The 72,089-nt window shown below is 51.7% G+C and overlaps 1 protein-coding gene across 1 annotated transcript; it reads right to left on the reverse strand.

The window, feature by feature from the left end:
* Positions 1 to 311: 311 nt before the first annotated feature.
* On the reverse strand, positions 312 to 49,110 carry LOC147911597 (S-geranylgeranyl-glutathione receptor P2RY8-like). Its single transcript, XM_087427920.1, has 2 exons — positions 48,884 to 49,110; positions 312 to 1,951 (listed from the first exon to the last, which is right to left on the reverse strand). The coding sequence occupies exon 2, from the start codon at positions 1,912 to 1,914 to the stop codon at positions 835 to 837; it is 1,080 nt and encodes a 359-aa protein (XP_087284046.1). The 5' UTR covers positions 1,915 to 1,951; positions 48,884 to 49,110; the 3' UTR covers positions 312 to 834.
* Positions 49,111 to 72,089: the final 22,979 nt, after the last annotated feature.

A 72,089-nucleotide genomic window follows, 5' to 3' on the forward strand; every position in this document is an offset into this window, starting at 1 on the left:
CAGACAGATATGCCCCCACCCACGTGACGACGGGGGTCTCGGCTGCTGACACTTCTGGGGGGCTTGTGTGTCCAGTGGTCTTGCTGGGTGCCTGGTCCCCACAGGATCCCTTGGGTGAGGCCAGGAGCACGCTCTTGGAGGCCAGACCCCAGATGCTTCTGTGGCCCGGGGCTCTTGGCTGGGGCAGGAGCCAGAGGACCAGCCAGAGGGAACCTCCTGCACCCCAAAGCATCTCGGGGAACCCATCGTGGCTGCTGACACTCATTGTCCTCACACAACTGGGCTTCCACGGGTTCTCGTCCACTGGGGGGGGCCTGACCCACGCCTCCCGGGCATCTGTCTCTTCTGGGGGTCTCCACTTGTGAAATTTAAGTCAAGCATGTGTCCCGAAGGGCCAGAGCGACCGGCCATTCTGGAAGCCCCTGTCGTTTGCTCTTGTGGGGACCTGGTGACATGGGGGGGACCCCTGAGCTCCCGGAGCACGGGGGCCGAAGGGGCCTGTCCACCATCGTCTGGCCACATCCGAGCACTGGGAGTGACCGATGATGAGATGAACACCAGGTCCGGGGGCACCCGGCTGGGCAGCAGAGGGTGTGCGTGCACCTCAGACCCGGGAGGCGCGGAGAAAGAGTCACGTGGGCGGCTCCCGATGGGCTGTCGGGGGCCGTGGGGGACACAGTGGGGCCGCCTGGCCGTCCGCCCTCTGCCACCGTCTGCAGAATCCCACGGGGCCTGCCTGTCCTCCCATCTGCTCTCACCCTCTGTGGGCGGCCGTGTCCGGACGCCAGGACGGAAGGGAGGGGTCTGGCCGCCCCGTCCCGGGGGTCACCCGGCTCAGAGCAGGCTCTCCTGTCTCTTGAGGCAGGGCTGGCCGGCCCCCTCGAGCCCGTCTGCGTGGCCGCTGGCCATGGAGCGGGCCGACAGCGTCCGGGCCGAGAAGAGGCTCTCCCGGCGGGCGTCCAGGCTGTCGGCCGGCAGCCGGCCGTAGCCCAGGTAGTCCCGGAGGCGGAGCTGGAACTCGCGGGATGCGAAGTAGTAGACGAAGGGGTCCAGACAGTTGTTGAGGCAGCTCAGGCACAGTGTGAGCTTGTAGACGTGGTAGTAACTCTGGCCGAAGAAGAGCCTGCTCACCATGTGGACCAGCAGCACGAAGTTGTTGGGCGCAAAGCAGGTGACGAACGCCAGGAGGACCACGGCCGCCAGGCAGACCGCCCGCCGCCGCTGGCCCCGGCCGTGGGGGTCGGGCGTGCGCAGAAGCTTGAGGATGGTGGCCGTGTAGCAGGCCACGGTGACCACGAAGGGGATGAGGAAGAGGACGATGAAGAGCGTGAAGAGGAAGACGGCCCACAGGGCCACGCTGGGCAGCATGGTCGACTTGAGCACGTCAAAGCAGGTGACGATGCCCAGGGCCTCCACCTCGTACGTGAGGTCCGTGCGAGCCAGCGGGGACAGGGCCGCCAGCAGCAGCAGCCACATGGCCACGCAGGCGGCCACGGCGTAGCGTCGCCGCCGCCAGCGCGCGGACGCCAGTGGGTAGACAACGCCCAGGAAGCGGTCCATGCTGATGCAGGTCATGGTGAGGATGGAGGAGTACATGTTGGCGTAGAAGGCCACGGTGACCACATTGCAGAGCAGCTCACCGAACACCCAGTGGTGGCCGTTGCAGTGGTAATAGATCTGGAAGGGCAGCACGCTCGCCAGCATCAGGTCCGTCACGCTCAGGTTGATCATGAAGATGATGGAGGGCGACTGGGGCCCGATGTGTCGGCACAGCACCCAGAGCGAGAACAGGTTCCCCGGGATGCTGACCAGCGCCACGAGCGAGTAGACCACGGGCAGGACCACGGCGATGGTGGGGTCCTGCAGCATCAGCAGCGTGGCGTTGTCCGGCCGCGTCATGTTCATGTCCATCATGGCGGGGAGACCGGGGCCGGGGGGCTCAGGGGCGGATCTGGAAGGCAAGGGGCACAGGGGTGAGAGGGGCAGGGAGGGGTCCTCGTCTGTGGCCGCCGTGGGCTCCCCACTTGGTTCTCCCCCCTCCTCCTCTCGCCCTCTTGTTCTCCCACTGGATTGCAGGCCTCACACACGCTAACTCCTGAAACGCTGCATCGCACGGAAAACAGATAAGGACCATCCATTACTCAACTGCCCAGAGACATAGGTGGGCTCAGAGACAGACTGCCCGGGGCCTCCGGGTCAGTGCGCAGCTGGCCCTTCCTTGGCAACCTCTTTCCTTCCCGTTGTTTGGAAGCACAGGGAGCGTGCCGTCAGCCCCGCCGCGGTGGCTTCAACATTGGGGCCGTGAGGAAGCGGGGAGTGCAACAGAGTGACAAGTTTACAAAGTTACCAAGTGACGAATCCTGCACGCAACAGTGTTTCCAGCAGCAAAATGTTCCCCTGGGACTGCTCTGAGCCCGGTTTCCTCATCTGGGCAAGGTGAAGTTGGCGACCCCCCCCCAGAGACGTCCTGGGTGGCGCTGACTGCCCTCCTCGACCACATGGGGGCACTGCACCGCCAACAATGCAGGCCCGGCAGGTCTGTTACTCATCTGTCACCGTGTGCCTGGCCTCCCTCCCTCTGCTACCATAACAACTCATCACCACGGCCCCCCACCTCCACTCACTTCTACATCTGGGACCCCAACCCCAGAGCACCTATTGGAGGCTGCTCGTTAGGGTTGAGGACGTTGGAGCCCCTGAGACAGCACCCACGGGTCCTCCGTCCCACCTCCCTCCCCTAAAGGCAGGCTTTTCAGTGGTGGATTTGGATCCCCACAAAATTTCCTGTCACCTTGAGCATCACCCCACAGCACAAGCAGGACAGGAAGACAGGAAACAGGAGCTCGGAGGTGGGCGGGCGGCGTGTTTTCAACCTCCGGACAGGGTAGAGCCATTGCCCCGGCCCTGAGGGGGCTCCTGGGAGCTCCACCCAGACCATGGGGAAAGTTCTCTGCCCCCTCCCCAGTGGACACACAGGTGCCTCCCCTGGGGTGCTCCAGGGCATTTAAGTCTTGGACATTGCACTTCTGGGACCCTGAGGGCCCTACTCGAAGACCCCTCCACTGGCCACACCTGGCAGAGGCCCCAAAAAGAGGCAAGGAAGAGCACGTCCTCGGGTGGGGGGCTGGCTCCACAGGGAGTGGTGGACGATGTGTCCACACAGCTTGGCCATGGCCCCCAGGTACCCAGCTGAACACATGTGTGGGGGTGGCTGTGAAGGTGTTGTAGGTGTGAGTCAAGTGTGCGAGAAGCCGCCTTGAGGTAAAAGATGACGCTACATACCATAGTGGGCCTCGTCTAATCAGGTGAAGGCCTTTACAGCAAACACAAGTTTCCAGGAAAAGAAGGAATTCTGCCTCAAGACTGCAGAGTCAGCTGCCATCTGAGGTCCCAGCCTGCCATCCAGACTCACCAGCCCCACAACTGTGCGAGCCAATTCTTTGAAATAAATTTCTTTGTATATATATCTTTTATATTTATATACGTACATATGCCTATATACATACATCTATGTTTGTGTACATATATAGACATATATATCCTATTGCACATCTATCCTATTGTATATATTTGCGTGTATGTATGTGTGTGTATATATATATACACACACGCATATACACACATCCTATTGTGTATGCATTCTAGTGCACATATATACTCACACGTATTCTATTGCATATTTGTGTATGGGAATATGAAACACACGTATGTATCTTATCTCGTATGTACCCTATTGCATCTATCTATCTATCTAGATATCTACCTACTTATCAATCATCTATCTATCATCTACCTATCTATCTATCTACCTGGCTATCCATCTATCATCTATCTATTTGTCAGTCTATCTATCATCTATGTGTCTTTCTATCTATCTATTTAACTACCTATCTATCTATCTATCTATCTATCTATCTATCTATCTATCTATCATCTATCCATCTGCCGGTCTATTTATCATCTATCATCTATCTATCATCTACCATGTATCTCCATCCTTGTGTTTCGTTTCTCTGGAGAACCATGACTGATACAGTGATGATGTCCTGCCGACAGCCCCACGGGGCGAGGGGGACAATGACTAGCTGTCCATCACTTTTGTGCTGTCTCCCATGTTATGAGATGGGGACAGCTACGCGTGCCCCTCGAGGGCTCCCCCAGGTCTGTGACCCTGACCTCCCTCCCCAGGTCTGTGCGGATGCCGGCTGCCCCCTGCCAGCATGGAGGGCCCGTTCCAGGGGAACGGGGCCTCCTCTGATGGTGTCTTTGTCTCAAGGACCCCACACTCCTCATAGAGCCTTCCCAGGAGCTGACAGCCTCCGTGACGCCCTCCCTGTCCCCTCTCCTTCCCTCACACCGAGGTCGGATGGTCTCCAGCCTTCCCCGAGTGTCTCATGCAGGCATTTTCTGAAATAAAATGCCTTCATGGTTAATCCTGTTTGGGCATCTTGGAGCCACAGAGAGGGAGACAGAAGACCGGAGAGGACTTCTCGGTAGACGGCAATCTTAACCCCTGAGAAAGGCCACCATCCGGGAGCAGATGCTTTCTGAACGGGTCCTGGTCCCTTCCCCACCTTAGCCGCATCCGTATGTGCAGGAGTCACCCACACATCCAGGCAGAAGAGGAGCCCGGGCTGGGGGGGGGTGTCGGGGGTCCAGCCCCAGGCTCTGCTGACCCGCTCCCCCGGGGCCGCAGGCATATGTCCCTGTGACGGGCAGGCTCGGAGCTCCCCGCCGGTCCAGGCGATAAGGAACAGGGACTTTGAGCCCGAGACCCCCACGAACCTGGGCTGGAACCCAGTGGGAGAGCCGGGAAAGCCAGCCGCCCTTTCCAGCCGTGCTCCACGTGGCCGTTTCACAGCCCGACAAGGCAGATCAGTGGGAGGTGCTGCCGTGCCCAGGGACGTCCCCCCACTGTTATCCTGAGGGCTCCATGGAACAATCCAGAAAACAGGAACCCACTGGAGGCAGTGGGCGCTGAGCCATTTCCTCCTGCTCCTGAAACACATGCCTCGCACCGTGAAGTTCTGCTTCTCCTGCTGATCTTGGAGCCTTGGCTCTTCCTTCCCCCGGAGAAGTCTGGAAATCTGGTACCCGGCTCCTGGGCGCCCGCCCTACAGACCCACTCTGGAGGGAAGAGACCTCTGGCTGTCTGCGTGATGCCCTCTGCCTTCTGGGCACCTTGGGTTCAGGTTTCACTTTCTTTGTAGTTTGTTACATAAATGCGACAAAAGGCAGCTCACTAGGCATTGCTTTTGGCTTTCTTTTTCCAATTATTTTATTGAGGTCATATTGGTTTATAACATTGTGTAATTGCAGGTGTACATTATTATGCATCAGCTTCTGTGTAGACTCCATCATGATCACCACCAGCATTCTAATTTTTATCCCTCGCCATACATATATGTCCCCCCTTACCCCTTATGCCCAGTCTCCCACCCCTCTCCCCTCTGGTAACCACTAATCTGTTCTCCTTATCCATGTGTTAGTTTATCTTTCACCTATGAGTGAAATCATGTGGTGTTTCTTTCTCTGTCTGGCTTATTTCACTTAACATCATACCCTCAAGGTCCATCCACATTGTTGCAAATGGCACAATTTTGTCTTTTTTATGGCTGAGTAGTGTTCCATTGTATATATACCACATTTCTTTATCATCATCTGTTGATGGGCACTTGGGTAGCTTCCACTTCTTGGCTGTTGTGATTAATGCTTCAGTGAACATAGGGTAAATAGGTCTCTTTGAATTGTGGATTTCAAGTTCTTTGGATAAATACCCAGTAGTGGGATAGCTGGATTGTGTAGTATTTCTATTTCTAATTTTTTCAGAAATCTCCATACTGTTTTCCATAGTGGCTGCACCAGTTTGCACTCCCACCAGCAGTGTATGAGGGTTCCCTTTTCTCCACATCCTCTCCAACACATATTGTTTCCTGTCTTGTTAATTATAGCCATTCTGACGTGTATGAGGTGATATCTCATTGTAGTTTTGATTTGCATTTTTACTTCCCTAATGATTAGTGATGTTGAACATCTTTTCATGTGCCTGTTGGCCATCTGTATATCTTCCTTGGAAAAATGTCTTTAAGAGTCTGGGGTTTCCTTCCGTGCTTCTCCTCATCTTTCCTGTATCTACCCTGAGGAAATCTGATTTCTGTTTCTTGGAATGCTGGAAAAAAAGAGCCTTCACATTTAAAGTAGGAAAAAAGTGTGTTGTGTGTCTTTTCTCGATTTGAAAGGTGGCGGCCACATTGGGCAGCCTAACCTGGAGTCAACTGGGTGGGACATTTAGTGGAGGATCTCAGACACATCTTTAGGATCCTTTAATGGAACATTAATGTGACATTGAGTTGAGAATCCGTCCAGCACTCCATGGTCATATACGGGGCCGCCTACAAGTCAGGAAGAGGGTCCTCACCAGAACCCAACCCACCCACCCCCTTGATCTTGGACTTCTGGCTTCCAGCACTGTGAGAAATAAATGTTTTTTGAGCTGCCCCGTCTGTGGGATTCTGTCATAGCAGCCCGAGCTGACCAAGACAGCCATTGCACTGATGGCCTCAGGCCGTCACTGCAGGTACTGCTCGTGCTGTGATGCCATGGGAGATACTGTGATCATATGAGTGACAGTGACCCACCTATATTCCGTGCACGGCAGCTCACAGAGCCCCTATTCCACTCCTCGGTCCCTGTTGCCATGCCGGGAGGTGGTGAGGCAGGTGTCGTGTTCATGTTTGACAGAAGAGGAGACCGAGGTTCCAAGAGGCCAGAGGGGAGACCTGGGGTTTGAAAGGATCCAGCCTGCTTATTGGTCCATCCATGTGATGTCTTGGCATTCTCACGGACAGTGAGCCTCACTACCATTGTACTGATGGCCTCAGGCCGTCTCTGCAGGCTCCACCCCCACTGTGAAACCATACGAGCTGTTGAGGCCTGTATTCTGCACGGCCCGTCCCAGAGCCCGTAAACTGGTTCTCAGGCGGCTCTGAGAAGTTCTCCTGCTTCTTCACTCCATTCGCACCGGGCGGGGCAGGTTCCTTCCGGCTGCCTTCACCCCGAGAAGCAACTTCCCGGCATTCGGGACTGAGAAACCAGAGGTGCGAGCTTCTGCGCGCAGCACGGAAACTACAAGCCAGCGGGGTCGGAGGGCCTGTGGAAGGAAGCTCTGGTACTCAGCTTGGGGCCGCCAAGGCCTGTTTTTCTCACCTCACTTCTTGCTCGAGATCCGGTGGGGGATCATCGCTCTGCTGTTTTGCAGGTGGCCGGAGCTGTCGTTTACCCGCTCGACGACGGGATGTGCAAGATGCTGGGGCTCCTGAAATCAGGGTGTGGGGCCTGGGGCCCACTGGGCATCAGGTGGCCACGTCACGGACCAGGCCTCACATCCAGCTGGTGGTCCAGCTCAGACGGAAGTCCCAAGGACGCTCCCTGCTCCCAAGGCCATCCCTGCTGCCACCTGTCCTGCTGCAAGGGCAGCTGGCCTGGGCGTTGGCCGTATCATCACCAGGGCGTTGTTCCCGGAATACCTCTTAGCAGGAAACACAGGGTCCAGGTGCCCGAGAGGCTGGCACACAGCCTTCAAAGCATATCTTGATTTTGACTTACATCTCAGCCTGTCCTGCCCTAGTGTTTCTTCCTCCGGAGAAGGCTTACCATCTGTTGCATGCATCTGCAGAGAGAGCTTCCTCAAACCAATTTAAAAATGGCCCCGGGTTTCAGTTTGACTGTGAAACTTTCTGCTCCACTGGCAAGTGCCCAGGTGCACGTCTTACAGTTACCTGGGGGCTGGCCTCGATCCCCCAGGGCCATCTCAGTCCATCCTGGGGCTCAGGAACCAAAGGGACATATGCTTCCCCGGGGTCCCCGTTGGTGCCGCAGAGCGATGCATCAGAGACAGAGATGCTGATGCTGTACAGGGGGCAGAGCGAGCCAGGAGGCTGCTGCATACCTTAGGGATGTGTCCTTCTCTGGGGTGGGAGAAGATCAGGGATGGACAGAGCTGGAGGTGGGACATGATTCCCCTGAAATGGGCGATGCCGTGGGCTGCAGAGGGCAGGGCAGGATTTTGGGAGAAATTCTTTGCATTTCTGCCCGGGAGCTACGAAGGACCTGGGATCCGCCGTTGTGACCGCCAGGTGGGCACTTCTAAAGAATTTGAATGCCACGCGCTGTTGCAAGTCCGCGGGAGGCGCCGAGCAGGTGGAGAAGCAGTGAGTGGTTGCAAAACCCATGTGCCCGTCGGATGGCCCACCGCCATCTGTCTGCAGCCTCAAAGTCGCCCCCTCCCCGCTGGCCCCAGGGTTTCACCTCGAGATCTGGCAGGCCCCTCCGCCCGTGTGCAGCCTTGTGGTGTCTGGCCCCCCGCCCCCAGAGCACGGCCGCCGGCTGCCAGCCGCCACGGGTGATTAATAAAGAAATCACCTCTAACAGACGGCGGCGCCCCTGAAAGACGGGCACTTGTGGTTTGGAGCTGGAGGAGGCCCTGGGCGGCAGGATGGAAATTTTATGAAATGAGCACAAACGGTTGCTCCGGGGGGATGGCCAGGCGCTGGTGGCAGAGGTGGCTTTTGCAAAAGGGATGGGCACCCAGCTGCCCAATCTAAGGGGACCAATGGCCGTCAGGGGCCGAGGGTGGGAGGGTCGGACTTACTGTGCCCTGCAGGAGGACGCACGCGGCTCCAATGGCCGTCAGGGGCCGAGGGTGGGAGGGTCGGACTTACTGTGCCCTGCAGGAGGACGCACGCGGCTCAGAGAGCGGTCCAGCCGTTTCTGTCCTGTCGACAGCACGTGTGCACCCTCCCACATCTCTCTTTTTTTCTTAGCCTTGTTGAGATGTCATTTACATACCATAAAGTTCACCCATCTAAAGTGTACAATTCAGTGGTTTTTAATAAATTCACACATGTGCAGCCATCCCCGTAATGCGATCCCCGGAAGTTTTTATCACCCCTAAAAGAAACCCTGCACACCTTAGCTGTCACCCCCTCTGCTTCCCCCTCCCCAGCGCATACTGATCAGCATTTCAAAATTGAGTTAAAATTCGCATATCGTAAAATTAACCATTTTAAAGTATACGATTCAGGGGCATCCAGCACATTCACAATGTTGTGCAACCATCGCTTCTATTTATTCGTAGAAAATTTTCATCACCCCAAAAGGAGACCCTGTTCCCATTAAGAGTCACTGCCCATCCCCCTCCCCCAGCCCCCGACGACCACTAATCTGCTTTATGTCTGTGGGTTCACCTGTTCTGGACATTTCATGTAAATGGAATCACACGCTATGTGACCTTTTGTGTCTGGTTCTCTCACTGGGCATTGTGTCTTCGAGGTTCATCCAGGTTGTAGCCGTGTCAGGGCTTCACTCCTGTCCATGGCTGAGTAATATTCCACTGTGTTGATGGACCACACTCTGTTTATCCACTCATCCATCAGTGGACACTTGGGCTGTTTGCACATGTGGGCTGTTGTGAATAGTGCTTCTTATCTGTTACACTCAGCCCCGGGACCCCCCATCTGAAGACTCTCGAGGCTGACTATGGTGGTCCTCTGGTCTCAGTTGATGTGGGTCTTATGTTGCGTTCTTTAAACAGCAATCCATGTTTCCTGGGTGCTGGGGGCCGTCCCAGGGTCTCACAGTGGGGAAAAGAGAGCCCCATCCCCAGGAAGGCATGAGACAGCCCCGTGCAGAGTGGGCTGGTCTTCCTTCTGGGTTCCTTGGCTTTTGTACCCAGTTTGGGGTGCATTGTTATGGCAGCCCTGGGATACTCAGACCACCCCAAAGGTAGCGAGTGCCCCTGCTTAGGAGACCCGGGGATGTAGGAGGATCCAATTGGACGGTGCCTTATATCACGTAGGACAACATTCAGTCAATCAACACACACGGGCTGAGCTCCTGGCTGCTCTGCCGAGCCCAGCATGGACCCAGCTCTGTTTCGCTCACACCTGGGACAGCTCACATCCTGCAGGCTTTGTTCAATAGACTCCTGATGATGCACTGAGCTGAACTGAGGTGACCTGTGGTGTGCTCTGTAAATATTAGCAAGATCAGTAGCTGGATGAGTGTCCTGGGGCAGTCTTAACAAACGACCACAAACTTCATGGCTTAAACCCCAGGAATTCCTCCTCCCCGCAGTCCTGGAGACCACACGTCTGAGATGAAGGGGTCTCAGGGCCACGGTCCCTCTACAGGCTCCAGGGGAGGGTCCTTCCTGCCTCTTCCATCTTCTGGGGCTCCAGGCGTCCCTGGGCTGGTGGCTGCCTCCCTCCCATCTCTGCCTCCGTCTCCACGTGGCTTTTCCTCTGTGTCTGTGTCTCCTCTTCCGTCTCTGATGAGGACATTGTCAGTGGATTTAGCGCCACCCTCCTCCAGGATGACCTCACCTCAGATCCTTCACTTAATCACATCTGCAAAGACCCTATTGCCAAACAAATTACAGTCACAGGTTCTGGGGGCCAGGATGTGGGTGTGTCTTTTGGGGGCCATCCTTCAGCCCACTGCATGTGTCAACGAGGAGAATATTCCTAAGAGCTGCTTAGAGCATTTTCTAGACCCCCACCTTCAACCGACAGACAGGAGAATTGTGTTGAGCATTAGCGTCCATCAGGGTTGACTTTGCTTGGGCCCCACATTCATCCCACCAGCCTGTGAGTGATCCCCGCAACCCGAGACCCTCCCTCCAGCCAGCTGCTGATAACCCTCAAGGCCTCCTCCGGATGAGGCTTCCAGCTTCAGCCTCATCCCCACTGGCACTGAGGGATGCTCTTGGAGTGAAGCCTCCCCTGGATGCCCAGCCTGCAGAGTTTGGAATCTGACCAGAAGTCCTGGCCATGGGGAAGCTGTGTGCCCCCACCACCAGCCTCGTCTGGGAGACCCCCTTCTTGCCCCCAGCCCAAGGTCATGGCTGATGCTGTGGTGCAGCCCGGGAGAGGAAGTTGCATGGGGTTTTCTGGTCGACCATGAAGAACTCAGAAAAGACACAGGAAACCATGTGGTTGTCATGGGCTGAAAGGTGTCCCCCCAATTCACACGTTGAAGTTCTAAGTCCCCATACCTCAGAATGCGACCTCAGTGAGAAACAGGGTCTTTGCAGGTGTAATGCGTTATGAAGATGGAGTCCTACAGAGTAGAGTGGGACCTGAATCCCATAAGTCTGGCATCCTGATCAAACGGGGACATTTGTACACAGACCCACACACACACTGGGAGAAGGCTGTGTGGAGATAGAGGCAGAGATTGGCGGGATGTGTCTACAAGAGAAGGATTGTGGCAGCCGCCAGAATCTGGGAGAGGCATGGACCAGATTTTCCTCCAGAGCCACGAGAGGAACCCAGCCCTGCCCACACCTTGAGCTCAGACTTCTGGTCTCCAGAACATGAGAGGACACACTTGTGTTGGTGGTCATTTGTTACGACAGCCCCTGGAAACTAATGCACGAAGAAAGAGAGGAAGAGTCTAGCCAATGGACTCCATAAAGTCAATGAAATGATGGACATTGTGATCACGCACCATACAAGATCATGCACCATACATGCACCATACATGCACCGTAACAAATTTCTCTCAAAAAAGAGATAAAGCAGGAAAGGATGAGGTGGTGGGGTAACCGAATAACATGAAGAGGGAGCCACCAGGCTCAGGAACTCCATGGGAGAGAAGGAGTGAAATACTTAAAGATGTAAAATTTGCATTATGAGCAACAAGGACAACAAAGTATATCCATGGGACCCCTTTTCTGTTCGACATACTCAGGGGGTCATGTATAAATTGTGACCAGTTTTGCAGAAGCCCAGGATGAAGGGCCACAGGAGACTGTCCCCTCGCCGGCCGCCACGAATCCATACGCAGAGACTGAAGAAGGCTTTGCTCAGGTCTCCTCCCGACAGTGGGCGGGGTGTGTCGGCTCCCCAGAACGCCGTGTCCCAGGATCCCCAGTGCTCGGGGACACCTCTCTTGTCCCGGACTCAGTACCCCTGCCAGCCCTGGTAGGGAGAGGGCATGGGCGTACGCCTGGTGGCAGATCCACACTGGTCTCGAGGGGACCTCAGCTTTGGGCCAATGAATATTAGTGGGATGGATGGGACGTTAATGATGTGGTCCCACGGTCACCATGGATACTCCCAGACTTGTTTGAGCAACATCGTCGGTTCTTGATTCAGAAGCAGGACAGGTCAGCTAGATGTATGAGAGGCATTGGAGGGGTGACTGATGGTAAACCTAGCCGGGGCTTTGTCACCTGGGAAACTTGGCCATCACTCCAGGGACACTTTGTGATGTCTGGGGGCATTTTTGGGTGTCAGAACTAGAGTAGAGGATGCTACTGGCCTCTGGTGGGTGGAGACCAGGGACTCTTCTCAACAGCCTACAGTGCACACGACGGCCCCCCACAGAGAATGGTCCAGCCCCGAATGTCAGTAGCACCAAGGTTGAGAAATCCTGACCTAGCGTGAGAGACTCTGTCTGTCTGTCTCTCTCATCTATCTGTCTGTCTATTTATCTATCTATCTATCTATCTACTTATCTATCTGTCAACCTATCATTTATCTATCTCTATATCATCTATTCATCCATCCATCCAAGCAACCATCCATCCATCCATTTATCTATCTGCATCATCTATTTCTCTCATCTATCTATCTATCTATCTATCTATCTATCTATCTATCTATCTTGGTGGTTAACAACTGGGGATGACTCTCTCCCCCACACCACGCGGTCTTCATCATGTCTTGAAGTTTTAGCATTGGTAGCGTTGGTAGGGTTTGTAGCATCTGTTCCCAACTTTGTCCTTCTCTTTTGACATTGTGCAGGCTCGTGTGGGTCCTGCCCCCTCTCCCCCATACATACTGCAGACGGTTATATCCACCCACTGGTCATCTTTCACTTTTGTTACTGGTGTTTACATTACCTTAGCATTTTATATCTTTACGTCCCAAAATCTTTCCCATTACGTCTTCTGTATTGTATCCCTTGCCTAGGAGCACCTTTTCCACCCCGTAGCTATAACATCTTCCCCTCCCTCTTTTTGAAGTGCCTTTACGGTTTTTATTTTCCAATTCTCATCCTCATGCTGTTGCCCGGGCTGTATTGTCACTGTCCCTCGTGTGCCATCACACGCAGGGATTGTCACCATGCCTGCTCTTAGCAGAAGCTCAGTGTCTGCTGAGCGCCCATGTGATGGGATCCAAGAGAACACAACATAAGATCACAAACTCTCAGAAGCCAGTGGTACCCAAGAGATCCCTGAGCTCACTCATCCATTGGAGCCTGACTGTCATCCCCACTGGAGCTGTAGCCCCATACTATGATGCTATGGCAGGTGTGGGGCACAGGGGATGCCCCCAATCCCAACAGCTCCTTACTAGGTGTGGACGTTGACCAACTGATTCTGGAGTTTACAGGGAAAGGGAAAGATCTAGAAGAGCAAACACAGTATTGAAGGAGAAGAGCAACATCAGGGGCTGACAATACTGACTTCTAGGCTTCCTGAAAGCTACGGTCGTCAAGACAGTGTGGCACTGGTGAAAGAAAAGACAGATCAATGGAACAGAACAGAGAGCCCAGAGGTAGACCCCCCAAAAATATAGTCCACTAGTCTTTGACAAAGAAGCAAAGGCAATTCAATGGGGCAAAGATGGTTTCTTCAACAAATGGGGCTGGAACAACTGGACATCCACATACAAAAAAATGAATCTAGACACAGACTCTGCACCCTTCACAAAAGTTAACTCAAAACAGACCACAGACCTAAACATGAAATGCAAACCTATAAAACACCTCGAGGATAACAGGAGAAAATCTAGATGACCGTGGGTGTGGGAGGCATTTTTAGACACACAGCAAAGGCGAGATCCATGGAAGAAAGAATGGATAAACTCGACTTCGTTAAAAGTAAAAACTTCTGCTCTGCAAAAGACCATGTCAAGAGATTGGGAAGACAAGCCATAGGCAGGAGAGAATATTTGGAAAAGACACATCCGAAAAATACCGGTATCTGAAATATATAAAGAACTCTTAAAACTCAACAATAGGAAAACGAGCAACTTAATTTTAAAAAGGGCGAGAGACCTGAATAGACACCTCAGCAGGGAAAGAAGCAGATGAAAAGATGGTCCACGTCATATGTCATCAGGAAAATGCAAATTAAGGCTAATGAGATCCCACCAGACTCGCGTGTATCAGAATGACTAAGACGTAAAAACACCGCCAACACGAGGACGCGGAACGGGAGCTCTCGTTCAATGCCGGGCGTTAAAGGAGGGTCTTGGCATCCTTGGTGGCCTTCTGGTCCCTTTGAGGCTGCAGGCACATTTTCTGTGATGGCTCACGCCCTCCAGGTGGCCTATCTTTGCAGACCCGAGGCTCCCAGTACTGCTGCACGGCCCCTGGGTGACGTTCGGTTCTACCCACTTCAAAGCGAGGACAGAGCCACAGCGACCTGGGCAGCAGCTGGGCGATGGGGGACGAACACCTGTCCTTCTGTGTTCTGCAGAACCCTCAGATCTCAGGGCAAGAAATCTCCCCGCTAAGCACAAAGGCATCGGCAGCCCTCTTATCTCTCTCCCTTCTTTTATTCTCGTCTTAATTGCACAACCTAAGCGTGCAGTATATGACGGGCAATTTGCATGCAGTTGTGTGTCTCTATATGCATGTAGGTTGTGTAGAGTTTCATCTCCGCCTCCTGCAAACAGCAGCCGCGTACAATGCTCTCTGCCTTCTGTATCTTTCTCTCCAGGAAGGCACCCCGTGACAGGCTTCCCAACCCGCCAGAGACCAGATTCTGCAAAAAAGGAAGGAGACCCCTGCTTTCTCTTTGCGTTACATTTTTTTTTCCTTCCATTGTCAAGCTGCACCCCCACACACACGTCCCTCTCGGCGGCTGAATCGCAGCTGCAAAACCGGCCTCCGTCTGCGAGGCAGGAAGCCAGTTTACGTGGACGCATTTATTAACGTGAAGCGGCCGTTCCGTGAAAAAAACAAAAAAACAAAACTCGAGGTGGCCTGGGGGTTGGGGGCCTGCCGGGAAATAGCAGTTTGCAAGTGGCACATGGTGTGGGAATTGGGCACTTAGTTCTGCCGGGGCTGGACCACAAGGTCGACGGTGCTCGTAAGCTGGAGAGATTTGCTTAGCAGATCGGTGGAGAGAGGTAGAGACAGGGGAAGGTGTACATGCTTGATTAACTGACAGCTGTTCTCTATCTAAAGATGGTCACTTAAATGTCTTCTCCAGGTGAACATATATTGACTTGCCATGGAATGGTTTAACCATAACTGGGTTGATTCTACCCACCCAATTTCTAAGAATGTGTCAAGCAAAGCCACCAAGGAGACAACCAGCCCAAGGAACCTTTGAGAAGGAGCCAATGCATGTCAACCCTGCCGCTCTTGCCGTGAAACCAAAGATGGGCTTCCTCCTGGTCCTCTAGACTTAAACTCCGGTGACCAGAGCCCTTAGGTGGGATTCACCACTGGTATGCACACTTTCCAGGTAGTGTTTAAACCTCTCTCTTGTTAAAGTGAGAAGCTCGCCAACATGCCCACGAAGACAGACATAGGTGCAACTCTTTGTGACACTAGGAAGTACTCAGGCACCCACGAAAGGGTATTTTGAAAGAACACACCATAAGAAGCCCTCTTGGGCACCACGCAGCATCAGACGTGAAACTTGCAGACGCAGCTCCCACCTGGTTCCACCCACCGCCCCCAGGCTCAGGTGGAGAAGGTCAGAGGTGGGGGGTTTTCTGGGCTGGGCTGACAACACGAGCAAACCCAGGAGGGTCCCCGGTGAATCTGAGACAGCTGGGAACCACAGTCTCCAAGGAGGAGCGGAGCCCCCATAGAGAAGGCAAGACGACCACAGGGCACAAGAACAGTTTAGGACTTGCATTTATATTTCTGTTTTTCATCTGAAATGTAAGTGAGACATTGCCTTTGCTAATATTTAGTAGAAGCATTGACTTTCCAGTACGTGTCTGGTTGATACCTGAAATGAACACACGTGTTTTGGGATGTGTGCTCAAATGTGTAACCTGACGGGCGGGGCGGGTTTGGAGGTGAGTCATCCCGAAAGGTGGAGAGTTTGAAGAAGACGTGAAGGAGGTGCTGTCCTTTGGGAGGGAATCCTCACGTCCCACGGGAACTGAGATGCGGGGCTGGAGGAAGACAATGGCCGATTCCAGATCTGGGTCGGGGGCCGCCCACAGTCCTGGGGTCTCTTACTGGGCCAGAGAGTAAGGACGGAGGGGGCATGTCACCAGGACACTGGAGGCAGCTTGAAGGGGCTCCCCAGGTGAAATCTGGGAGTATGACCTCCAAACTCACCAATAAACAGTCAGGAATTATAAAGCAGTGGAAAAAAGATGGATTCATGAATGCATACCAACAAACAATGAGAAATCCATCAGTGCGAGCAAAGGAAGGGCTCTGGCTTAGAGCACACTGCCAGCTGGTAACTGAGGAATCATTGGTGCCCTCTGATAGAATGGGAATTTGCCAATATGTGCATCAGTCTCCCAGGGCTGGGGAAACCAATTACCCCAAACTGGGGGCTTAAACCACAGGAATCCGTCCTCCCCCGGTCCTGGAGACCAGACGTCTGAGATGAAGGGGTCGCAGGGCCGCGCTCCCTCCAGAGGCTCCAGGGGAGGGTCCTTCCTGCCTCTTCCAGCTTCTGGGGTTCCAGGCGTCCCTGGGCTGGTGGCCACCTCCCTCCATCTCTGCCTCCGTCTCCACGTGGCTTCTCCTCTGTGTCTCTCCTCTTCTGTCTCTGATGAGGACACTGTCATTGGATTTAGGGCCACCCTCATCCAGAATGAGCTCCTCTCTGTCCTTCACTTAATCTCATCTGCAAAGACCCTCTTTCCAAATAGAATCCCATTGCAGGAAGCAGGGGTAGAACTTGTTCATATCTTTTTAAGGAACTCTGTTCAATGCACTACAACGTGCAACTATGGTAATGATTGAATTGGACAGACTTGTCTACGAGTGCTGGATCCCAGGGGAGATTCTGACGCAGAGCAGGACATATGTATGGTCTTCAAGTGTCTCCCCGCAGGTGTCTTGTGAGTAGCAAAAGACACAGTTGTAACTGCTAAGTGGAGAAATCACAAACACCTTCATCGGATGATCAAAATTAGCATCATAGGTGATGGGTGGCCCAATTCCAGGTGCCCCCAGGTGCGATGACTCGAGAAATACCCAGCATCCTCACCTGGGCACAGAGCTCGTTGAGAATGCATACCCGGATGTGATCATGGGCAAGAATTAGACACACCCCAAGGAAGAAAGATGACACTAAGAAAATGGTAATATCATACAAGACAAAGAAAGGCTGGTCCCAGGCTGGACCCCGTGGTGGACGGGGAGGGAGCTCTCCACATGGGACATTATTGGATACACCCACAGAAGTGGAGTATGGACAGCTCATTAGATGAAAGTATTGTGTGGATGTTGATGTATCAGGTGGACAACTGTGCTGTGGTTTTCCAAGAGGATTCCCTGTGGTTAGGGAGGACATGAGAGGGCTCTCAGAGTCAAAAGACCATGCCACATGCAACTCCTCATGGTTCAGAGAAAGATATGCTGTTGTAAAAAATTATATATATATACAGATATCCATATGTGTGTATAGATGATAGATAGATGATAAAGACAAATAGATAGATGATTGATAGAGAGGATAAGATTAGGTAGATGAGTAAATAGGTAGATGATAGATACAGTTGGATGGATGGATGGATGGAAAGATGGATAGATAGATACAAATACTGATAGAAAATAAAGATATAGATAGATGATAGATAATAGATTAGATAGATAGATGATAGAAAGATGATAGATGGATATAGAATAAATAGATAGAAAGATGGATGGATAGCTGGATGGGTGGATAGATAAATAATAAATAAATTGATACATGGATGATTGATAGATATATTGAAAGAAAATAAAGATAGACGCAGGTAGGTAGATAGCTATGGATGATGGATAGATGATAGATCAAGGATAGGATAAAATAGGTAAATAGATGATAGATATAGTTGGATAGATACACAGACAGATGATAGATAGATGATAGCTAGATAGATGACAGTCAATAGATGACAGAGGATAGATGACAGATAGATGAGGGAGAAACATAGATGATTGATAGATAGACACATAGACACATAGATAGATAGATAGACACACGGATAGATAGTGGATGGATAGATAGATAGATCACAGATAGATCGATAGACAGACAAATGGAAAGACCTCACTTGTTAACTGAACCACATCTGCCTGAAATCCCCCATCAGCAGTTAAAAATTATATGAAATTAGATGTTTGCTTTACTGTTTCATCAAAAGAGCAGTGACATTAAATGAATGGAGGAAAACCTGAGGGCGGTGACTCGGGGGTGGGGGGAAAGGAAAATCCCCTAAGTGGACCCACTGACACTAATTTTCCATGTGAAAGAGATCGCCTGCCCCACAGTGCGTCCACGGGGGCAGGATGGCCTGGTGGTGAGGAGCCCAGAGGGGATGGAGGAGGTTAGCAAGACCCGGGTTGGAGTCCAGCCCCGTCAATGTGAGCTAGGTGATCTCGCACAGGATCCTCCCTCTGTGAGCCCAGTTTGCACCTTGAAGACAGGGTCATATGAGTGTCCTGTGGATACTCGAACACATGATCACAAGCTGGAGGCTTAAAACAGTGGAAACTTATTCTCTCCCAGTTCTGGAGGCCAGAAGTCCAACATGAAGGTGTCAGCAGGGCTGGTTCCTTCTGAAGGAAGGTTCAATTAAACATTGAGGACTTTTTAAAGTCCTCACAATGAAAAATTGTGCATTGAAATGAGGCATCAAGGGGGAAGTATTTGATGCAAATGTGCTTAACCTTTTCACCCACCTGTATAGACTATCCATCCGTCCATCTATCCATCCATGTATCCATCTCTATCTATTTATGTATCTATGTATCTATCTATCCATCCATCCATCTAGCCATCTTTATCTAACCTTATCCTCCATCTAGACTTTTCAGCCTCTGCCTCTGTCTCCACGTGGGTTCTCCTCTGTGTCTGTGTTGCCTCTTCTGCCTCTGATGAGGACACTGTCATTGGATTTAGGGCCACCCTCCTCTAGGATGACCTCATCTCAGATCCTTCACTTAATCACATCTGCAAAGACCCTATTTCCAAATAAGTTCCCATTCTGAGGTGGACATGAATTTGGGGGCATTTTGGGGGAATACTTCCAACCCAAGACAGTGATGGTGAGAACCCAAAAGACCATTCTAAGACCTAAATGGGCTCATCCATGCACATCGATTTGTGTGGTCCCTTAGAGGAGAAAGTACTTAATATGCTGATTATGATGGTCACGTTTCAGTAAAAGTCTGGGGTCTGGGACTGAGAGCCAGGTGGGACCTACACGAGGCCCAACTATTCCAGGAATGAAGGGGTGGCCCAGATGATGTGGGCCACCTGGGGGCACTCTCTGAGCAAGGACTAGAGTCAGCCCTGTCCCCTTCGACCCCTCACTGTTTACTAATTGCCTCATGGAAACAGTCTGGCAGTCCCTCAGTTCCTTAAACATAGACTTATCATATGACCCAGGAATTCTGCTCCTAGTTATCAGTCCAAGAGAAATGAAAACATATGTCCACACAGAAACATGAACACACATGTTCATAGCAGCACCATTCACAACAACCAAAAGGTGGAAACAACCCAAGCGTCCATCGACGGATGAATGGACAAACAGAATGTGGTCCATCCGTATGCTGGAATATTATTTAGCCATGAAAAGTAGTGACCCACTGACACAGCTGCAAGGTGGATGAACCTCAAAAACATGATGCTCGGTGAGAGAACCAGACACAAAAGGCCACACGGTGCGTGATTCCAATTATATGAAATGTCCAAAATGGGTAAATCCATAGAGACAGAGAGTCGGTTAGTGGTTGCCAGGGCCTGGGGAAGGGGAAGGGGGAATGACTGCTTATGGGTCCAGAGTCTCCTTTTGGGGAGATGAAAATGGGCTGAAAGTAGACAGAGGTGATGGTTGCACAACCTTGTGAATGTGCTAAATGCCACTGAATTTTAAAGAGTTGATTGTAAGTTGTGTGAATTCCATCTCAATACAAAAAAAAACGCCCTGTGAATTGCAGGGAACAGCCTGAAGACGCTTCTGTGTGACTTTGCTGCGTCTCAGGAGGCCCTTTCACCCATGTCCTCCTGGCCCCCTGCTCACCCCACGTTCTGAATCTTACATCTCTTATTCTGGCCTCCTGACCCCCCGGGTCACTCCCGGGGTGTCTGGAGCCGGCCGCCCACGTCTTCTGTGGTCACCGCGGGCGATTTAATCTCAGGCAGGACCTGAGGGAAGAGGAAGGGGGTGGACCCTGCCAGCCTCTCTGCTTACATAATGCTTTCGTCCAGGAAGCCACTCTTAACCAGCTCAAGGTTCCCAGGGGGCTTCTATTGTGCTCATTTCCTTCTATTCCAAGGCCACCGACGTCTTTCTTCCTGGCTCCGAGTCCTGGGGATGACGTGGGGGGCTCTGGCCAAGGGTTCCTCGAGCCCTCAGTCTGCGTCTCCCATTTGGAGCATGCATCCTGTTCAATGTTTGCAAACGTTTTCTCCTGGAACCTTCCTTCAGACGCACCTTACAAATGGGGAAACCGAAGCACAGAGGGCTTAAGGAACTTGCGTGGTGAGCGACAGGTACATTCAGGACCCAGGTCCAGAGTTTTCTGACCAGTGATGGAAATGGCAGAGCCCGTGTGCAATAAGCTGTGAGCCAAACACGCTCGTCTCTCTGAGCCCCGCTCCCTGCCCGGCGTCAGGCTGCGTGTCTCATCGTCTTTTCTCCCAGAGGGGATTTCTGGGGCCACACTGTGAGCTGAGGGTTCCCCAAGGAAGAGAAGGGGCCCTGCCTGAGACCCTGGTCTGCGCCCACCTCTTATCACTCATGGTTTTCTCTACGTGGGAAACTGTCCTCATGGAGACAATTCACCTTCATCAGCCAGCTGATTCGCACCTGCTCTTCGGAGGGTGTGTGCAGCGGGTATAGGGACAAATGAAAACACAGGGACAGAAGAGGCAGAGGGTCTCAGCATGGTCCCCATGTCCAGGGCTGGACAGCTGAGCCCCCCGAGAGCCCCTCACCCTGCCTGTGTCCTGACCTGTGGAAGCACAATGGCCTGGCCACGCTCGGAGCCACGTTCCACTCCCAACAACCCTGGCAGGAGCAAAGACCCCAATCTGTGCAAAGAGCCAGTGCATCCAAGTCTGGGACAGATTTTCCCTGACTGGGTCTCAGGCACAGAGGATGCGTTGGTCACCTCCTCTTGACCTTCCTGCCCCGGGACAGGCTGTATGCCCACACCAGTGGGACCAGCTCCCTGATGCTTCCCGCCATGTCCCTGCTGTTTTCTCCCCCGAACGCAGCCTCTCACCCCTCTACACCGGCACAGACCTGGGGGACACCTGCCCACCCTCCTCCCCTTCCCCCAAGGCAGCCCCCACCCCAGACCTCTCCCACACCTGTGGGCGTCCACACTGCATTGCACCACAATTGCTGGTCAGGCCTAGGTAATGACCCTCCCCTCCAGGCCAGGCACGGGTCACACACAACTCTGAATCTGCTGTCCCGAGTTTAGAGCTGGACACAGGGGGTTCTTGATAAATGCAGAGCAGAGCAGGGGTGACACACAGGATATTCTCCATAAAAGCAGAGTGGAGAGTAAGTGGATGAATGAATTTCACATAGGACAGTCTCCGTACACGCAGAGTGAATGAATGAATGAATGAATGGAAGACCACAGGGTGCTCTCCCTAAATGTGCAGTAAGTGAATGAATGAATGAATGACACAAGGATGCTCTCCATAAATGCGGAGAGGGTGAATGCACGATGCGTGGATGAGTGAACAGAAGGAAGGGAGTAGTGTGGATTTTGGTCCAGCTGCCCTCCAGTGACCTTGGCATGGTGGACTAGCTCCCCCCTGCTGTCCCCCTGCTGCTGTGGAACTGGGTGTCCAGCTCCCCTCGATATCCCCCGGCTGCAGGGGAAGCTGGTGTCCAGCTCCCCCCTCATGTCCCCCCCTGCAGGGGAACCTGGTGTCCAGCTCCCCCCTGCCGTCCCCCCACTGCAATAGAACCTGGTGTCCAGCTCCCCTCTGATGTCTCCCCACTGCAGTAGAACCTGGTGTCCAGCTCCCCCCTGCCATCGCCCCGCTGCAGCGGAACCTGGTGTCCGGCTCCCCCCTGATGTCCCCCTGCTGACCAGCTCCCCCCTGCCGTCCCCCCACTACAATAGAACCTGGTGTCCAGCTCCCCCCTGCCATCGCCCTGCTGCAGGGGAACCTGGTGTCCAGCTGCCCCTTGCCATCGCCCCACTACAATAGAACCTGGTGTCCAGCTCCCCCCTCATGTCCCCCCCTGCAGGGGAACCTGGTGTCCAGCTGCCCCTTGCCGTCCCCCCACTACAATAGAACCTGGTGTCCAGCTCCCCCCTCATGTCCCCCCCTGCAGGGGAACCTGGTGTCCAGCTCCCGCCTGCTGTCCCCCCACTGCAATAGAACCTGGTGTCCGGCTCCCCCCTGCCGTCCCCCCGCTGCAGGGGAACCTGGTGTCTGGCTCCCCGCTGATGTCCCCCTGCTGACCAGCTCCCGCCTGCCCTCCCCCTGCTGCAGGGGAACCTGGTGTCCAGCTCCCTCCAGGACTCTGTCCCTCTCTGGACATGGATCTTGGTCACGTTCCTTAACTCAGTGCCTCGGTTTCCTTATCAGTAAAACAGAAACAACGGTAACAGCGGATGTGCAAGGACCAGCATTTTCTCCTGCAACCTCAGCCCTCGCCAGGACTCCGCTCAAGTCCTGGATTCCGTGCAGCCTCTGTCTGCTCTCCACGGGTCCCACAAACACTTGGTAGGACTTTGGTATCCCCGGTTAAAATAACACACCCCCAATGTAAGCCAAGCACATTCCCCCCCAGTTAAACAGCATCTTTAAAATGCAGACACGCGTCCCCTCCCCTGGATCTGCCCTGACTCCCGGGGGGTCTCTGGGGGTCGCTATCCCGCCTGTGCCCCTGGGGTCCTGGGACTTACGGTGGCTGCTGAGAGGGCCGCGGTGGTCCTGGGTGAGCTGGCCTCGTGGGGCTTGTGCGAGCGGGGCGGTGGGGACCCTCACCCTGGTGCAGGGGAGAGGCCTCTTCGGAGAAAGCTCATAAGGGAACAGGGGCCTCGAGACAGCTCCTTGCTCTCCTGGGGACCCCACTGTCTGTTCCCCCACCGGACCTGTGACTGGCACTGTCCCTAACCCTCCAGGGACCCCACGGGCTGCTTGTAACGGTAACCTGTCATGTGCAGATTTAATTAAATGCATGAAGATTATGAAACACGGAGCCGGAGGACAGAGCCACAGTAGAAGGAAAGGTTCCTCTTTTTCATGGTGGGCCCCCGGGGCTGGAGACGGTCACTGGAGGGGATTTTACATACTTTTTTAAAAACATGCTTTGGGAAGCATAAGTTCCACCTTAATATATTCAGGAATCACTTCATGAGGGTTAGTTTGTGAGTAACTGTAGCGTATTTAAGCATGGTGTCCTTTGAATATATTTAATATTATTTTATATTTCTAATTTATTTTAAAAATCTATGTTAATATTAGCTATTTAAAACCTTATTAGACGGTGATAAGGGTCCTCTTTCGTCTCGAATAAACAGCTGGGTGATTAGATATTTTCTGAGGTTGCCCCCTGTTCTGGGCTGAATTGTGTTCCCCCCAAAATTCACATGTTGGTGCCCTGACCCCCAGGACCTCAGAATGTGGCTGTTTGTGGAGATGGGTCTTTAAAGAGGTGAAGAAGGTAAATTGAGGTCACTAGGGTGGGTCCTGATCCAACAGGACTGGTGTCCTTATGAGAAGAGATGAGGACACAGACACGCACAGAGGGACGAGCACGTGAGGACACGGGGAGAAGACGGCGTCTACACGCCAAGGAGAGAGGCCTCAGGAGGAACCAGCCCTGTGACACCTGGGTCTCAGATTCCAGCCTGCAGGACTGTGAGAAATAAATGTCTGTTGTTTAAGATCCCAGTCTGTGGTATTTGTTATTTCAGCCCCGAGCTGACTAAGCCGCCCCCTTACCACAGGGAAACTTGGGGACCAGTAGGCGACAGACTGAGATTTTTAAAGAGAAGTGTGCTTGTTGGAAACAATTCCAGATGTTGCAGAAATACGTGACAGATAAAAGGAAACTTCCTTGCAACGCAACTCATCCCCACTAAAGAACCCCAAAGACCCTTCTGTGGGCAATTTGCCTCGTGTTCTGCTTTGCACCTTGGTTTTAAGATGTAATGATACAGGGTTGGGAAATGCTAATTAGAAGAGACGCCTGGCCCCGGTTTTGGGGAGCCAGCTAAGAGGGTCTACGCAGCTGCAGCCCCCCGGGCGCCATCGATCATCATGATGGGGCCCGTACCACTCCCTGCCCATCGGAGAGTTGTCCTCTCTCTGATCCATCTGGGACACAGCCCTTTACGAGGTTCCCACTCCCACCTCCCCACGAGGACTGGGCTGGGAAACAGCGGCGTTCACCCCTATATATTCTGCCTGAGGCTTCGTGGATGAACCTAGAACATGTGTTTTGTGGACCACCAGGACTTGGAGTAATCTTGAGCATTTTAGGGACCAAGTCATTGGAAAGTCAGGCCCCGAGCAGAGAGAGCGATCTTTAAAATAACAGAGTGCTCATTATAGTCTCCTATTTTAAAAGCGTGACATTCCCATCGCAAAACCCGGGGGTATCCAGCCGGGAGAGGAGCCGGGGTGTTTGTCCCCTGTGGCCGCTGGAACACAGGAGCACTGACCCAGAGGATCGAGGCAGCGTGCATTGGTCATCTTGCAGCTCCGAGGTCAGAAGTGCCACATGGGTCTCCCTGGGCTCAGATGCACATGTGGGCAGGGCGGTTCCTTCCGGGGGCTCTGGGGGAGAATCCGTTTCTTTGCATTTTTCCAGCTTACATTTCTTGTCTCACCGCCCATTCCTCCTTCTGCAAAGCCAGCTGCATAGCATCACGTCTCCTCTTCGAGTCTCTCTAGTCTGCCTCCTGCTTACACATTGAAGGACCCTTATATTGCTTAGGGCGCACCCAGATAACCTGGGGTCATCCGCCCATCTCAAGGTCAGCCAATGAGCCGCCTTAATCCCGTCTGCACCCTGAGGTCCCCCTTTGCCAACTCACAAAACGTATTCGCAGGTTCTGGGGGTCAGGATGTGGACGTCTTTGGTGGGGGAGTGTTATTCTGCCTGCCACTGGCAGGGGCCATGCTGAGTTAATTCCTAGGTTCCTGAAGCTAACGGGACCCCTGGCTATAGTCTTGGCCCAGTGACTGAGGGGAGAGAGGGGTGGGTGGATGGAGGATGGAGGGAGGGAAGGAGGATGGAAGTGTGATGGCAGTATGGGTGGGGGGTCACCATGCCTGGGGAAGGGGCGGGCTCAGGAATGTCCCCCGAGGCCGGCAGCCCACACTTCCCGGGTCTTCCTGGGCTTTTGAGAGGCCCCGCTGAGGACAATGATGAGGAAGCGTCCAGTGGACCCAGGACAGCAGGAGGAGGCAGCCCAGGGGGCCGGAATGGGGCATGGGGTGGGGGTCTCGTGGGTGGAGAGGGACAGGACACTGGGAGGCAACAGGGCTGAGGGAATTTGGGGGCCCTGGAGGATGCTGAGGCCTCTCTTGCTTTCCCCAAAGTCTGTAGGGCCAGAGACGGGGTTTATGGTCCTGCACAAGGAACCCAGGGGGTGGGCAGGACGCACAGCTTACCCGGGGCTTACTCAGTCTGTTGACAATTTCTACATCGACTCATCCACCATCGGGCATTTAGGTTGTTTCCACATCTTGGCTATTGTGACTAATGCTGCTGTGAACATGGGGGTGCAGATATATCTTTAAGGTCGTGATTTCAAGTGTTTTGGGAATATACCCAGAACTGGGATCGCAGGATCATATGGTAGTTCGACGTTTAATCGTTCGAGGAAAGGATGAACAAAATGTGATCCATCCGTACAATGGAATATTACTCAGCCATGAAAAGGAAGGGAATTCTGACAGACGCTACAATGTGGGTGAGCCTTGAGGACGTGATGCTCAGTGACATAAGCCAGTCACAAAAGGACAAATCCTGTGTGATCCCACTTCTACAAGGTCCCTAAAGGAGTCAGATCCATAGAGACAGAAAGTAGATGGTGTGGGCCAGGGGCTGGGGGAAGGGATGGGGAGTTGGTGTTTAATGGGGACAAGTTTTAGTTTAGGAAGATGACAGGGTTCTGGAGATCTGACGCACCATGCAACATCTATAGATAACAATACCGTATTGTGCACTAAAAGATTTGTTCGGAAGGTCGACCTTATATCAAGCGTTCTTACCACCAAGATAAAATAAAATAAAACAAACTAGACCAGACTAGAAAAGAATAAAATAAAATAGACTAGACTAGACGAGAATGAAATGAAATAAAATAAAGGAAAATAAAACTATTTACCCTTGGGGGAAAAAAGGGAATTTCTACATCAATTCAGCATAAACTTTCGGTTTCACTGTGCACAGCTGGAGAACCGGACGCTGCTCACAGGCACAGATGTGGGTCTTTTCTGGCCAAAGCCTGCCCTAGAGACAGGAGATGATCCTGGGTTTTCCCTATGGAATCGCAGGGTCCCTATAAGGGCAAGAGGGAGGAAGGAGGGACAGAACCTTAAGACTGGTTTTAAGTTTAGGGGCAGCTCAGAGTGTCCAGATCAAAGCAGGCTCAGAGTGAGCCGTGGTGCCATCAGCAGAAGGCGCTCGGTGGTCTGGGGGCCGTCCTCCCCCCTCGCCCTTCCCCGTCCCCCTCACAAGCTCACTCTCTCCCGGTGTGACGGCGAGGACCTCCTCGGCCATGTGTCCGAGCCCTGGCCACCCCGCGCCCAGACGCCGCCTGGCTCCACACTGGGCAGGTCAGTTCGTCCCGGAGGTCAGCATGGCTCTCAGCTGCCGCCACCCACTGGCCAGGTTTTCGGGGAATCAGGGGCTTCCCGGGTGTAGGGACTTTTGGTGGTAAACCGGGGGAGTCCCCGGCAGCAGCAAGGACGAGCTGGTGACCCCTCTGGGTGTCAGCCGCCCCGGGAGACCCGCGAGCGAGACACACCCCCGCCAGGAGGGAAGTGATCCTCGTCCACAGCCCGGTGGTATTCCAGGCTGCCGTCCCGTCCGGCGTGGGGAGGCGAATCTCGGTTCTGTGCTGCGAGAGCTGGGGATTTTTAACCGTGACCTTTTAACTGGCTACGAGGCTGTGCTCGGACCCCACGTGACAGTGCGACACCGTCCTGTAAGTCTCCCGGGGCTGGCCGGAGAGTCCTGGGCCCTTCCCTGGGGGATGGCAGCAGGGTGGGCCCCGGGGGCCCCCATCTTCTCAGACAGCTTGTCTGGGGATGGACCGCGATTCCTATGTCCCGCCAGCAAACGGCGGAAATGCCAGACCTGTGGGGGGAGCTCTGCCCACCCAGAAGCTTCTGTAACTTTTCATTTTCCTGTTTGGACGTAAATCCATTTCGAGGCTTGTTATGGATGAAACTACATCGTGAGTGTAAATTGCAAAGACAAGGGACTTATCTATCCCGATTCTGAATGTCTCTCCCCGCTCCTTCCCCCTCTCATAACATGGAGTTTGGACCGGTGACAATGGGCCGGGGACGGGCCCCACGGGGGGCTGGTTCCTCTTTCTAGTCGCTCTCAGGGGACCTTGCCTGCTTCCTCCGCACGTGCCCTGCTGTTGGGCTCTCTGCCTGCTGCCATGCCCACCCTTCGGCCCCAAGCTGGGTGTCCCCGCTGTGGGAAAGCCCGCTCCCCAGCTGGCCCTCCAGGAAGGAGGCCACGCTCATGGCGTCCACCCAGAAAACCCTGAGTGGGGTCTCCAAAAGGATGTGTCCGCATTCTGACCCCTGGAACCTGCAGATGGAACCTTATATGGAAATAGGGTCTTTGCAGATGTGATTAAGTGAAGGATGGAGATGAGGGCGTCCTGGATGAGGGTGGCCCCTAAATCCAATGACAGTGTCCTCATCAGAGACAGAAGAGGAGACACAGACACAGAGGAGAAGCCACGTGGAGACGGAAGCAGAGATGGGAGGGAGGCGGCCACCAGCCCAGGGACGCCTGGAGCCCCAGAAGCTGGAAGAGGCAGGAAGGACCCTCCCCTGGAGCCTCCGGAGGGAGCACAGCCCTGCGACCCCTTCATCTCAGACGTCTGGTATCCAGGACTGAGGAGGATGAATTCCTGTGGTTTAAGCCCCCCCTGTTTGGGGTAATTTGTGACAGCAGCCGCAGGGAACTAGCACAAATGGCTTTCTTTGTGCACCTGTAAAAGGATTTCAACGTTCACAGTGAATATTTTAAGTTTTAAAAGATGCAAACAATTTCTGACACACCGTGAACATTGCTGTTTAAAAATACAGCTGCCAGGTGACCATTTTGAAGGTATCCAGTGGATTCTGACTCTATGGGTTTTATATACTCCATCATCCATTTAAATGACCCAGGAAGGAACTCTTTTTGAAGATTGGGGCATTTTACATTCTTCCTTTCTCTCCTGCAACTTGCATTTCATTTTCACAGACTCTCATCATGGTATCACATGGACTCAGGTTTGAAAGTCTTTTGTCTTCCCATCCAAGTCATGGCGACAAAAATAGACATATGCGCTCAATTTAAATGTTTCACTTCCTGTACCGCCAGGCCCTGTGTGCTGAAAGTTTCTTCTGGTTAAATGGTCAGTGCGATCAAAATAGATCAAAGCAACTTAAAGATATTATGCACTTTGATGCACAATTATGGAACATAAAAGTGAAAAATATCTTGGATACGACTTCCCGAGTGAGTACGTTATGGTCAAGATTTTCCTTTGCATTTGAAGAAAGGGAACAGCACGTTCCTGCAGCTAGCAGGTTATTTTCGCTTTCGTTATTAGGTGTTGAATCTATTGCACATTTTACAGCATCCCCCAGGATGAGGATTCAATGCACCTGGAGAAAATGCTCCACAATTTGTTCCAGTACGTGGATGCTAACTTACAGATTAACACACAGCAGATTTGAAGGAAATTGTGCGCAAGTTCCACTTGTGAGATTCATCCGTGCATCTTGAAAGTAGCAGGAATCGGTCCCACCATGTCGAAAAGGATCAGCATCTCTTTGAGCACGTTGAGGGTGGAGGAAGGGAGGATGATAAACTGAAAAACTTGGCTATGGCGGCCACTCCACTGAATTCGGAGCCCCCCCTGCATGGGGGCCGAGCACTCGCTTTCTGAGTCGGCCCCCTGACCATCAACACAGGTGCCTCCAAGTGGAGGATGCGGGACCCTATGGGTTTGGATTCAATGTTAAGAAGGTGGGCATCCCCTTCGTTTGGGTCTGCTGGACAGACATCCATAGTAGTATTTACTCTGGGAGAGAGCGTGCTTTCCAGAATTCTGGAATTTTCTAGGACTTGCATTTCAACTGCAGAGGATCTGAATGTTGATTGGCAAACAGCTTATTTTTGTTGTCATGAGTTGCATGGGGTGATGAGTGAGACTTTCAAACATAGGTCTCTTCGACACTAGGATCCTCTTGAACTGTGGAGCAGCTGAACGTTGGTTGTTCTCAAACCAAGCGTGCGAGGGGACCCCAGTTTGAAGATCCCTGCTGGCCTCAACCTTCGTGCAGGGAGAGAGAAGGGATAATCCAGAACTCAAGAGGAGGGGGCGGTGTGCAAAAAAAATTTTCAGTGAAATTGCTTTGATTCGAATGTGATCACAAAAGCATGTTGAAATGTTAAACAACCTCATGAGGGATCATGAACTTTGTGCATTTTTCAGACGGGGATCTGGGTCACAGGAGGTGCAATAACTCAGCTCAGACCCTGGGGACCTCGTGCGTAGCTGGACAGCCCAAGACTGTCACGCATCCTGCCGAATTTCATCTTGCAGTTGGGGTGAGAATGACCACTTTGAAGGAATAGCTTTACCACTTACTTACAAGCTTAATGACTTAACGTCATTATTATACTAAGCACAAGGAGAACACTAGAATAAACAAAATTAATCTTTGGGCTTGGATCTCAGAAAGGTTTCAAGCATTGTTTGTTATTTTTTCTTTGTGGTTTTAACAGGTGTAGACGGGAGGCAGACGTTTCAGAATTACGCTGCGTTTGCGGCAAGCGTACCTTATTTTTGGAGGGTGTTACACGAAGCGGGGTTGTAAGCTTACCCGTCAAGAGATTAGCTGTGAGCTGCTTTGCAAATTCTCACTCTGAAGAGTGAGAAGCATTTAACAGCCAGCGTTTAACAAATGCATGTTATTTAACCCTCGCCATGACCCCATGATGTAGATACCGTTCTTGTCGATTTTCTTCTAGTACACACTCCTTCCACCGACCTCTACATTTGTCTTCATCATGTCCATCCTTCTACTTTCTTTGGGTTTGATCTAGAAAGAATCTCGAGATGGAATCTTGCACCTTGGAGTTGTGACTTTTCCTCTTTTCCAGTGAATACATTCAAGGCTACGAATTCACCTATGTTGGCTGCTTTGGTCTCATCCCATGTTTTGATCCATCCTGCCTTCATTATCGTGTGCAGGAGTTTCCTGCAGCTGCTGTAACAAAGTGTGACATATTGAAGACAACAGAAATGTATTCTCTCATACTTCTGGAGGCCAGTTTCACCGGCTCAAAGTCCAAGTGTGGTCAGGGTTGGTTCCTCCTGGAGGTTTCCATGTCTTTTCCAGACTCTAGAGGCTGCCTGCATTCCTGGGCTTGTAGTCCCTTCCTCCACCTTCAAAGCCAGCACAGTAGCATCGTCTCTCCTCTTTAATTCTCTCTATTCTGTAACATCATCAAATATTTTTGTTCCTCTGCCCTCACCTCTCCATCTCTGACTCTGACCCTCCCGCATTCCTCTTATAAGGACACTTGTGATGACATTAAGGCAACCTAGATAATCCAGGATCATCTCCTACCTGGAGACCCTTAATTTAATCAAATCTGCAAAGTCCCCTTTACCATGTCAGGTCACACATTCACAGGTTCCAAGGATTAGGATCTGGGCATGTTTGGGGGCATTATTCTGCCTACACCATCATTCATTAAAAGTCTTTTTCTATGTTTTCATCATGATTCCTTCTTTGGCCCATGGGTTATTTGGAAATGTCTGGACGTTGGAGAATCTCTAGTCATCTTTTAGTTACTGGTTTCCAGCTTAATTCCACTGGGATCAGAGAACGTACTCTGAATGCGTTCAGTCCTTTGAAATGGGTGAGGTGGCTGCAGATCTAGCAGATGTTCCGTTGGTGATGGGGTAGAGATTATCATTATGTCCACAGGGCCCAGAGCCTAGATGAGGAAATCTTGAGGGGCCTGAGGTGGAGGTCTGTCTACACACTCTCCTCGTGGCCTCCGACACACGGGGTACCTAGTTTAATGGTTGATTGGAGAGACAACTGTGCAGAGCAATGTGTGTCCACGTGTTCTGGAGGAGGTTCCAGCTGGAAGTGGCCGTGCATGTGAAAAGTCCCTCCTGAGGGCCATCTCCAGACCACATTTAATTACAGAGGCCAGCGAAGGGTGCTTGCGGACAAACAGTGCCCCCACCTGGCAATGGTGTTGGTGTCTACTGTGTGGCCACCATTTCCAAGATACAGCAGGTTAGGATGAGAAGCAGAGAAGAACACCACAGTGATGGGAGTTTTAGTGCTGTGTAGAAACTTGTCCTGTCTGTATGGGTTTCCCTGGGCTGCTGTAACAAAGGACCACAGACTGGGGTCTTAAACATCAGGCTTTTATGGTCTCACAGTCCTGGAGGCTGGAATCCGACATCCAAGTGTCACAGGGCTGGTTCCCCCTGAGGCCTCTCTCCTTGGTGTGTAGACACTGTCTTCTCCCCAGGTCCTCACATGGTCGTCCCTCTGTGCGTGTCTGTGTCCTCATCTCCTCTTCTCATAAGGACCCCAGTCCTATTGGATCAGGACCCACCCTAATGACCTCATTTTACCTTCGTCACCTCTTTAAAGACCCATCTCCACATACAGCCCCATTCTGAGGTCCTGGGGTCAGGGCTTCAACATAGGAATTTTATGGGGCCATAATTCAGCCCATAACACAGTCCCATATCTAAATTAGCAGTCTTCTGGCATTCACACCTCTATGTGGTCTCTCAGTAACTAGAGATCTCGTTATTCTGTTGGTTTCCTACTTAACGAATTACATAAAACTTCCCCATGAGGGCCTCGCCGTTGACCTGGGCCTCAGGCTGTTAACCATTGGAGACGTGTCTTCTGTAGACACGAAATCTCAACCCCAACCACCCCCAACCAACGAGCGGGACCTCTCGGAGGAGAAGGGCTGGGTTTCCTGGGTGACGTGGAGGCCAGAGGGCTGATGGTTGTGAAACTGATAAGATCACGGGAAGGAGATGTTTATCTTTCCGTGAAGAGAGCACCCAGGATGCCGCAACCGGCCTTCTCTATTATCTTGGGATCTTAATGATCGCGCATCCTACCCGCTTGATGGATTTTGTAACGTTCGTCAAGGTGGGGTCGGCTCGTTGAGCAACCCTGTCCTGACACATCTAATGAGTCTCCAAGGACACAGATAAAGATGTCGCTTTGGCTTCTGAGCACGAAGTGCAGACTATTATCACTCAACTTAAGACACACGCAAACAGGGTGTTTGCAAATGAAGGGGTTCATTCTTCTTGATTTCTACTGCTGGGTATGATTTCTCAAGCATTGCGTTTTTTCATTGTTTCCATCCTAAACTTTGTAACAGGAGAGTGTGTTTATGGATATTAAACAAAGCAACTTTGTTTCCTTCTTAAAATGTGTTCCCTGTACATGTATCAAATCATTGTGTTGTACATTGTAGACGCGTATGGTGTTATATGTCAATTATATCTCAAAACTGGGGGAGAAAAAGAAATGAAAAGATATGTGCACACAAAGATGTGTGCAGGAAAACGAAACACAGCTAACCTCGTTCCCTCATGTCCCATCCCCATTAAGATGAGCCTGGAGGTGTGCTGTGCAGAAAGCAAGAAGATGCTCACTCCTTAGTGAGAAAGAGGCCCATTGGATGGACGTGGGGGTGCCGCCTGCCCCAGGTCCCCGAGGACCCTTGAGAGAGCCCCTCTCCGTTGCCGTCATGCTGACCAGAAGAAGCTCGGCCACGTCTCCCTGGCTCAGTGACTCATGAGGGTTAGAGAGGAGAGCCCTCGGCGTTTCCACTTCCTGGGCACTTGTGGTCCCCTGGGGCGTGGCAGCCCCTGCGAATGCCCACAGCCACAGAAGAGGACTCGGGGGGCAGCTGAATGGAGAGCTGGGGGCATGGCCTGGGGAGTGAGGGTCCAGCCACAGAAACCCAGGTGGACATTTGATTAGGGGGACCAATGGAGGACACAGCAGAGACTCAGAGGGTTGGTTGGACTCTGGGAGTTGGGCAAGGCAAGCGAGAGGCAGGGTCAGCCCTGAGCACAGCCCAGGGACCAGGCATGGGCCAGGTGGATTGCCACCAAACTGTGATGGTGAATTTTAATTGTCAACTTGGCTGGGCCACGGTATCCAGATACGTGGTCAGACACCAGTCTGGACATTGCTGTGAAGGTTGTTTTTAGATGAGATTAACATTTAAATCAGTGGGCTTTGAGGAAAGCAGATGACCCTCCATAATGTGGGTGGGCGTCGTCCAATCAGTGGAAGGCCTTTAGAGAAAACGTATTGATCTCCCCCAAGGAAGAGGGAATTCTGTCTCCAGACGGCCTTTGGACTCGAGCCACAACATCAGCTCTTCCCTGGGTCTCCAGCTGCCTGGTCTACCTTGCAAAACTGGGACTTGACAACCCCCGGGATCACATGAGATAATTCCTTAAGTAAATCTCTATATCTATCTGTCTATCTATCTGTCCATCCATCTATCTATCTATTATATTTATCTATCTTTATTGATAGATATATACATCCACATCTATACCTATATCTTTAACTATATCTATATCTATAACTATATCTATGTCTATATATCCATATCCATATCTATACCTATATCTATAACTATATCTATATCTATACCTATACCTATATCTATATCTATATCTATGTCTATATCTATATCTATAACTATATCTATATCTAAACCTATACCTATATCTATATCTATATCTATGTCTATATCTATATCTATATCTATATCTATATCTATATCTATATCTATATCTATATCTGTATCTATATCTATATTTATCTGTTTTTGGTTCTTGATTTAGTCAGCATTCTCCAGAGAAACAGAATCAATAGGAGATAAATAAATGTAAGATAAGGAACTGGCTCCTATGATCATGCAGGCTCAGAAGTCCCGTTATCTGCCGTCAGCAACCTGGAGACCTGGGAGAGCTGATGTAAGTTCCAGTCTGAGGGCCAGAGAAGACCAACATCCCAGCTTGAAGACAGTTGGGCAGGCAGAGCGAATTCTCCCTTACCCCATCTTTAGTTCTACCCCTGCCTTCAACTGATTAGATGGGGCCCACCCACATTGGGGAGCGCAATCTGCTTTACCCAGTCTGCCGACTCAAATGCTAATCTCATCCAAGAACACCCTCACGGAAACATCCAGAATAATGTTTAACCAGATATATGGGCACCTCGTGGCCCAGCTAAGCTGACACATAAAATTAGCCACCACAGTCTGTTTCTTTGGAGGACTCTGACTGAGACACATGCCCTTGGACAAGCAAGACCCTCAGTGACGTTCCTAATTGTCCCCTGGGTGGAGGGCAAGTGCGTTTCTCCCTCTGAGTTCTGAGACCCCTGTATTCCAAAGGCACCACCCATCGCACGTTGGCACTGACACATTATCCTCCCACGGGCCCCTGGAACTTCAATGACGAGACTCTCAATCAGTGGCAGAATCAGGTCATGTCTGAGCACGCGGCAGCTATCAGGGGGTGGAACGTGGGTGGGGGCGGTGGAACACGGATGCAGGATGGGGTGACATTAAGATGCAAATTTGCTGGAAGCTGCAAAGACTGGGGGGTGCCAGGAGCAGGGCGAAGTTGGAGAGACCAGGTCTCTCAGCGTTCAAATCAGAGGCCACTCCAGGACCCTTGTGCCACCACCAACAGGCTGCTGGAGACCCCTCATCATGTGCAAACCCCCACCCACCTCTGAGCAGAGCCAGAAGGTCCAGAAAGAGGAGACAAGGGGGCAGGTATCATAGATGGGGGTGCTAGGCATGTTTTAGAGGCCACAGTAGATCATCTTGACTCACCAGATGGGACTCTGACTCCTGAGTTTTGGAGAAAATAAACCCCACAGCTCATCCACCAAGTGGTCATGTGAGAAAATTAGGGGGCCTGCCAAGCCTTTATACCAGAAAACCACCACTGAACGAAAAATCAATGTTTCTTAATTTGCAAGGTCCCGGAACGGCACTGTATCCATTGTATGGATTGCTAAACTGAGGCTCGAGGGAGCTGAGGGCATCCCGTCCAGAGCCGGGAGAAGGCCCCCAACCGCCCGGCTGACTCCCCTCTTGTTGTCGGCAGTGCTGAAGTTCAATGTCATGTCATTTCACGGGTCGACACCTCGTGTATCTCTGTAGCTTGATATTTACCAGAGCCCGTCTATTAGCACAGCATCCCTGTGATGAAGGGGAGAAAGTATGATTTCTCTTGTTTAACAGAAGAGGAAATTGAGGTTAAGTCATTAGGTCACGACGTGGCCGTGGTCAGACACACAGCTGATAGTGTTTGAAGATTTGCATGGAAGGAGCAAACCCACGTCGGGCCCCGCCCACCACACACCCACCTCACGGCGACCTTGGACAGGGCCCGGCCCACGTCGGGATCCTGGAGGTGGCCCCGTGGACCTCACCGCCCTCCTCCTCGGCCTCACAGGGGACCGGAGAGTGTGCCTGATTCGTTCTCATCACAGAGCCCCACACAGACACCCTGCGGGTTTTGGGGAAGAACCGAGGGCTGGTCTCGGAGGTAAGACATCGGGTTCGGTACAACCTACGCTGATTTTCTGGTTAATGTTATGGGGTGCTTGCTGAGACTACAAGAAGCCCCAGCATCCCTCAAAGGTGTGCGTGGTCAGCTGGTGAGATGTGGCTGATATTGCTGTTTAACCAGGGTGAGTGTGGCCAAGGGCTTTCGACTGGGGGTGATTGGGCCCCCCATAAGACACTTGGCAAAGTCTGAAGTGGTTTCTGGTTGTCGCCACGACTGGGACGGGGAGATCCTACTGGTATCTGGAGGGTGGAGACCAGGGATGCTGCTCCACACTCTACAGTGCAGGGGACACCCCACCACAGAGAGTGGTCCAGCCCCGAATGCCCATAGTGCCAAGACTGAGACAGCCGGCCTCAACATGAGAGACTCTTTGTTTCTTTCATCATGTATCAATTTGTCTCTCTATGTATCAATCATCCATCCATCCGTTGATACATTACCTATCCACCCACCCATCCATCCATCCATTACGTATCTACCCATCCAGCATCTATCAATATGTCCATCCATCCATCCATTATCTGTCTATCCACCTATCGCTTATCAATCTATCTGTCCATCCATTCATTCACCCATCCATCTGCGTATCTATTTATCCATCAACTATCTATCCATCAATTTATCATTTGTCTATCATCATCTATCCATCCATCATCTATCATCTATATGTCTATCTTCTATCTATCTATGTATCCATTCATTCAGCCATCTATCTCTTCATCCCTCTATCTATCATCTATCATTATCTGTTACCCATCTATCATCTGTCTATCTATCTATCTATCTATCCATCTATCTATCATCTATCTGTTATTATCTGTTACCCATCTATCATCTGTCTATCTATCTATCTATCTATCTATCTATCTATCTATCTATCTATCTATCCATCCATCCATCTAATCTGTCTATACCTATCTAATCTATCTATTTACCTATCTATCATTATCTGTTATCCATCTATCATCTCTCTATCTATCTCTCTATCTATCTCTCTCTCTATCTATCTATCCATCTATCTAATCTGTTTATACCTATCTAATCTATCTATCTACCTATCTATCATTATCTGTTATCCATCTATCATCTATCTATCTATCTATCTATCTATCTATCTATCTATCTATCCATCTATCTATTATCTATCACAGTGGTTCCTAAGTGGGGATGACTCAGCCGCCTAGGACGACACTTGGCATGTCTGGGAGCATTTTTGTTGTCACCACTGGGAGGAGGGTTCTCCTGGCATCCGTAGGGTGGAGACCAGGGTGTTGCTCCACATCCTGTAATGCAAAGGATGCCCCACACCAGACCATCATCGGGCCCCAAATGTCCACAGTGCTGAGGACAAGAAATCCCACCTAGGTCACAATCCACTGGATTCGATACAACATACTCTGACTTTCCGTAACAACGCCCCAGCGTCCATCCCTGCACATCACGGGTGGTGAGCTGATGAGATGGAGTCCATGTTGCCCTCTAACCAGGTGGGCATCCACGAGCTGTGGGTAGATAGATCCCCTGAGTGTGGTCACTAGACTGTGGGCGGGCCATCTCGAGAGAGAGGGCAGGGGTAGCCTGGGTCCCATCTTTCTTATGGCCTGGGAGGGTATAGGGTCCTCACGATCAGTCTGCTGTCCCTGCAATTAGGGCCAAGTGTAGGGAGAGAGCTATCTTGTGTCCATTCCCCTTGGCTGTTACCCTTGCAGACCATTTCTGTGATGACGGTGGCCTGGGGCATTAATGTGGGGCTCCCTCCACGTCCCCACCATCCCGAGCATTCCCAACAAGAAACATAAGGAGCGTTGTCTGGGATGAAAGGGAGAAGGGACAGCAGGACCTGGTGCAACCTCAGAGAGATACAGAGACCCCGACACATGGGGGAAACTGAGGCAGAGAGTGACGAAGTGAGTCTCTGAAGGTCACCTGTGTATATGGGAGCCAGTATCCCTCCCGGCCCCTCCCCCAGGCCCATCACAACAGAGAAATGAGCAAAAACAAGAAGTACGTGGAGGTTGCCTGGTGGTCACACGGCTTGAAGGTGTCGTGTCCAGGGTAACCTAGTGTACGAGTGTCCTGTGATGTCGTAACAGATGACCCCACACTGCAGGGCTTAACCCCCAGGAATTCCTCCTCCCCCAGTCCTGGAGCCCAGACGTCTGAGATGAAGGGGTCACAGGGCCGCGCTCCCTCCCGAGGCTCCAGGGGAGGGTCCTTCCTGCCTCTTCCAGCTTCTGGGGCTCCAGGCGTCCCTGGGCTGGTGGCCGCCTCCCTCCATCTCAGCCTCTGTCTCCACGTGGCTTCTCCTCTGTGTCTGTGTCTCCTCTTCTGTCTCTGATGAGGACACTGTCATTGGATTTAGGGCCACCCTCCTCCAGGATGACCTCCTCTCCATCCTTCACTTAATCACATCTGCAAAGACCCTGTTTCAAAACAAGGTCCCGTTCCTGGGTACTAGGGCTTTAGGACGTGGACATATCTTTTGGGGGGCCACTACTCAACCTCCTACAGCAGGGTTGTCACCCTGCTGGGTGTACAACGTGTTCCCATTTTCCAGGACTGTCTTCATTTTAGCTCCAAAAGTCCTGCCTCCCAAGAGCGCCCTGCTTCCCGGGCAAATGGGGATGGCTTCTCACCCCACACCCAACAGCTGGACAGGAAGTACCATTCTCTTTAACCCACAGGTCAAGTCAGGCCATCAGCGGCCGCTGTTTGTGGACACCTGATCTCTTCACCCCCTCCCCCAGCAGTGACCACAGAGGTCACAGCAAACCAGGAAGCAGGCTCTCTTCAGACACAGAATCTGCCGGAATCTTGATCTTAGACTCCAAACTCTAGAACTATGGAAATAAATGTCTGCTTTTTAAGCTGCCCCATCTATAGTATTTTGTCATATCAGCCCAGGCTGACTAGGACATCCCCCCACTGTCTCATTACCCCTCCTACTGGCCACCACTGATCCCCTTTCTGTCTGTGGATTTGCCTGTTCTGGACCTCTTATATAAATGGAACCACACACTATGTGGCCTTTTGTGTCTGGTTCTCTCACCAAGCATCATGTGTTCAAGGTTCATCCATGTTGTAGCCTGTGTCAGAGCTTCACTCCTTTTCATGGCTGAGTAATATTCCACTGTATGGATGGACCAGTTTTGGTTTATCTGTTTATCGGTTGATGGGCATTTGGGGTCTTTCCACCTTTTGGCTGATGTGAATCATGCTGTCATGAATGTGGGTGTACAAGTATCTATTTGAGTCCCTGTTTTGAACTCTCTTGGGTATATGCCTAAGAGTGGATTTGCCAGGTCATACGGTCACTCTCTGTTTGTATGGGGACCTGTCCTGGGCCTTGCCATCCAGGGGTGTTACATGGTGGGCTGTATCCCAGTGTAGCATGGGCTTCCCAGAGGAAGTGGTCACAGAGCCAGGGGACAGGACGGAGACCCTGGGTGCTAGGTGAGTGGTGAGGAGGTGGGGAAGGGTACTTGGGCGCACCTGGTAGACAGGTGAGAATACTGGTGTCAGGCTGGGGCCGGGTTGTGCCTGGTGGGTATGAACCTGGACATTCAGGGTGGCAGGGACCTCCAAGGACAAGCCCTGAGTGTGCCATGCAGGTGTCACCCCTCACACGGAAGAGGACACCGGGCAGGGACGCAGGAACCACTCAGTCCCTGCTGCACCCCAGAGCCCTACGGGAAGCCCTCAGCACGTAGCCTGGGTCCACGTTCCGTCCCCCGGAGCCTGAGGACCAAGTATAAGGCACTAGGGAAGTTGTCAGAGGCTCTTAGCAAAATGGAAACAACTTTCAGTGGGAAAAGAGGATCTGGGGCTAATCAGTGTGTGGGGCTCGGGCACAGACCACACCCTCCAAGTGGGGTTATTCTGCCCGGGCACACACGGCCCATGAATGTTCTCAGGAAAAAGTGCACTCAGCCATCACTGTGACCCAAGTGAGCTCCTCGAATGGGGGATAGTGAAAATGAAATCTTTGGCATGTGTCCCCAGTAATCTGTCGGGCCCCCAATAATCTCTCTAGCCCCCCAATAATCTGCCTGGCCCCGAAAGCTTCTTTGGTCTCCGAATAATATATCTGGCCCTCAATATTCTCTCTGATCCTCCGAATTTTCTCTGGTACCCCAATAATTTTTCTGGTCACCCTAAAATCTCTCTGGTCCCCCAAAGTCTCTGTGGTCCCCAATAATTTTATGGACCCCAATAATCTGTTTCCCGAAATTATCTCTGATACCCCAATAAACTTTCTTGTTTATTGAACTTCTGGTCCCCCAAAGTCTCTCTGGTCCCCGAAACTCTCCCTGGTCCCCCATAATTTCTCTGGTCCCCCAATAGACTCTTCATTTCCCCAAGTTTTCTGATACTCCAAAAATCTTTCTGGTCCTCCAAAAGCCTGTCTTGTGCCCAAAATGCTCTCTGGTCCCCCAAACTCTCTCTGGTCTCCCACAACTTCTCCAGTACCCCAATAAACTTTCTGGTCCCCAAAGCTCTCTCTGATCCCCCATAATTCCTCTGGTCCCCCAATAGTCTCTTCATTGCCCCAAATTTTCTCTGATACTCCAATAATATTTATCGTAGTCCAAAACCCTGTCTGGTCCTCAAAATTCTCACTGGTCCCCAAAACTCTCTGTGGTCCCCCAAACTCTCTCTGGTCCCCCATAATTTCTCTGGTACCCCAATAATCTCTTTGCTCTCCAAACTTCTCTCTGGTACCCCAATAATCTCTTTGTTCTCCAAATTTTTCTCTGGTACCCCAATCATCTCCTGATCCCCAGTAGGCTCTCTGACCCCCAATAATCTCTCCGGCCCCCATTGTCTCTCCCTTGTGGTCCATTTTCGTCAGCAGCCACGTGCACAGAGCCTGATGTTTTATCACAGAGCAGCTAGCACAAAACCGGGTTGTGAGGAGGCTCATCCTGGAGCCACAGCCAGGGGGATGCTGTGCCACGCACTGCCCACAGCCCCACGTGCAGAAACCTGGCCCGTCCATCATTTGCATGATTGTTTAGAAACGGCCATGGCAGTGTTTATTTAGAAGGGAGTTGTGCTTGGTGAAGGAAATCGGCCAGCCGGGGTTCAGGGACAGCTACCTTGCGGTGGGGATCTCGGAACGCCCCTTCACTGGCTTCCTGCAAGGGTGACTCAGAACCTCTAGGACCCAGCTCGGCTAGCAGCACGTCCTGCAGAGACTGTTTATAGCCGGGATGAGGAAGTAAGACACGGGGCCTCGGACAGTTATGTTTTTCCTCCCTTATTTTAAAATTGAGATAGAATGCACCGTCTTAAAGTGAATGATTCACTGTCATTCTGTGCATGCACCATGTTACGCGACCATGTCTAGTTCTAGAATGTTTCCATCACCCCCACACAGATGGGTACTTAGCTTTAAATACAGTCATCAGATTGCTCAGAATCCCTATGTATGGAGCAATAATAATAAATGATAATAGCAGTAATAAAAGCAGGGAGCATAGACCACTGACCGGCCGGGTGACCTTGGAAACATGACATTGTCTCTCTGTGCCTCAGTTTCCCCATGTGTAAAGTGATGTTGGTAACTTTCTCAGAGGCATGTCATCAGGGTTTTATGAGTTTATCTGAGTTAAGCACCTAGAACTGGGAATCCCATATAATTTGGGATAAACCCCCAATAAGAGTGACATTTGTCAAGTACTTATTATCCATTAGCACTGAACAAATGCATCTTATTCAACCGTAAAGGTGACCGCATGAGATGGATACTATTCTTGCGGATTTTTCTCTAGAGCACATTTGTTTTCTGTTTCACTGGTCTCTGACCTTCAGCATTTCCATCCTTCTACTTTCTTTGGATTTGATCTCGGAAGAGAAACTCTTTCTAGGTTTTGAGCTGGAACCTTGGGCCATAGACTTACAACTGTTCTCCTTTTCCAATGAATGCCGTCAAGGCTACGAATTTGCCTGTGTTGGCTGCTTCGGTTTTATGCCACACACTGCGACTTGTCGTATCTTCATGATAATGATAATTTTTGTTAGTTTCCTGTAGTTGCTGTAACAAAGAGTCACAAATGAGTTCTGGTTCGAGCCTCTGGTGATCTCCTACTGGCTGGTTGATGCCTCCATGGAGGTCTGGGCTGGGAAAGGAAGACCCCAGGGTTTGGCCAGATGCTTTCCAGGCTCTGCTCCCCAGCTAGCGTTGGCTTTAGTGCCATGTGGAGCCACGTGAGAGCCTGAGGCAAGGGATACATGAGCATCCTATGGATCCGCTTTTATATATTTTAACAGTTCGGTTCCCCCACAATATTATAGTAGAAGTAGATTTTGAATATATTATTGATGCATTTGCTCTCATGAAAGCCAGAAAAGTCAACTTATTGTAAACTCTAGTTTGGATACCAATAAACTATTTAAACTTAACACAATACTGTGAGCTTCAGTACACCTACTTTTCAATGTTTCTGTCTTCTCTCAACTGTTCAATAGTCTGGCAAAAATTTACCATTAAAGAAACTCATAAGGAGATGTATATATGGAAGCACAATTTTTCCTTTTGCCTCACTCTCCAATAGGTCTCTGTGTGACGCTGTTCTTTTTTTTGAAATTTTAATGTTTGGTTCATCATGTGATTTCTGCGTTAATTTGCATTTGTGAAAGCATTGCATTAAATGGTATTTATTGGCTTATCTGTTCTGGACGTTTAATATAAATGGAATAATTGCACACCATGTGACATTTGGTGTCTGGCTTCTGTCAGTGAGCATTATGTTTTTAAGGTTCATCCACATTGTAGTGTGTGTCAGAGCTTCCTTCCTTTCCGAGCTGAAAACAATTGCAGGTTGGTGATTCACAGGGGCTGTGGGGAGGGTAATAGGGAGTGACTGCTGATGGGTACAGGGTTTCCCTCGGAGGTGATGAAGTGTCTTGGAACTGGATAGAGGTGGTGGTTGCCCACCATGGTGAATGGGCTCAATGCCATTGGATTGTGTTTATAATAGTGTATTTATGTGATGTGAATTTCTCCTCGATACATTAAAAAAGGTGAAGACAACAGTATTTACTTTGATGACTGAGGTCTGTGGTGTTTGAGGGCCTCATGTGCTTGACCCTATTCTCAGCCCTGCTCCATTTCCTCATCAGCACCAGGGTGGCGATGCAGAGTTGGGTCTTGCAATGTTCCTGTGAGGGTCCCATGATCTCCCTGGAGAGCATCCAGGGAGCCCCTTGGGCACACAGTAGGCTTGCACACGAGCTAGTTGTCTTCCCCCATTCCTTCTGCACAGTGGGGACACAGGTGGGCCCTGTGCAGATGCTCAAGAAGGCGTGAGCTTTGGGGGCAGCTCCACTCTCCAGCAGCCCTTCAGGGGAGATCTGTGACCTAGTAAGGGAATTTGGGTGAGCGGTAGTGGGGGGCATCTGAGCGGGGGCCCCAGGTCTCCACCCATCCACACCCTCTCTCCTCCTCTAATCAGGATGAGGACTGCAGGGTTTTGTTTGAGGAGTGTTGTGACTCCCAAAAAGATATGTTGAAGTCCTAATGCCTGGTAGCTGTGAAGGTGGCCTTATTTGGAAATAGGGTCTTTGAAGATGCAGTTAAGATGTAAATTCAGATGAGTCGGGGTGGGCCCTAATCCAATATGATTGACATCCTTATAAGAAGAGGAGAAGATACACAGAGAGACACAGACAGAGAGGAGAAGCCACGTGGAGACGGAGGCAGAGACGGGAGGGAGGCGGCCACCAGCCCAGGGACGCCTGGATCCCCAGAAGCTGGAAGAGGCAGGAAGGACCCTCCCCTGGAGCCTCCAGAGGGAGTGCAGCCCTGCAACACCTTCATCTCAGACGCCTGGTCCCCAGGACTGGAGGAGGATGAATTCCTGTGGTTTTAAGCCACCCAGTTTGTGGTAATTTGTTATGACAGCTTAGAAAAGTAATTCAGGGGAATTAACTGGGGACAAGCCTCCTCTCTTGTTACATCCATCTATTCCTTCATCATCCGCCCACCCACCCATCCATCCATCCATCCACCCACCCACTCATCCATCTATCCATCCACCTCACATCCATTCATCCATCCATCCATGCACCCACACACCCATCCATCTCTCCATCCCCCTCACATCCCCTCATCCACCCATCCTTGCACCCACACACCCATCCCCCCACCCATCCATCCACTCATCCATCCATCCATCTGTCCATCCATCCATCCATCTACCCACCCACGCATCCATGTATCCATCCATCCACCCACACATCCATCCACCCATCCACCCACCCATCCATTCACTCATCCATTTATCCATCCATTCATCCATCCTTCCTTCCTTCCATCCATCCATCCACCCATCCATCCATCTATCCACCCACCCATCCACCTCCCCATCCACCCACCCACCCATCAATTCACTTCATCCATTTATCCATCCATTCACCCATCCTTCCTTCCATCCATCCATCCATCCATCCATCCATCCATCCATCCATCCAACAAATGGTTACTGAGCCCAAGATAATTTCTCCTAGTCTCTCATATACAAGGTTGCAGCATACGCAGACACCCTGCCCATTCATTCCCTGTGGCCATGACTGAGGGTTTATCTCCCACTCTATCCCATGTGCCTGCTGGTCTCTCCCTGTCCTGAGTGCAGGGGTGGCCTTGCCCTGTTCTGCCCCCAGCACACGTGCATGTCAGATAAACACCTGGAGACCCACACCTCCCCCCGCAGGGCACTCAGAGGAGCCTTCACATGCTGGCGGATGGGCCACGTCAGCAGCAGTGAGTGACCCAGCAGGGGGGGAGCCACGTCTCCTAATCCACACACTTCCTCCATTGTCTTTGTACCACGGGATATTACAAAAGAGTCTTCCTATTGTTCCCATTTTGTTAGTAAAGATGCCGCTTGTTGGAGCCAGTGTTTGGTTCTCAGGCAGATAATCGTGTACCAAAAGGATGACAAGCACACACCGTGGCATGACATGCCCCTCATGTAGGGATGGGGGGAGTAAATCCTGGCCCATTTCCCCCCAAGATGTGGCCTGCAAGAGGCATATCTGCTTATTCTATACACGTTAGCTCTGTGCCCTCTAACTGTGCCTTTTACATTTTAGTTATTTATTATAGAAACAAGACCATGCAGCAAAAGTTTGGGAAATGGGAAGACGTGGCCCAGAATGTCCTGACCCAACCCAGTTCTCTCTCTGAGACCCCGGGGATGAGACATGGTCCTGCTTCTGCTCCAAGCCCCATGGCTGCTTTGTTCCTTGCTCCTTCTTGCCCTCTCCCCCAGTGGTTGCGAATTGGGGGTGATTCTGTCCCAAAGAGGACACTTGGTGATGTCTGTAGACAGTTTTGGGTGTCACAACTGGAGGATGTGCTCCTGGCAACTGGGGGGTGGAGACGAGGGATGCTGCTCCACACCCCACAGTACACAGGACGGCCCCACCACAGAGAATGGTCCAGCCCTGAATGTCCATGATGCTGAGGTTGAGAAACTCTGATCTAGCATAAAAGACTCTGTGTCTATCAATCAATCAATCATCTATCTATCTATCTATCATCTATCTATCTATCTATCTATCTAATCTATCATCTATTTATCTATCTATCCATCTGTCTATCATCTCTCTCTCACACTCTCTTCCTCTCTCTCTCTCTATCATCTCTCTATTTCTCTATCATCTATCACAGGGGTTCATGACCAGGGGTAACTTTGTCTCTCCCCCTAGGGGACACTAGACAATATTTGGGGAGATTTTTGGTTGTCTCAACTTCAGGGGAGAGGTTATTGCTGGCATCTGGTGAGGGGAGATGACAGAATTAACCCAGGTAATTACACTAACCCACTAGTGTCACATCAGAGAGGGCGTGCCCCAGCCCTGAGTATCTCACACTCAATTCTTCTCCAAGAACCTCACTGTCCCTCTCCTCCCATACTCCCTCTCTCCATCAGGGGTTCCATGCTTGCGCCACCCCCATAAACAACACCCAGGTCGCCCCATGACTGCTCAAAGCCCGGGATCCCCACTCTCAGCCCACCACCCACTCATAAGCGTCCCTGGGGGTCCGGCCAGAACAGCCTCTGCACAAAGTCACCATCTTCAACAAACACAGCCCAGCCTGGCCGGCCGCCCTGCCTCGGTCCACGTCACCCCACCTCACAGTCTCTGAGAGTCACCCTGGACCCCTCCCCTCGCGTCCAGCCCCCCTCGTCGGTCAGCAAACCACAGATTCCAGCTCTAGGGCGTTTTCTGCTCTGGCCGCCAGCCACTTGGATCACACCTCACACAGATGTCTTTCCAAAACATAGTCCCAGCATTACCAGCAGTGCCAGAAGCTTCCATGGCTTTTCCGGGCCAGCTGCTGAAGTCTCACCCCCCTCCTGGGGCTACCCTGGGCCCTGTGGACACCAGCGCTCCCTCCACCCAGAACACACACCCCAGCCTGCCCCTGCTCCCGTTCACGGTGTCCCTTTTGCTGCAGCTCTACACCCACATGGCCCTGGCAAGCACCACCACTTCCAGGAAGCCCTCTTGGATTTCTTCCTGCTTTGAACGCTCAGGGCCTGGATCCTGAGTCTGCACAATTTTATTTTGTCTTCCTGTTCCCCAGAAACACTCAGCACCGAGCCCAGCACGTGGTGAGTTGTCCAATGCTTGAAACAAGGGGATGACAGGACAGCGGTCAGGCACTGGGTTAAGCAAGAGGGCCCTGGAGGCCGAAAGTGTGGTTCCGGATTCCTGCTCTGCCCCTCAGTGGCTCTGTGTGTTTGGATGAGTTCCTTCACCTCTTCCAGCCTCAGTTTCCCCATCTGGAACGTGGGGATGAGGATGGTGTGGTTAGGACTGAGTGGGATGGTCCGAAAGCAGGGCGTGTGTTGGTGTATACAATCGGTGCGTGAAAAGTGTTGGCTCAGAGAGCCCCTCCACCCAACACTGTTGCTCTAGAACCTTGAGCTGCTTTCGTAGAGTGACCATATATTGCTGGGGAGAGTGAGTTTCTGGCCTGAAGGATGGCACCGAGGGCAGTCTGCCCTCTTGGCCCTGGCCGTATTCCCCACAGCAAGACAACTGGCACAAAAGTGGTGGAGGCAGCCCCCTGAGGTCCTGGCATGGCTGCAACCACCCGAGATCCAAGCACGGACATGGTCCCCTGAGGTCCCAGCACAGACGTGGCCCCCCTGAAGTCTTGGCACGGACACGCACAGATGGGGCCATCCAAGGTCTCAGGACGGACGTGGCCCCCCGAGGTCCCAGCATGGACATCCCTCCTAAGGTCCCAGCAGGGACACAGCCGCCAAGGTTCGAGCACAGTTCAGAAGCACACACAGTCACCAAACCCGTTGCTTTCTCTTATAGGAAGGCAGACCTCAGGTCCATCCACCCATCTGTCCAGCTGGTGAGGCTGTGGACACACAGCTGCAGAACACTCACTGGGGGGAGCCCATCCTGCATGGCTCTCTGCTCATTCACAGTGTCACCATTCCCCACGGCATTGCACTGGCCATAGGGAGGGGCTGGGAGGATCTGGGGCAGCCATGGGTCATCTCCCGGGGGCCCTGGACAAATGTCCTCACTCAGGGAATCACAGCAAGGTGCCAAGTGAGCATCGGGGTCCCCAGATCATGCCCATCCAACTGCTGCCTCCAGGGACAGAAAGCGAGATGTGAAAGGAAAGACTCTACCCAACATGGCTCTGCCAGCCGGATGGCCACACCCCAGGAGGAGGCACACAGACGGGCTGGGCGCCAAGGACGGAGGGCTCACCTGCCCAGTCAGGAGCATCTGCAGGGGGGCGGGTGTGGGTGTTTACCCACTGTCACCGGCCACCCTGTCACTAAGCCATTGTTTCCTCCCCTGGTCCCTAAGACGAAGACACAGACTCAGGTGTGGTTGGGTGGGGCCCCGGCTGAGCCTCCCTCTGTCAGCGAGGCTAAGCAGCGATATTTCAGAAGACAGCAGAAACAACAACAGCACAGTCTGGAGGGTCCGCCCGTCCTCCCGACTCTTCCCACTGCCTGGGTCCCCTTTGTCTTCTCGGAGGGGGGTGGCCAGGATTCGGGGGGCAGCATCCCGGGACACACCCCCTCCCTCCACCAACACTGGCAATGCCCAAATAAAAACTCCATTCTCACAACACAGAAACATCTTAAGGACAAATATACGCCCGTGTTCCCCCCGCATGCACAATTCAGGTGGGAAGGGCACCTTCTTCACCACGTTTTTAAGATCGGCTTGCTTCTGCCGAGTGCCCCCGCCACACAGCACTGCTTCTGACCGCACACATTGAACATGAAAGGACAGAAAAAACCTCGCTTCAGTTTGGAAACAGAACAGGCGCTCTGTAGTTCCTCTTCCCCAGCGTGACCCACAACCACTGCCGACGACCTTGTTTGTACGGCCAGCCGGGAATTCCCAAACTAGCCCTGCGGCTGGCACGTGGGTCCCTGTTTTGGGGCAGCTTTGAAAGTGCACAGAGAACCGGGTTTCTAAGCGAACCGGTGCCAACGAGGTCGGCTGTGTTCCTGCAGGTCGCCGAGCGGACCCCTTCAGGGCATGGGCCCCCGTGCACCTGCCATGGGGTGGGGGGCTGCCCCGCACACAAATAAGTTTTCCCATCTGGATGAGTTTTGGAAGGAGAGGGTCTTGTTGGCCCAGAAATCTGAGCGTTTCCCTGCTGGATGGCTCTGCAAAGTCTTTCTGGGGTTTTTTCTCGGTGTGTCTGCACCAGCGAGAGGGAGACGCATGCAATCCCCCTTTTGCACCCCAGGACCCTACCCTGACCCTCCCTTACTGCTGACGATGCACAAAAATAACGAAAAAGCAGACTACTTACCTGGAGCTGGCTGCAGCTGCAGCCAGGAGACCAGCGTCTGCAGACGAAGGGATCAGAAGGTGGCGAGCAGCAGGGTGCCCCCTCTCAGGAAGCCACCGTCATTGTGCAAGCCCGCATCCCGGCCACTGTGCCTCAGGACAAGCCGGTGTCAGCAAACGGTCCCGTCCCAGCGGCCGATCCACATCTCCGGCACGCTGCCAAGGGGGCATGGCCAGACCGGCCGCCGTCTCCAAATGCAAATACTTCAAGGTCCACCTCCCAGCCGGCAGCCACGGTTGGAGGGAGGGTAGGTACAGAGCAAACCCGTTTTGAAATTTCCTGTGTAAAACCGTCTGTTGGCGCTCGTCATTGATGGCCAAGCCCACTGGGCCCCGCCTCCTGTCGGCGCTCACTCGGTGCTCCCCGGAGGGTGACAGCCCCGAGCCTCCGGCCTCAGCACGACCTCCACAAGGCCTTGGGGAGTGCCTTCCACCCCCACAAGGATTTTCTGTGCGGAGAGATCCCTGAGAGCTAGGCAGGAGGAAGGACCGTTTTCCTAATGTTGGGTCAGGGTGCGCCGAAGTTGCATTCCCAGACAGAACAGATCCCTGTTGTTTTTTTTTTTTTTAATTAAAAAAAAAAGCTAACAGAACATATTTCCTTTGACATCCTAAAGCTGTGCGCCTGACGACCTCTTCTGGTATGCAGCCGGAAGGTAACAGGAAGGGGTGACCCACGCCCCGGGAACCACCCTGAGGGAGAGGGGGCTCCGGGCTCTCCTGCTCCATGTCCACACCCCCTGGTGCCGAGTCAGGCTCGACGGCAGACGGGGAGCAGTATGGATCGCGTTGCACAGGTGCACAAGTAAATAAAATGAATTCAGAAAAACATGTGCTGTAGGAGAGGAGGGCGGAAGCCACGGAGGGGATTTACCTGAGAACCGAGCTGGACGCTCTGGCAGGCTCCGTCACGCAGAAGAACAGTCGATTCTCATGATCCGCGGTGGTTGCGTTCTGTAAGGTTGCCGGGATGGTGAATTAGTGAATACTGGATCACTCTTTCAGGAGAAGTCCAAGGTTGTTTATCTGTCTACATCATAGACACTATGTATTAATCTTTATGTATCCATCATCTATCTGTCAGTCATCTGTTCGCATGCTGTGGACTCTATATATTTGTATCTATCTACCATTTTTCTATATGTATCTGGCATCTATCTATTATCCGTCATCTGTTTCTCTATATCTATCTATCATCTATTTGCATTCTATGGACTATATAGATTCATATCTATCTATCTATCATTTGTCTATATTTATCTAGCATCTATCTATTATCCATCGTCTATTTATCTATATCTATCTATCATCTATTTGCATTCTATGGACTATCTAGATTCATATCTATCTATCTATCAGTTATCTAGCATCTATCTATTATCTATTTATCTATATCTATGTATCATCTATATATTTCTATCTATCTATCATCTATCTATTTATCATCTATCATCTACCTATCCACCTATGTATTATCTATCATCTATCTATCAACCTACCTATGATTTATCTACCTATCTATCTATCTACCTACCTACTTACCTAAGTAACTATCTATCTATTATCTATCTATATCTATCTATCTATCTATCTATCCATCTATCTATCTACCCAGTTAAGTACCTATTTATTATCTATCTATCCTCTATCTATTTGTCTATTATTTATCATCTGTCTATCTATTATCTATCATCTACCTATATCTATCCATCATCTATCTATCTATCTATCTACCTACCTACCTACCTATCATCCATCCATCATCTATCTATTCTATCTATCATTTATTCGTCATCTATCTACCATCTATCTCTATGCATCCACCCATCTATTTATAGATATTACACTTTCAGAGACTGTGGTGTTCCTATGTTGGAGGTTCACACCTAATGAGGGAGGAGTCGGTCCCACAGAGAGGACGTGTCCCTGGGATTCTGCAGGAGGTCCAGGCAGATCCCTCCTGCGACAACAATGGTGGTCGACATTCAGGACCCTGGGCTGGGGGGGCCCAGATCCCTCTGGCTTGCAGATCTCGCACCCTATGCACACTTTGGTGCAGGCGTCACGGGGGAGAATGAGAATAATTCACAGTGAGCATGTTGCATAAGCCAAAATCACAGACCAGCAGACCCTCCCTACAATTCAGTTCATCGTAACCTCCTTTATTCTCCAAGCTGCTGTGTTGATGTCCATGAGACACACACCCCAAGGTTGGAAAAGGATCTTATTGGGGCCTGTCTTGGTTTTCCAGGACTGAAGTAACAAAGGACCCAAACATGGAGACTTAACACCATGGGAATTCCTCCTCCCCCATCCTGGAGACCAGAAGTCGAGATGAAGGGGTCGCAGGGCCGCGCTCCCTCCAGAGGCTCCAGGGGAGGGTCCTTCCTGCCTCTTCCAGCTTCTGGGGCTCCAGCCGTCCCTGGGCTGGTGGCCGCCTCCCTCCCATCTCTGCCTCCATCTCCATGTGGCCATCTTCTCCCCGTGTCCTCACGTGGTCGTCCCTCTGTGCGTGTCTGTGTCCTCGTGCCCTCTTCTCATAAGGACCCCAGTCCTATTGGATCAGGACCCACCCTCATGACCTCATTTTACCTTCATCACATCTTTAAAGTCCCGTCTCCACATACAGTCACATTCTGAGGTCCTGGGGGTCAGGACCCCAACACATGGATTTGGGGGATACAGTTAGGCCCATCACTCATGATGTTTACATTTTCAAAACCATCGTTTCCTAACAGGAGCTGTGGACTCCAGCGTAACACTTTGGAGGGGACATAGTTTGACTCCCTAATGGGGCCGACTTGCTCATTTGAGGACAGATTTGAGGATGACCAGACTGACTATAGGCAACTGTGACCTGGCGTCCGAGGCTGATTTCAGAAAAGCCCTAAAAGGCTCCTGTGGAAGGGGTTCAGGTTTGAGGGACCAGTGTGGGGTGTCTTGTGGGGAAACGGGGCGTCCCCACCTCCAGACCAGTGTGCACAGGAAAGGGGGCATATCTGCCCAGGCTTGTGTCTGTGGGCATCACAGTGATCACCTCGAACATGGCAGGAAGGACTGGGACACTCCCCGAGCACAGGGCCCCGTGAGGAGCACGTCTCTACAGAAGACGTTTTGGGGACCCTGTTATTATGCTGAATGACAGGAATCGTAAAGGTCCCCCGAGGGAAGTCAGGAGCGGGAACCAGCTGGTCCAGGAGACGCCAGACGGTGAAATTTATCTGTAGGATGCTGTGCCTGTGAGATACAGTATGCTGAGCCGTTAACCTTACCATCATTCCTGAGGTGAGTTCTCTCATCTCTAAAGAGACCAGGTGGGATTCACCTGTATCCACTGCCCGGCACCTCCAAAGGGGGCAGTTTCGAGCAGCCAGTGATAAAACAAACCCACACCAAGAATCAAGAGTGTTTAAAATGATGAGGTGAATACCACTTTGTCTGGTCAACCTTTAATGATCCGAATCCCAGTGGGCTGAATGGGCTGACTGAAAGCAGCCAGAGTCAGTATGTGACCAAATCTGTTTCAATAAAACTTTATTTACAAAAGCGATGTGAGGGCCGGATCACGCACATGGGCTGAATTTGCTGATCCCTGCTCTGTGGCCCCCCTAGCACGTGGCTGATCTCCCAGTGAAGCAGTGAGGACCCCGGGCACAAGCTACACCCCAGGGTGGTTAATGTAGGGCCATTTCTGCACCCTGAGTTCCCCTGTGCTGCGTGTGTGTGCCTTGTGGGGAAACAGACTCCTCTTCTTCATCGGTTCTGGAAGGCGTCTGCAGCTCCAAAATCGTCAATCTCAGCTGCTGTGGAAGCAGCTGGGCTCAGGCCAACTTAGTTCCCGCATTTGGGTTATTTGGGGCTGGCTCCAAGGAGGGGAGAGGGAACAGGATGTCCCAGAGCCCCTGGGGAGCTGGGGCCTGATTCTGAGACAGCGAGAGAGCTCTCTCAGGTCCTCGAGGGAGAGAAGGACTGAAATAGAAGGTCCAGCCCCAGAACCGCCCTGGGAAACTGGGCTGCATGCTGCCCCAGTGCCCTTTGAGGTCTTCGTGGACACCCAGGGCATCCAGCGAGGGACAGAGAGACCGGACATCCTGAGGTGCGGCTGGCTGAGACCTGCCAGACCCCAAGCCTGGTCCCTTGCAACATCATACGTTCCCTTCTCCTGGCTAATCCCATCCCAAGACCCCCGAGCCCCAGCGGGCATTTGCGCCTCCTTTATGGGGTGGTCGTGTTTGCCCCGTGGCTCTGTTTGCCTGCCGACACACAATCTGGGTAATTTACTAGTGTCCCCGCCTGTCTGCAACACGCAGAAGTAGGGGCGCTGGTCTGCCCTCCCCGGCAGACCCCAAGGCGCCCTGTTGACGACGGATGAGGGATGCGTGGGCTGGAGACGGACGGGACAGCAGCTGTGCTCATCTGGGGGGCAGTTCCCTGGCTGGGGGGGCTGGTCTTGCTCTGGAGGCTGGGATGGGTCCCCTGGGCACGTGGTCCTTCGAGGTGACGGTTTAGAAGCTAGTTTGTAAGGACCAAGGGGTCCGGCTGACCATAGCAGCCCTGCCCGGAGGGCGTCCACTGATGGGGCTGGAAAATGGAATTCAGAGCTTCTCCTCTCGGACGTGTGCCCCTCCGTTCTGTGGACGAGCTGGTGGTCTGTTTGTTGGGGGCAGGTGAGGCTTCCGTGTGGGGACAGGTGCGCCGGGCACCTGCTGGGTTATGCGTGAGACGTGGCTTGGGCCGTGGCCTCTCATTCGTTCCTTGCTTCCTTCATTCATTTCCTCCCTCGTTCAATAAATACACGTTCACTGAGTTCCCACGGGTGCCCCATGCGAGCTGGGATGAGGACAAGTTTAGGACCAGGTGCCTACCGTCCCACGAGGACACAGACGGGAGGGGGAGGTTGTTCCTGCAGTCAAAGCCAAGGGAGCGTCTTGGGTGAGGGTGCACGGGGAGAGAGAAGGATGGTTCATGCAGAGCTGCAGGGCATGAGGTTTTCGTGGGTGAGGAGAGGAGGACCTGGAGGAGGTGTGAGCAGCCCCGTGCAGGGGGAGGCGTCCACGATGAGAAGGGGCCTGGCCGGCCCTCTGAGGGCTCAGGCGCGTGCCCGGGAGCAGCTGGCCGATGGAGACGCTGTGGCAGGGCTGCAAGGTGGCCACACTGTGTTCTCAGGACCCTGTGTGAGTTTCCTGTGGTGGCCGAAACCGGTGACCACAAGCGTAACGGCTTAAAGCAACACACATTTATTCTCTCCCAGTTCTGGAGGTCAGAGTCTGGAACGGGGCAGCTGGGCTGGTTCCTTCTGTAGGATCCCGGGGACAATCGGTTTCCTGGTTGTGCAGCTTCCGGGGGGCACAGCATTCCTAGGCACAGGGCCCCATCCTCATCCTCAAGCCAGTAGTGCAACATCTACCCATTTCCCACTCTGACCCTCCAGCCCCCTTCTTATCAGGACCCTTATGGTAACACGGGGTCCACCCAGATGATCCAAGAAAATTTCCCATCTCGGGATCTCTTACTTAATCAGCACACAGGGATTAGGACACGGACGTCTTTGGGGACATTATTCTGTCTATCACATGGGGATCAGGACGTGGACGTCTGTGGAGACATTATTCTGTCTATCACACGGGGACTGGAACGTGGACAATTTGCGGACGTTATTCTGTCTACCACACGGGGATTAGGACGTGGACATCTTTGGGGACATTATTCTGTCTACCACACAGGGATCAGGACATGGACGTCTTTGGGGACATTATTCTGTCTACCACACGGGGATTAGGACGTGGACGTCTTTGGGACACGTGAGGCAAGTCAGGACCTCAGTCCTTTTAGGGTGGTGAGTGACTGAGTTCAGCCATGAACAGCCCGGTTCCTGGGACTTTGTTTCAGTCGTCTCTTAGGTAGAAACACTGTGGAGGTGACGAGGCTTCTTCCGTGGGGACCTCAATCCTCTGGCAGGGCCTGATGTTTCAATGACCAAGGCCCCAGTGAAAGGGCAGGGACCATTGTCTTGATGTGTCTCCAGGACAAGCAGAAACCCTGAGGTGCCTTCTACAATGTGAGATCGTTCTGGATGTGTGTGGTGTCCCAGATCCTGAATGGAGGCAGAGGGACCCCTTCTTCTGGGCAGTGGGGAGGGGCCTTCATATCCAGATGCAGGACTTCGTGAGAGCTGGAGAAAGATGCAGCTTTACACAAACAGTGATTCGTTAGGAAGACTTTTGTCATCTAGTGTTGAAAAGTAGTGGCTTACACCAGGAGTTTTTTTCTTGACTTAGAAGAAATCCAGAGATGAGCCCTCCAGGGTGGGGTTGACAGCTCCAGGATGACATCAAGGACCCCGTCTCTTTTTGTCTTTCTCCTCCACCCTCCTTAGTATCTTAACATCCTCGCCTTTATTGTCTCATAGCCCAAGGTGGTTGCCTTGGCACCAGGCATCACGTCTGTGTCTAGGGCAGGAGAAGGAAAGGAGGTCGTCAGCTGGCTCTCCTCTGGGTCTGCAGGAAAGCAGCATCTTTCTCAGTTTCCCTGTGGCCTACTGTCTCTTACATCTCATCGGTCAGAACGGGGTTCAGGAGCAACCTCCAGTGGCCAGGAACATCTGGACAGTGAGTGACCACCAGAGGAGAGTGGGCCTGGGTGCCAGCAGAGTGGTCAGACCCGGCCTCTGTTAGAGCACAAGGGCTGTGGCTGGGGGGTGTGTGGGGGATCCAGAGGGTCCGCTGGGCATGGACACCAGACGGAGGGGACCGACCATCCGGAACGCGCCAGCTTCTTCTGTGCATTTGATTGACCACAAGGCACGTGAGTGACCCCGTTTCTCCCAGATCACCAGAGGCTGCAGCCTCACCTTGGGGCAAGTTGAGGAGGACAGAATAATGATCATAACAGCACGGATGTGGTCAGAGCTTCCTGGGCATACGGACGCGGTCATCTGTCCCTGACTGCAGCACACAGTACTCAGCTGACCGCCCCTCCTGGAGGCTGCACTGGGTCTCTGTTCCCACGCTGCACCCGCTTCTCCCCTAGGTGACCTGTGGATGGTTGAATGGTGGTCCCCAAAACGTACGTCCACGTCCTGGCCCCCAAATGTGTGCATGGACCTTATGTGGAAACAGGGTCTTTGCAGGTGTGATTGAGTGAAGGAAGGAGATGAGGTCATCCTGGATGAGGATGGCCCTAAATCCAGTGACAGTGTCCTCATCAGAGACAGAAGAGGAGACACAGACACAGAGGAGAAGCCACGTGGAGACGGAGGCAGAGATGGAGGGAGGCTGCCACCAGCCCAGGGACGCCTGGAGCCCCAGAAGATGGAAGAGGCAGGAAGGACCCTCCCCTGGAGCCTCGGGAGGGAGCGCGGCCCTGCGACCCCTTCATCTCAGACGTCTGGTCTCCAGGACCGGGGGAGGACAGATTCCTGGGGTTTAAGACCCCAGGTGTGAGGCACTGTGTCACGGGAACCCCAGGATGCTGGTCTGGGCACCAGTTTGTGGGGCAGTTTCTCACCCTGTTTGCACCCCACCCCTGTCAGCGCCCTCGTGTTAAAACCAGCCTTCCTGGGCATTATGTTTCTCAGAGGCAGAGGGTGAGACCGGGGACCCTGGAGACAGTGCAAACGATCGCACCTTCCCGAGGTGGGGCTGTCGTGTGCCCGAGTCGATGGGTGGACACAGAAGGCCAGGGGAGCCCCCTTCAGAGCCAGGAACCCGGAGCTGAGAGGACCCCAGGGCACAGCAGGGACGAGGGTCTTCTCCTGGGTGTGCCCTTGTGAGTGTGTATGTGTGTGTGTGTATCGAGCTGAGATTCACCCTTTTAAAGTGCACAAGTCAGAGGCATTTAGCACATTCACAATGTTTTCCAACCACCACCTCTATCTGGTTATAGAACATTCTCATCATCCCAAAAGGAGACCCTATATCCATTAACCACTCACTCTCCATCCTCCTCCCCAGCCCGTGGCACCACTAATCCACTTTCTGTCTGTGGATTCGCCTGTTCTGGACATTTTATATAAATGGAGTCACACATGATGCGTCCTTTTGTGTCTGGTTCTCTCAGTGAGCATCGTGTCTTGAAGGTACATCCATGTTGTAGCCGTGTCAGGGCTTCACTCCTGTTCATGGCTGAGTAATATTCCACCGCATGCACAGACCACATTTATTGATCTGTTCATCCATCAATGGACACTCGGCTGTTCCCCCCTTTCCACTATTGTTCAAACTGCCATGAACGTGCTTCTATGAGTTTTTTGTTTGAATGTCGTTTTTTTTCAATTCTGGGCATATACCCAGAAGTGAAATTGCTGGGTCATAGAGTAACTCTATCTTTAACTTTTTGAGGAACTGCCGAATTGTTTTCCCAGCAAGTTGTTTCCCCAAAGCGGCTGCCCCGTTTGGCATTCCCATCTGCTGTGGCGAGGACTGCGATGTCTTCACATCCTGGCCGAGGCCCCTTGATTGCCGCCTGACATGGGCGGACCCCAGGACCGGCTGCAGTGTAGACGGGGCGTGGGCTCTGGGAAGTTCAGAGGCCCCATCAGAGCAGCTGCTGGTGCACCTCGAGTCCCAGGGGTGGCGGGGGAGAGGGGAAGAAGATGGGCGGATGGGACCTGCCCCTGAGGAGCCATCTGCACCCTCCTGCTGGATCCACTCTTGTTGGTCTTGACATTCTAGGATCTTCCATCTGGGGGATGCACCACCTCCCGTCCCCGGCATGAGGAGGTCACAGATCCCAGGAGCAGGTCCCTGTGGACGCCCTGGGGTCAGGACTCGCTGCCGGGCCCTTGGGCGGAAACGTCTGATGTCACTCAAGGAAGGAAGAACCTGTGGGTAGCACTTGCCACCAAAAAGGGCAGATCTCGAATCTGCTGTTCACGTTCCTCTCTCCGCGCTGGCCGAGACCGCACTCGACCACACCGCCCCCCGTGGACTCGCTCCCGAGCTCGGGGCACGTACAGTCCGTCCTCGCGGTGCACGGATTCTGTATTTTCGAGTTCCCCGACTCGCGAGAAGGTACTTACAACCCCGGAATCAGTACTCGCGTGATTTCCAGTCATTCGCCCGTATGCGCAGAGCAACAAATGTGAATCTCCCCCCCGCACGTTCCTGGAGCGGGTTAAGGAGATGGCGCTCCGCCTTCTCGTTTTGGCTCAGACTGTCAACCAGTGTCTCTTTTGAGGTTTATTTAGTGACCATATTTTTGCATTTTTTGTGCTTGGTTGTGGTGATTTTGCTGTTTCAAATGTGCCTCTCCGAGTGTAGGGCTGAAGTGCCGTCTAGTGTTTCTGAGCACAAAAAGGCTGCCGTGTGCCATATGGAAAAAATACATGTGTGAGATGAGCTTCCTCCAGATGTGAGTTCAATGTGAGTGAGTCCCAGTGTAGATTCAATAAGAGTTTTTAAGCAGAAACACACATAAAACAAGTGGATGGATGAAAAGGTGGGGACCAGAAACTTGAAGGAACCTGACCCTGTGTGTCACTGGGGCGCGGTGGTTCAGTATTTGCTAAATCACAGTTTGCATTGACTTCCTAGAACATACCTACCACGAATAAGGAGAACTGGCTGTATACGAGGTCTGTGCAGACCGGGACCAGCGTGGGTGACTCAAGAATCCAGAGGTGTCACCTCCTCCAGGCGGTGGGTTTGACGTAAATATATGTGATTTTGGAACCCCGGGCACCTGCCTGTGTCCCAATTTGTCTTAACACTCACCCCTTCCTGGGGCCATCGCTAAAAGGCCTGGGCTGTCCAAGGATGAGTGCAAAGGGGTGAAGATGTTCTGTCTACGGGGAATATGGAGAACAAGAAACCGTTTATTCCACGGGGTCCAGCATGCGACGTGAGGGAGGATCGAAGACGGTCTGGACTCGGGAGACAAGAAACCGTGTGTTTTGTGGGCCCCTCCTGGCGTTCGCGGGAGGGAGCGTGCCGTGATGGAGAAGCCCATGGTGGCAGGGACCGACGTCTCGTCTTCCAAAATCACGTGGTCCTGTGACACCCAGTCACGGGAAGAAAGAAGTCAGCTGTCAGTGCTGATGGGTTGTTGAAAACCACCTTAGGGGGACCGGATGGCAACATGGGGTCAGCCCAGCTCCGCCCACCCCAAACCCGCAGGCACGTCCACATGGGGCCTTTCCAGCGGGTGGAGGGTCTGCTCTCCATCCCGGCACACGGCGGGCCCAGCGTGTGCCCCGAGCATGTGTGGGGGCAATCGAGATGCCTACACGTCCTTGCCCGGGCCATAAAGACCAGACCCACGGGCCAGTCCAGAACCCTGTACCCTGCAAACGTACCTCAGTGTCATCTTTCTGGGCAAAGCTGACCCCAAGAGGCAGTGATGCCAGGCCCGGGGTGGGATGTTTTCTAGAGCCTCTGTCACCTTCTCCTGGCCCGTGGCCGCCTTTACCCTCTGCAGCCCTGGGCAGACCTGTTGTTAGTGAGAAGCCGGCGAAGGCAAGGGAAAAGGAAGCGACACGCCCTCCACCTCCAAGACCGCAGGGCCCTATCTGAGCCACTCCATCTGGGGGCCGCCGTTTCCCTCCAGAGGTGGGAGCTGACGAAATCTCGAAAAAAACAAAGTCCTGGGGACCGGGGACCCAGGCAAACGGTTTCACTTCCCCTTAGATCTGGGCTGTGGGGTCTCGGTGTGTAAGAAATGTTCCAAAGTCAGGAGCGATCAGAAAAGGCACGTGTCTCTGGGTACTGGAACGTGGGAGGCAGTAACTTTGTGTTTTCTGTTTTTTGGTAAATCTGTCAAGAAGAGAGATGATACAGGGTGCTCCCAGCAGCATTATTCACAACAGCCAAAAGGTGGAAGCAGCCCAAGTGTCCATTGATGGATGAATGGATAAACAGGATGGGGTCCATCCCTGCGGTGGAATATTACTCAGCCATGAACAAGAGTGAAGCACTGACACAGCTACAAAGTGGGTGAACCTTGAACACATGATGCTCAGTGAGAGAAGCCAGACACAAAAGACCACAGAGTGTGTGATTCGATTTACATGAAATGGCCAGAACAGGCAAATCCACAGAAAGAAAGTGGATTAGTGGCCGCCAGAGGCTGGGGGAGGGGAATGGAGAGTGACTGCTTAGTAGGTACAGGGTCTCCTTTAGGGGGGATGGAATGTGCTGGAAATAGAGGTGATGGTTGCACAACAATGCGAATGTGCTAAATGCTGCTGAATTGTGCATTTTAAAAGGGTGAATTGTACGTTATGTGAATTTCACCTCTATTTAAAAAAAATACAGAATAAGATAGACTCGCCTCCGTCTGTAGCAATAACAGCTCCACCAGGGCCAGCAAGTCTGCCGCTGGGTCCCCCCGTGGGTGCTGAGACCCCAGACCGTGCCCGCACACTGTTGGGCACAGGAAATATTCGATCAGGAGGAGGGTCCCCTTGTCGGGATGATTACCCACGAGGAAGACCGGATGGCGCACACAGATAATGAGATTCTAGACATGTTCTCCGAATCCAAGAACAAAAACCAAAACTGACTCGGAGGATGTATCGTAAACAGCACACATTTGATTTTTCTCAGGAAGTCCCCGCTCCCCTCCCCACTTCTAGTTTCTAAGGCCTGGTTGGGGCGAGTTACCTGGGAGGGTGTGTGCAACGGCAGCATTGGTCTTAAAACTGAAACCAGACCTGTGGGTCAGCGGGATGAGTGAGGCCCAAGTGGACTTTACTGGGCTGTTGGGATCTGTCTGGGCTTCCAGCCAAGGACACAGCCCCGTGAGAGAGCGAACACTCCATTCCCTCTCGGTCTCCTGGCCCGGGGTCTGCGTGCAGACCCTGATTTCCCTCCAGGCAGGGAGCATGAGGTTTTCGGGGCTGATGTAGGTGAAAAGATTGGACCCCGAGAGGCAGTAAGACGACAAGCTTTACGGGGCGGCGTTTGGACCCGGATGCAGGAAGGGGCCATCCTGGCAGCATGAGACCGTCCGGAAGCTCACGGAGGAGCCAGACCAAAGCTACACCAATTTAATTTGACAAACAGTGTATTTTGAAGCTTTATTGATGTACAATTGACAAATAAAACTGTATATATTTAAGGAGTACAATGTAATGCTTTGATATGTGTATACATTGTAACTTGATCGCCACAATCACGCTATTAACACACTCAGCATGTCACATAGTTACCATTTTGTGTGTGTGGTGAGAACATTTCAGATCCACTCTTAGCCACTTTCCAGTATGAAATATAGTATCGTTAACTACAGTTCAAGTCACCATGCTGTACATTACATCCCCACCACTTACTCATCTTGTAACTGGAATTTGTGCCCTTTGACCAGCATCTCTCCATCTCCCCACCTCCCAGCCCCTGGCAGCCACCACTCTACTCTCTGCGTCTGTGAGTCTGACTATTTTACGTTCCACATATACGTGGAATCATGCAGAATTTGTCTTTCTGTGTCTGGTTTATCTCATTTAGCATAATGTCCTCCAGGTCCATCCATGTTCTTGCAAAGGGCAGGATTTCTGTCTTTTTCATGGCTGAGTAATATTCCGTTGTGTATATAGATCACGTCTTCTTAATCCACTCATCCATCCATGGAGACTTGGGTGGTTTCCATATCTTGGCTATCAAACAGCATTATGGACGCATATTTTCCCTGTGGGATATTAAAAACCGAATGACCTTGTGTGCCACGAGATAAAGACGTGGTATTCGCATGCACACATACAGATATACACAGGTACACACACACGCTCTCCTTGGCGGAAATGAAGCACTCTGTCATGCAACAATCTGGCAGGAAGTTCTGTCCTCAGTTTGGGGTCCAGCCCTGGGGGCTGCATGGAAAGCTCTCAGCAGCTCATGTCCGTGACAAGCTGGCCAATAGCTGGCAGCCCCACCTCCAGACTCTTACTGGGATTGGGTTATTTGCTATTTTTCCTCCTAAAGAACATCATGCTTCTGATTCCGTTGGATGACGAGCAACGGCTCTGATCCTGCACTATTTTAAAAGTCCAAATGAGAAGTCCTAACCCCCTATTAAATTTTTAAATCTGTCAGTCTGTTCGAACCCACTATTCCTCTGAGGCTGACTGGCGTCTGCAAATTGTTGTGAGGTTTTGGGAGAATCCCGGAGGTTCCTTTGTGACCTGGTTTTCGCACCTGGGGAGAGGGGGTGTCAGCTGCCCATCGACCTGTCTACGGTTACTGTGGCCCGTGCTCGATGTAAAAACAACATTGTGTGCTATTAAATCCTAGACACTTTGAGAAAACGAGAGACGGACGTGTTGCATTATTACTATTTATAGAGAGACGGGACATATTCACGATTGAAGAGACAAAGCAGACAGGGAGGAAGCCAGCAGACGGCCTTCGTGAGACGGGCTACCACAGAGAGCAATGTCTCTAAAATCCTCTGTGAATGGGATTTCTATGGTGCCTGCCCCATTACGACGACTTCTCACCTTTGTTAGCATTTCTCCGTGCCAGAATAGAGACTTTCTGGAGTGCTCCTCACACGGGCATGAGTCAAAGCATCAAATGGCCTGAGGATGGAGAGACAGGCCTGGGACGGAGCCGGGAGGAGTCTGGGGAGAGGCAGAGAGACTGGAAAAGGGGGAAGGAAGGTTATGGAGTCCCTGTGCCAGAAAAGTCGGGAGAGGGAGGCCTCAGCTGTCACTTTGCTGAAGCCACCAAGAAGTGGAGATGACCCAAGAATTCAGGTCCCTCCTGTGCCTTCGATCCTGGGATTCCTCATCCTGTGTCTACTCTTGTCTTGGTTGGAAATAAAGTCAATCATTATCTCCTGCTAACATACTGGTTAATAAGGGCTTTAGGGACTGTTGTCAATGCCAAAGGAATGAATCTCTAATGTGGAATTGTGGATGGCGTGGCAGCAGCACAGTGGGTGAGGACATGGGAGGACAGGGCTAGGTGTGGGATCTCTCCTCTCACTGGGATTGTCTGAACCTAGCCCTTGTGCTGGGACTATTGCAGTAGCCACTTAAACATACACCTTCCTTCAGCAGGCCACATGGACAGTGGAATACAGACACCATTAGCATGACATGGGGCTGGATGGGAAGAGCAGACAATGTGTGAAGAGAATCATCTCTGCTCGCCTTACCCCGTTTCTAAAAAGCAGCCATCTGCTCAAGCTTCTGTTAAAATCCCGCAGACTGAGAGCGAGACCTCTCTGCCCCTGAGTGTGGGCTTGTGTCGTGACTTCCTTGCAAACAGCAGAGCGTGCACAGGAGGAAATCGTAACCTTGAGGTGGAGACACCTGACACACACACCCCAGCCAGGTGAGCAGGCTGACGTCACAGCGATGAGCCGTGTGGACGGCGTGCACCCTGGATAAGACACGCTGAGACTGACAGCTTACCTCTGCGGTCTTCCTCCCCCAAACCCGCAACCCCAGTCTAGCCATGAGAAGAACATCAGACGAATCCCCGTAGAGGCGCATCCTACAGACGCCCTGAGCAGCACTCCTCAAAACTGTCCAGGCTAGCAAAACGAGGAAAGTCCGACACACCGTCACAGCCCACAAGAGCCCCAGGAGACATGAGGACGAAGGGTCCTGTGGGTCCTGGATGGCGTCCTGGGGAAGAACAAGGGCTTTCGGGAAAAGTGGAGGGGATGTGAATAAGATGCAGATGTTAGTTAATAACGATGTATCAGTATTGGCTCATTAATGGTAACAATGTATCAGACCAAGGTAAGAGGTTTTAATAATGGGAAAAGTGGACACAGGAAGGTATATGGGAACTGTCCGTGCTGGCTCTGCGTTCTCCCCGCTCACCTCTCCATCATTCCAGCACTCCACAGCGTAGGGTTCCAGACCGAATGTGGGGCCCCCTCTCTGCCCCCAAGGGTGGTGCCAAGCACTATGGGGCGGCTGGGGCTCCATGTGGCCCTCCTGAGGGGCCGTCTCCCTGACTTTCTCCTTCCCCCAAGACCTCAGCTCTCTGCAGGGGAGGGGCCACGGGGTCTAAGCTGGATTGTGGCTCACTTTGTGGTGGGTGGTGGGTTAATCTCGAGGCTCCCTGGGGGTTGTGGGCCCACCCACAGAAAGCACCCACCCCTGTGTGGTTTGGGGTTTTCCTCTAGGGTTGGGGCTGGGCCACCCCATCTGATCCCCTCTCCTCAAGGTGAAGACAGAGATGCTGAGAGCGAGAGGCCCCTTCTTCCCTCCTCCTAGACTTCCCCGTTCTTGGCAGCTCAGAGAATAGGCAAAGAACGTCATCTGTCTGTCTCTCCATCCACCCATCCATCCATCCATCCATCCATCCATCCATCCATCCATCGTCTATCACTCAATCATCTATCTATCTATTTATCTGTCTAACAATTTATCATCTATATATCATCTCTACCTATCTAATTTATCATCTTTCTATCTATCACGTATCCATCATCTATATCTCTCATCTATCTATCTACCCATGTATCTATCTGTCATGTATCTTTCTATCTATCTATCTATCTATCTATCTATCTATCTATCTATCTATCTATCATCTATCTATATCTATTTCTAACAATGGTTAGCAACCCAGGGATGATCCTGCCCCCTAGGGGACTTTGGACAATGTCTGAGGACATTTCTGGTTATCACGACTGGAGGGGGTGCTCCTGTCGTCTGGTGGGTGGAGACCAGGGAGGCTGCTCCACACCCCACAGTGCACAGGATGCCCCACACCGGAGAATGGTCCAACCCCGAATGTCAGTAGTGCTGAGACTGAAAGACCTGCTCTAAGAGAAAGATTCTGCCCACACTGTCCCTCTGGGGTCTGTGTCTGGCTGACCCCCTCCCACAGCATTCTCTGTGGGATGCTCGGCTGTTGTGCTGTGGTCCTCATCATCTTCGTAATTAGGGAATGAGTGAATGAAGACATTGGAGGCCAGCTGGATAGAAAGAATCTGGCGGTGACAGATGCACAGGAGGGCTATGAGCTCCTGACAGTCCCTCTGTCCTCTGACCCAGCATGGATCACCACCAGGAGGCCCAGCCTTCGGACACCTAGCTCCAAGGGAGGGTCACGCTTCACTTACACCCCTGGAGAGCGGCTGCCACCACAGCCCACACAGCATCCCCTGGCATTCACACACCCCAGGGACAGCACTCACCATCCCCAGTTTGCAGGGAAGGTGTGAGCAACCTATCCACGCCCCCAGATGCCGTATGGAAAGGAAACCCAGACTACTGATGATTCTTCCATTTAAGAATCAACGCGTTTACCATCCCTGTTGTTTTTGGGGCAATTCTTCTGTGCGGTCACCCTGTTGAGCAGATGAATGATGTTTAGTTCTTAGGATATAGTCCAGTTTCTCAGGATGCGCCGAGGGTTTGCGATTCAGGAGACCCAGGGCGTAGGTGGTTGGGTGGGGGGAGTGAGGAAGAATGAAGATGTCCGGGGCGAGGCATTTGGGGTTGATGGTGAGGTTGGATCTGCAGTGCAATCAGGGGCAGCGACGGAGTTGGGAATTGTGCGTGGGAGCGTAGGAGCCAGGCTGGCTGGCTCTCCAGCACTATTTCCTGCCGCCCGCAAAACGACATACACTTTAAAAAATATATTAGGAGAGAGTCCAATAATACTGGGCTCACGGGCTGTGTGGCAAAGGAATCTCTCAAAGGTGGTGAAGTTGGGTCCTGCCTCCCGTCACCAGACTCTGTGGCCAGGAGACCCCACCGGGGACGTCCACAGGGCCAAAAAGAATCCTTGAGAGAAACTGTCTGAATTCTGAAAAGTCACGGGAATATCTCTGTTATTTAAAAATAAAGGAATGAGCAGTCGTGCGTCCTTTTATGTCATCAAAATGAAATACGAGGGTGTGTGCATTAATCTCATATACTAAAGCCGTGATTAAATATCTGTTATATTACACGAGAAGTTGTATAAAGTTTTGGTCTCTGGCGTTTCCCAAGTACCTTTTGGAGCAACCTATGACACTCGTGACCATTTCAATTTCTAGTTGCAATTTCCCGGGGTTCTCATGTTAATTACACTTTTCCAAAATAGTTTTATTTGCCTCACTAGGGCGTCTCTTTTAAGTCCTTATTTCCTGTTCTGGTTTTTTTCCTCTTAATAACCTTTGCTTCTGATTATAGTAAGAATGCCCACCGGAGAAAATTGGGTGTGTGGACGGGGACTCTACGAACAGCTGTGAATTCTACAGCTGCAGGTTTTTGCGTTTAAGGTCGAAAGTGTTACTATGTTTCACCCTCTCTATTTATGATGCTACGCTTGCTTGAATTGTTTTCAGTAATGATTATTTCAGTGTTTTGCAAGTGTTGACTTTTCCCTGCTGCTAGTTGCACTTGCAGCAAAAAATAACTGTATCGAATCTGTTTTTTTTTTTTAATTCGTTATTATGAAAAGTGGAATCCTCTGCCTGATCTGTGAGATGAGAATTTCTGCAGGTTCCAGCCGCGCCCTGTGCCTCCTGTGCGCAGTGTGGCTACAATCTGGCATTCCAGAGTCAGATCCTCTGTGTCTTTAAAGATTTTACGTCTTTTATTTGAAATTCAGTGTGTTCTAAATGGTACTTTTAAAATACATTGTATTCCTGTTAGTACATATTAACTAATATATATATAATAATGTATATTTTTATATAGTGCACATTTAAAACGTTTTTTATTAGCCCTTTAATTTTTATAGTCAACTGCCAATTATTTTGTATCATAGCCTTCCCATGTTTAAATGCTAGATTTTGATTCAGCTCTTGTTTGGCTGGAGTTAGTTTTAAGTGATTATTTTTTTTCACACAGGGAACAGAAGGGGCGTGTTTTGAGTCTCACATACTCGAGATTAGAGACCTCCAAGATGACATATTTTCCAGCGTGGGATTTGGGGTGGAAAACTTTTTCCTGTCCAAACTACATAGATCTGGAGTTTCAGGTCTTTGGGGGTTTGGTTGTGGACCTCTCACACTTAGGCAAGAGGGGGGATTTCTGACAGCTGGTCCTCTGTTCCTTGTGGCAGGTCGACGGTAGGAGGGGGCATGGTCTATAGGGTCTTTGGTCATCCTGAGCAAACTCCTTGCAGCCTGCGGGGTATTTCCAAGGTCTCAGGTCTTCTGGAGTGTCTGCGTCTTTCGGTGGGTGGTCTCTGTTCCAACAGCAGAAATGATTGGGGGTGTCCTCCCACCTGCCCACAGCACCTTTCTCTAACAGAACCCCCTGCCCCAACCGATGACACAGGGGTGGATACTGGATTCAGACACCCGATTTGAGCTGGGCCAATCAGATTTATAGATAGAGAGAGAGATTTATTTTAAAGAATTGGCTCATGCAATTGTGGAGTTGTGTGTCCAAATCTGTAGGGTGAACCAACAGGCTGGAGACGCGGGAAAGACTTTCAGTTAGTGTCTGAAGGCCGTCTGCTGGCAGAATTCCCTCTTGCTCAGGGGAGGTCTGTCTTTCTGCTCATCAGTCCTTCAACTGATTGGACAAGGCCCACCCAATCTGCTTTACCCCCAAATCCACTGATTTAAATATTCATCTCACCCAAAAAGTAACTTCACAGAAACATCCAGAATAATGCTTGGCCACATATCTGGGTACTGTGGCCCAATCAAATTGACACACATGTTTTAGCTATAGTGAATAATGCTGCAATGAACATGGGGTGTACAAATATCTCTTTAAGTCCCCGCTCTCTGTTCTTGGGGTATATACTCAGAAGCGGAATTGCTGGATCATAGGGTAGTTCTATGTGTAATTTTTGGAGGAACCCCCATCTGTTTTCCACAGCAGCTGCACCATTTTACATTCCCACCAACAGGGCACAAGGGTGCCATTTTCTCCACATCCTCACCAATACTTGTTGTTTTCTATTTTTTTGATAGTAGCCATCCTCATGGGCGTGAGGTGAGGATGTGTTGTTTTACAGGAGCAGTAAATCACCCCCTGCTGCAGGGTGGTTGTAAGCGTGGTACCCAGCGTGGTCCTCACGTACTGTCTGCCCTCCCTTGACAAAGGAGGAAGCTGAGATGCCAGGGGGCCTGTGACTTGTCTGAGGCCACACACCAGCACATGGCGCATGCAGGCTGGAGCAGCCCGAGCTCCAGGCTTGGGACCCGTCCTGCATCCCCATCCCTGCCTCGGATGGAGGATGCTCAGGTGCTTCTGAACATCCAGGTCCATTGGGGCAGCCCACAGCTCCCCGTGTGACATTTCTCCAGCTGCCTGGGACAGGAAGAAGATGCAGTGAATACTAGGGAGCTGGTCGGTTTATGGGGAGACCCGGGCACGGGGGGCCCGGCACCAGCAGATGCTGAGCCCCTCCTGATTAGAAGGATGGAAGGGGGACATGGCAGCCAACACTACTTCCAGTTCTAAACGTCCCAGGAATTTTGCATGTCAGTCTTGTCACTGTGCCCTCATGATGCCCGGTGAGTGATGAGGTGAAATAGAACCGAAAGAAGGCAGGAAATGAACAGCCAGCCCCACCTCTCCTCTCACCATGGCAGAGCTCAACACCCACGGATGCCCCTCCTCTGAGCAAGGCCAGTGTGACAACAGCTCCTCTGAACGTTGGGTACCTGGAGTCCTGCAAGGCTGGGTGACAGAGACATGCTGGCAACCCAGCTGCCAGGGGCAAACAAAACAGAACAAAACACTCGAGGAGAGTTTCCCTATGTTTGTTGATTGCATCTCCTTGGAGAGGCGATAAAAATATGTGCCCCAGACTCAGGAATCAACATAATGAAGATCATGTCATGCAATATTTAAAAACAATAAAAATTGATGTAAAAGTCCGTGATGAACAGCACATTACCATTTTAAATAAGGAGAAGACGAGTGAGCAGGAGTTGATTAGGAGAGGTTGGTGGTCACTCGGTCAAGAGCAATTATCAAACGCGGCAATTCTCTCAATGGAAGACGAGATGGGTGGGGAAGGAGAGTTTGAGAATATTTTTGATGAGAATGCTTCTCTTAAAGTCAGGAGAGTGGAAATATAAAAGGGATGGATAGGTGGGCAGGTAGGTGGATGGATGGATGGATGGATGGATGGATGGATGGATGGGTGATGGATGGATGGGTGGGTGGATGGATGGGTGGATGGATGGATGGAAGGGTGGATGGATGATGGATGATGGATGGATGGATGTGGGTGGATGGATGGATGGATGGATGATGGATGGATAGATGGATGGATGGATGGATGATGAATGGATGGATGGATGGATGGATGGATGGATGGGTGATGGATGGATGGATGGATGGATGGATGGATGAGTGGATGGATGGATGGAAGGGTGGATGGATGATGGATGATGGATGGATGGATGTGGATGGATGGATGGATGGATGGATGATGGATGGATGGATGGATGGATGATGGATGGATAGATGTGGATGGATGGATAGATGGGTATGGGACAGATGGATGGATGGATGGATGGATGGATGGATGGATGGATGGATGCAGGGAGGAATGGATGCACAGATGTGTGGAGGGATGGATGGGTGGCTGGCTGGCTGGCTGGCTGGCTGGCTGGATAGAGGGATGGATGATGAATGAATGGAGAGATAGATGGATGGATGTGTGGATGGATGGGTGGGTGGATGGCTAGATGGATGGACGGACAGATGGACAGACGAATGGAGAGAACAAAGATGGCTGGTGCTCTGATATTGAGTCCTAATTCAGCTAACAGGTCACTGTGATTCTCAATCCTTGCAACACTTCCCTCCCACTTCAGGGTCCAGCTGTAGGAGGCAAGCCCCAGTCCCAGAGGATGAGGCCTTCACTCACCGACCTCTCAGGCCTGGGCCTTGCCTGTGAGTCTCTCCGGCAGGCCTCACTTGTTAGGGGCCTCCTGATAAGGACCATTGTCCTGGGCCTCCCCTCACAGTCACATGACGCAGGAATCGTCCAGATGGCCCATCCCTGCACAGTTTGCTCTAGAGGCTATGTTCCTTCCTGGTGTGGCTCATCCTGGCCTGGCACCCTACTCTGTATCCCGAATTATGTCCCAGTTACCCTAAAGAGAAAAGCAAAGCCAGCACATTGGTAAGAAATATGAGGACGTCATCTCTTGCAATGGAAGGACACTTCTGGATCTCAGTTTTGTGTCCTTATCTCCTGTTCTGAGACCTCCCTTAATCTAATGGTCACAGGATCTGATTTTCTACTCTTTACACAGGAAATAATACCTCCCCCCGGTGGTATATCTCCTTAAAATATCACTTATGCACCAACATTTAATTACATCCTGGAATTTGCATCACATGAACCAGCGTTTTCTCATCAGGCTGTGTTTTCAACCAAAATTTTCCCCAAATTTCTCAGCATCAACTCACTGGCCATCACCGATAAACCATAGCGGTACTCGGTTCTTTCTCATGCACTCTACTTGAGTCTTGTGGTCTTATCATGAACAGGGCTGGACGCATCATTGTTCCTTGCAACCTCCCCCCCAGGCCATTTCTGGTGGCTGGTGTGGCCTCTCTCTCCTGTGCACCACCCCTCGGGCTTCTGTTTCTCCAAACCACAGTTCTGTGATGACTATCGTGCAGTGCAGTGGAGGAAAGCAAAAGGGAGGGTGGGATAAAGGACCCCAGGAGAACCAAGAATGATGCATTTCCCTCCAAAGACCTACAGAGGTGAGGCCGCCACATTTTATTTAAAAAAAAAAAAAAATCCCAGTGCTAACTGTGCAGATTTTGGGGGAAAGAACGGGAGATTTAAGGGATGCTGTTGAGAGGATTCAAGGAGCTTTGTTGAGAAATGATGGAGAAGACACCAAAACATGAAGACACGTTACCCATGGCTACACAACGAGAACAAACCACACTGAAAAGGTAGTTAATTTTGACTGAAAGGAAGAGGGCATTCACTAAACAGATGTTCAGCTCCAGGAAATGCAGTGTTTCTCTCTGAGATCGCGTGACAGGCCACGCGGGCGAGGGGAAGTAGGAGACGAAACCAGTCTTAACCCAGCGAGATGCAACCACAGCCACCATCTGGATGTGGAGAGCTGGTTGTGTGGTGCAGCCTCACCTGGACCCACCAGGATCTTGTCCTCCTGGGGAGCCTGTGAGAGGTTTCTGCAATCTCTCTCACAGAACGTCCTGTAAGCACATCCAGAGGCCAGGCTCCCCTCAACTCCCTTCAACAAGCCCTGGGGGACCCGCCCTTAAAGCGCCCGCCCTGTTCTCCTGAAGGGACTCCACCCTTGTCTAGGTTGATATCACATTTCACATCTTCCTTCAAAGCACTCATCATAGTTCGTGCTTTGTTTTTGTGTGGTGAAGACTTAACCTCACCCAGAGAGAGGTCTGGCATTGCCCTCTGCTCCTGAGAGGTGATCTCCAGGCCCCTGCAATGTCCTGCTTGATGGATGTGTCTTTGTCAGCCTGGGGGCTTTGGCCACTGGACAGTATAATGATGTGATTTATGATGGGGGCTTTGAGTCATGCCATATCAGTTCCAACCTCCAGGAGAGGATGGAGACCAAAGATATTGTCTTGAACTCCAGAAGGGGCTGGCGACTAAAGAGCAGGCATGTGGACAACACGTGATTGAGTACCAATAAAAACTGGAGGCCGAGGCCCAGGTGAACTTCCCTGCTTGGCAATATTTCATGCATAGTGTCACACATCGATGCTGGCATAGATGGATGGATGGACGGATAGATGAATTGGTGGATAGATGGATAAATGGATGGATGGATAGATGGATAAATGGATAGATGGGTGGGTGGATGGATGGATGGATGGATGGATGGATGGATGGACGGATGAAATGGTGGATGGATGGATAAATTGGTGGGTAGATGGATGCATGGATGGATAGATGGATTGGCGGATAGATAGATAAGTGGATGGATGGACAGACAGGTGGGTGGATGGATGGATGGATGGATGGATGGATAGATGGATGGATGGATTAATGGATGGACAGAGGGATGGATGGATAGATGGATGGATGGATTGATGGACGGATGGATTGATGGACGGACGGACGGATGGATGGATAGATGAATGGATGGATAGCTAGATGCATGGATGGATAGATGGATTGGCAGATAGATGGATAAATGGATGGATGAATGGACGGGCAGATGGATGGATGGATGTATAGATAGATAGATGGATGGCTGGATGGATGGATGGATGGATGGATGGATGGATGGATGGATGGATGGAAGGATGGACGGATGAATGGATGGATGAATTAGGGGAT

The sequence above is a fragment of the Ceratotherium simum genome, chromosome Y (assembly GCF_057802395.1).
Source record: "Ceratotherium simum simum isolate JZ-2026a chromosome Y, ASM5780239v1, whole genome shotgun sequence".
Lineage (NCBI taxonomy): Eukaryota > Metazoa > Chordata > Mammalia > Perissodactyla > Rhinocerotidae > Ceratotherium > Ceratotherium simum.

Excerpts from the sequence above, each read along its gene's own strand:
- LOC147911597 (XM_087427920.1), bottom strand. The coding sequence starts at position 1,914 with ATGATGGACATGAACATGACGCGGCCGGACAACGCCACGCTGCTGATG.